The sequence below is a fragment of the Pistacia vera genome, unplaced genomic scaffold (assembly GCF_008641045.1).
Source record: "Pistacia vera cultivar Batoury unplaced genomic scaffold, PisVer_v2 Contig51, whole genome shotgun sequence".
In the NCBI taxonomy this organism is placed as follows: Eukaryota; Viridiplantae; Streptophyta; class Magnoliopsida; order Sapindales; family Anacardiaceae; genus Pistacia; species Pistacia vera.
Window position 1 is genome coordinate 918,404 of NW_022196346.1, and position 72,089 is coordinate 990,492.

Consider the following 72,089-nt stretch of genomic DNA (forward strand, 5'->3'; position numbering starts at 1 on the left):
GAAAACCAATTCAGCCTTTTTCCACAAACATAACCGTTCGTGAAAATTGCTATCTTCGGTTTCTTGTTGCCAAAAGTGGATGCTAACATTTTAAAGCAAGAGAAAACTTGTGTTTTACCTTAAGAGGGTACACAACAGTGTCATTTCGGTTGCAGGTGAAAAGAGAATAATAACAAACAAATCCAGACTACACAATTTGTCATCGCCGTCAAACAATTTTTGACGAGATGATAAAGAAGTCGTAAAAACCAAACAAGTAAAAGCAAATGATATTATGGTAGTGAATATATATATATATATATATATATATATATAAAAGGTAGTATAGCTATTCTATTCAATATAAATTTCTCAATAACCAAGCAAAATGAATTCTTAAAAAGATTGACATTACTTTATTTACTTTGAGGTGATATAAAGGAAAAGGAAACTAAGCATCTTGTTTACCATGAGCTGGATTCTCCACCATAGAAACTTGAACCTTTCAATCTCTTGGACTCAGGTTTCTCTTCCCTTGTCATTAACTGTAAGTTCGGACACCAAACTCCACACTTCTTCACGGGGTAAAAATCTACTCTTCCAGGAATTAAATCCTCAACATAAAATCGGATGGTCATTTCACAATATTTTTTATGGAAAATATTTTGCCAAAGTGACTTGGACAACTCGGTAGCAGGACCATATCCCAGGAATACATGATCTGAGTCCACATAGTCAGGTCTAGTGCCACAATTCCAAAACCTTAAACTGACATGGAAGGATTCCGTTTCACCATCTTTACTTGTGAGCATACATTCACAGCCAACTTCCAGACCTTGGCTTTTATTATGGAAGTTTCGAAACTCCACAACAACGCCGAAAAAAAGAGCACCGGTGTCATCAAAGTAAGGACTTTTTGGTTGCTCCAAGGTTATAATAGATCCTACACTTTGACAGATAAGCCACCCCGGAATTTCACTTCCAGGGAAACAGATACAACCACTATCTGAAGGAGGTGCCTGAATTTAAAAAAAAAAGAAAAAAAAATTAAAAATGTAATCAGCATCATATGAAATAAGAAAGAGCGAGGGAGACCTTTCAGTCTTTCACAACCATAAATACCTTTTCCCGAGTAAAGCGTCTTTTCAGTAAAATATCTTCAATAGTTTTACTGCAAGCATTTTGATCCAGTTTGAAACAATTGCCGAAGTTGAAACTAACGCATTGAGGAAAACGTCTGCCGAATGGAGATGACAAAATTGTTAATCCTCTCAATGCTGTGCAATTGTGTGCATTTATAATTGCTAATTTACTTGGAAGCTTGGGTAGGATTTGAAGCCTCTCGCAATAGCTTAAGTCAAGATAAGATAATTTTGACAGCTCCACAATGCTTTCTGGAATGCTCTGAAAGAAGTTTCTGCCAAGAAGTAAACGTTTTAGTGAGGATAACTGACCAAGATTATCCAGCAACTCCTTAATACAACAGTTGGTCAAATCTAGTTCTTCTAGACAGCGCAAATTTAGAATGGATGTTGGTACTTCTCTTGTAGCGACCCTCTCTGCTCTGAGCACCGTCAAAGATTCTAAATTTCCTAATTCATCAGGTAATCCGTGAAGTTTTAAACACCCTGAGAGATTGAGATGTTTCAGAGATTTCAACTTGCAGATGTCGCTTGGGAGCCTCTCAAGCATCGAGCAATCTTTAAGATTCAGTACAACTAGTCCGGATAAATTCTTTATTGACAACGGTAACTCCTCTATTGCAGTTTCATCTAAATATAACCATTTTATATTCCATGAGATCTGTGGAAACTTCTTAAGATTTGAGCAGCCGGAAAAGATAACTTTTATAAGAGATTTTAGACTAATGCCTGTTGGGAGACTACTAAGGCTTTTACAGTGCTTTAGATTTAAGATAAGAAACTTATAATTGAGACCATGAATAGATGAGGAAATCTCATATAAACTTGTACAACCTTGTAGAATCAAATTTTTAAGATTTGGGGCCAGTGAGAGATCTTGGACCTTCAGATATTTAGAGTAACTAAGATCAATATGCTTGAGATTATGAAGCTGTAAGTAAGAAAGAAATAATTAGAAGCACAAATTAGTATCTTTGATGTTGACAACTAACAAAAGAAAGATTAACATATTATAAGTGTCAACAAATTACCTGCACACCAGACCAAAGTTGTTCAATATTGCTATAAGGCATGTCAAGTGCAACAAGGTACCTTGGCCAAAAATTTGACTGCAATGATTTCAACGGACATCCATGCCAACCGATGTATCTTAGCTCAGTGGAAATAGAATTGAGCCCTTGGGAAAGATGCACCTTATTGATATTATTCTCTTCATACTGTGAGTTATGTAGTTTAAAAAATCTGAGTTGATGCATTCTTCGTAGGGCATTAGGTGGTAAGTATATAATCTCTTCTCGTTTAGACATGTCTAAACATATGCCTTCGATTGCATAAGAAATCTGATGACCAAAGAAAGATGATAATCAGCTATAAACTATTAAGAACTTATTAAACAGTTTGTGGTCATATATATATATATAATGCAGGTAGGCATTACCTTATTTTTTTCCAATACATTATGGATATCTTTATGATACCATAAACGACTGCGTTTACCAGGGTCTTTCGTGGATTCTTGTCGAACAATTTCCCATCCCATTTCTTGAAGTAAATCATGCATTGTTATCTTGTTATCTTCTGATATGATTATAAGACACTTGTCAATGAGAACACTTAGTCCTATATCAGCCTCGAAGTCACAAGCATCCAAGAAGTCTATCACAAAATCTTTATTCTCCCATTTAAGGAAACATGCAATATCTAAAAATATATTTTGCTGATCATCATTTAGTCCATCATAACTTATTTTTAGTATCTTGTGAATATCCTCGTGAGGAATTATTTTTAATTTATTTATTGCATTTTCCCAAAATTGTTTTGGTTTGCCAAGTAAATAGCAACCTAACACTTTAAGAGCTAATGGAACACCTTTAGCATATTCTATTACCCTGTTTGACAAGTCACCATAATCTAAGCTTGGACGATTTTGTCGAAATGCATACCAGCTGAAAAGTTGAAGGGCTTCATTATGAGATAACCCCTCCATCTTGTATACATTATTGTCATCCACTCCACAATTGTAAAGCACTTGTTTGTCTGTTGTTGTTATAATGATTCGACTTTTAGGAGCCAAGCAATTGATATCTTCGATTAAATATTCTACTTCGCTTAAACTCGTCACATCATCAAAAACAATAAGAACTTTTTTTCGACCAAGCCTTTTTTTTGTGAAGCTAGAATTCATAACGAAATCAGATTGCCTTAATATCGTAGAAAGAAGTTCTTGTCGGATTTGACTTAGCCCATTAGGACTCAATGATTCTTCCCAAACATTTCGAGCAAAATAAGAACCATCAAAGTGACACCTTATTTTGTTGAATACACTAATTGCGATAGTTGTCTTGCCTATACCACGCATTCCCCAAATTCCTACAACGAGAACCTTTCTCAACCCAATTCTCATCAAATCTTCAATTTTGAGAATGATTGGTTCTATTCCTACCAAGTTCTTGTTAACACATGGGGCCATGATATTTAATGTCTCCAAAATATCCTTACATACTTTCTGTGCAAGCGGATAATCATGCCTACCAATAACAAAAAAGAAGGTTGATAACTGTAACAAAATCATGAATAGATGAAAAAAACAAAAGTCCAATACTAGCTAATTTCAATTGACCAATGGAACATTGATCAAATAATTGTATCTTTCATTTTATGAGAGGAAAAACTTAGCCAACACGTCTGAGATATTCATGCACCTATTTAATAACAAACATACATAGATATATATTAAAAATTCCAGAAAACTTTAGAAATATCACATCAGCCATACCACCTCCCAATGAATTTATGTCACCTCTAATTTTTCTCTCTCATAAATTTATATCATGAATGTGATTGGTAGTTAGTAATTTAAAATGTTATGTGGCAATAATGTATAATTAGTTGGTGGTTATACGCGTGAAGTTGTGATCAAGAATAGTTATGAATCTAATAAGTAAATCATCAGTGAAAAGGCTTAGTTCAAAATTAACTAAATTCATTAGATGGGATTTGATCCTTGACTCTGACTATCCTTTATTTAAAAAAAAAAAATACTCCATAACTCAAAGCTGAAAACATTATAAAATGCATGATACTTGATCAGATTGTCAATTAATGACTTTCAGTAATCAGAGATCTGAGAAATATAAAATATTTTGGGACGGTAAGTTAGTAATTAGCCATTTAATCCGTGAATTTTAATCAAGTGCAATATATATCGAATCTCTGTGAAGTACTTGATATATAATATAAAAATTAAAATCAGGTGAAACTAAATAGTACTAAATTAAAGAGAAGAAAACTTACGGTTCTTCTTGTGATGTCCAGCCAGATAGATTAGCTGCTTCTGTCAAAGCATTCCTCCATTTCTGCACCTTATCTTTCAATTGTTCTTCTGTGATTTGAAGCTTCTTTAACTTCTCCTTGTTAAAGCTTTCTACAAGCTTAGCCAATCCATCCCCAAAAGTTCCCGTTTGATTCCTCACATGCGATGGATCTATGTGATAGAAAACGGGTATTACCACCTCTTTTTGCGTTTTCTTGCACTCCAATATCTTCACAAGTTCTTCAAGACACCATCTTGAAGAGGCATAACCTTCTGAAAAAATAATAACTGAAATCTTTGATTCTTCAATTGCATTCTCGAGAGATGGCGAAATGTTCTCTCCTCTGTTAAGCTCATAATCAATGAAAACATTTATACCAAAACTGTTCAAAACTCCATGTAAAGTGCTGGTAAATGTGCTGCGAGTGTCTTCGCCACGGAAACTAAGAAATACATCATACTTCTTTTCTCCAACAGTGATGGATGAAGAAGAAGAAGCCATCCTACTTCATATATAGACTATTATAAATTAGCCAAACTTTGTTTTCTCCTATTTCTCTTCTTCTATGTTTTTCCCCTTTCTTGCTACCTCTACAACTAATGAAAACGTCAGACTGCTTCAATACTAGAGAAATAGTGGAAGAAGAAGATTAGAACGAAGCCTTCTCAAGAAAAATAAAAGTAGAAAAACATATCAACAGGAGGCGTATGATTGCTATCGGATAAGCAACTTCCTTGAACCTTCTACGTATTTGCTCCCCACCTAACTTTCTTAATTTCAGCTCTACTTAATTTGGCTGCAATATAAGGAGTTTTTTCTGACTCTGCCAACAACCTATCTCTTTGAAAAATAAGAAACAAGAGGACAAACCAAACCAAACCAAACCAAACCAAACCAAACCAAATATAAATTGTTTTAATTTTTTATTATAAATATAAAAGATTAAATCAATTTACAAAAATAAATTAATTTAAGCAATTAGTAATATATAAATCTGCTTATTAGGAGTAACATTCCACCAGATAGACTCTTGGACTCCAAACTTGCTTGCTGGTTGCTGCCTCATGCATAGAAATGGTTTATCCACCTTGCCAGTCCTTGGGGTGGCCTGGTTATCCAAACCAAAACCAACAAAGCTAACAGAAGAGGAGCCCAACTCATTAGAAACATTTAAATCATCATCCCTTCAGCTAAGCCTAACATTAAATAGCCCACTAGCCTCAACATCTGGCCTATTCCCACTAACCGTCCCCAGCCCAGCATTACCAAGAGAAACGAACCCACCCCGAATCTAGACCTCTCACCTTGTCTGCCCTGCCTTGACCCTCGTCCATCGCAAAAACCGCAGCACCGGAGACCATATCCTGCTCACACCCTCCAATCTCACCGAACTTCCTCACTGGCGGCTATGAGAGCGGTCACGACCGCTTTACTCATTCGATGGCCTAAACACTTGTCCCTTAGCCGAGCTGTTTCCAGGAGTCCCCTTATTTTCCGACTCTGTCGGAATCAGAACAATGCGGCAATTGTTTCTAATTATATCGGCCGCGCAGTCCTTTGCAATCACCCCATCTTCCTTGACAACTCTGATGAGAGATGAATGCCCCTCCCACACTAGAATTCCTATCAACAGTACCCACAAGAGGCTCATCACCAAGGCTACCATCATGAAGAACAAGGCCACTGCCCTCCTTCACTTCCATCTTGTCATCACCCTCCAAGAGCGCAGATCGGTTACCTGAGCCTCCGCCAAATTTCCTCACCCTATGTAAAAACTGAACCTTGTTCCCCGATCCATCCCAAATCTCCTTACCTAGTTTCATAAGCAAAGGGACCAGGGGAGAAAACCTGCCCCATCTCTAAAGAAAAGCACTGGCACTTCGACCAAGAGAAACCACTGACGGTGGCGCTGATGGAGGCAGATAAGCCGTAGAGAAACTTCTCTTTGTATCAGTAACTTTCTCAGGGCTCTTAATTTTTCATATATATATAAGGGGTTTTTTCTTTGACTCTTTGCTGACAACCTGACTCTTTGAAAAATAAGAAATAAGAGGACAAATCAAACCAAACCAAACCAAATATAAATTGTTTTAATTTTTTATTATAAATATAAAAGATAATAAATCAATTTATTAAAAATAAATTAATTTCAGCAATTAGTAATATAAATATTATATAAATTATTAACAACAAAATTAGAACATGTTACATGTTATGCAAGTAATTAATTTCATCTCCGTAGTAACAAAAAATAATGAACTTGTAGTTGCTCATATAAGAAATTATTCTTCAGTGATCAAATATTAGGTCGTCAAATTAAATTTCAACTTTAATTGGAATACATGCACTGAAACTATGTGTTTTATATTTATCGACATTATTTGCATTTTAAAAAAAATAAATAAATTGGATGTAACATAGGAAAAACAAACTATTTACAGGATTACAGATTTTCTAGTTGATAATGGAAGACCCAAAATCAGAGTAATATGACAAAGAGCGATTAGTCATATGACCAAAAATTATCTAAATTGTTTTAGCTTCTTTACAACAAAGAAAAAGTTAATAATAGATTGACAAAGTCTTTTGGCATAGGCAAGAAAAATAAAATAAAATAAAATTGGGGGCACATTTCAAAACCACAATAAACCGGAAAAAGGCGAAAATTCATATATATGTTGAACTATTTTTTACTGTTATACATAATTAGCTGAAGTTAATTTGCAGTTAACAAAATTTATTATGACATTAAAGTTTCAAATGAATCAGTCTTCAAATCTGCTAAGCTACTACCTTGAAATAAAATAAAAAGACTGTTATTTTTTACTTTTCTCTTGATAACAAGATTATCATTTTCAATAATACTATTTATTACCAAATGAACTTGGATCACAGCGTTACAGCCAAAAGCATACAGGTTTTTTACGGGGAAACTATGTGAATGTTAAAAAATGTTCTAAATTAATTTCTCTATCTTAGTCTTCAATTAATTTTTAATATTTCACTTCCCAAAAGATTCTTCGCCACGTCGAATCCAAACATAATAATCCCTCATTTAGTTTATGGTATGCATTTGATCTAGCCTCTCTCTCAACTTTGGAGTTAAGGTGTCTTTAGTTTATCATTTTTACTTGAGTAAACGACATGTTCCCACCCAAGGTTTGACGAAATCTCAAGTTAGTACCACTGGTTTCATTTATTCTAGATTCCCACCCTTAAAGTAACAGTGTTATGAATTTTTAGGGTTTAGAGGGTACAATTACCATAATGCCCTTAACCCTAAATTAATTAAAATTATGTTTTAACCCCTAAAATAGTAGAATTACAAAACTTACCATTTTATTTTCAAATTATATCAAAAACACCCTCGGTCACTATACACCCTCACCGGAAACAGCCCGATCTGGGCTGTTTCCGACGACGTCGAACCCCCTGGTCACCTCCATCACCTTCCCCGTAGTCCGTCGTCCAAAACCCCTCTAGTTCCCGACTCATTTGCCCCTCCAATCGCCGCACTGTTAGCTTAGGGTTTCGGTGTTCTTCACCGGATTTCGGTCGATTCCGGTGGTGAAAATCCAATTGGACACCACCAATGCAACCACCGTCCCAAATCTATAAAACCCCTATGTCTCTACAACCGTTTCGTCGTCATTCGCCGGCCGAGAGTTCGTGTTCATCGACCGTTTTCGTTACCGTGGCCAGATCGGCAAGTGATGAGTGTGGATGGTATGGTTTTTGAGAGGGGAGGATGGGGGTTCAAATGGTGGTGACTAGGGTGATTTGGGTGGAAGAATCGCCGAAAAAGAGCGAAAAACGTCGGGAACGACGGTTGCTAACGCGCCGGAGGACTGTTAGAGGCGGTGGTCTGCTAACGTCGCCGCCCATGTAAAATGACCAATTTACCCCTTTACCGTTACATCAAACTTTTTCCCTCACTTTAAGGGTGGGAATTTGGAATAAATGAAACCAGTGGTACTACTTGGGATTTCGTCAAACCTTGGGTGGATGTCGTTTACTCTTTTACTTATATAAAGTTCTTCATTTGGATTCTTCTGATCATTGATACTTCTTATGACCTATTACTGGTCTGGGCTTCTGGATGCCCGTTACCATATCTGCATGGCATGGCCCTTCTTGTTACCCCAACTAGACAATACTATATTCCATTTAATATTTTTGGGCTGATATAAGGAATATGATTCCGCTTTTTTTAAGCCCTTACACCTTCGGCCCTGGTAGAGCTTTACACAAATTGGAAATTCAACTACGTAGGTCATCATTTGTGCTTAAATCACATAAAGTCTAATGAATTTTTAAGTTAATCGAATAAATTATCACAATTTTTTTTTTTTTTAATTTCACGAGTATGCTCGCAAGTAATTATTTAAATACTATACCAATAAAACACTATAAAGAAACATGTTGACTCATAAACTTTAAAATAAATAAGTTAAATATGATTCACTCACCATATACAAGTTATTGTTGAATGTGAATCTTCCTATTCTACTGGTTCAACCATGTAGTTCTTGTTATAGTTCCTTCGAATATGCTGGCAATTTCTGATTTCACATTATATAGCACATAAATCCACTATCTCCTTGGTTTTATTTTGTATTTCAACTCTAATTTCTTTCAAAAACATTATTAATACCATATACATGAACCACCAATTTTTCAGAAACATTTTCACTTAGCAAATTCTTTCACAGTTAAATATTGGAGGGATGCTGCTCTTGTTTCGGATGTATAAATATGGCTTGCAGATGAGCAGAGTTTAATTAACTAGATCTATTGATGCTTTTCTAATGTTTATATATATATATATATATATATAAGTCAATAAGAATTTTTTCTAAATGAACCTACATCTGAAGCACAGCAAGTATATGCATGAAAATCTGTCAACAAAAGTTCAAGTTCTTTCATTAAAGGAAAATGCTTGCTACTGAATTAACGGACTAGAAACCCACTTAATTCATTAAAAGAAGTCCAGAACTTAGCCTCACAGGCCAAAATCTTAAAAAATTAAACCATTATCATATCAAACATCATCTCGGTTTTGTATCAAATGAAGCAAGTTCATCCAACTCTTATCAACTGGATTTGCGTAGTCGAATAAAAGCTAAAGATTTCTTTCCACGCTACATATCTTTGGACCAACATTGCAGTTTAGCACTCAGACATCACAGAACATTAAAGCAAAGAAAACCAGTATCTTCTTGACATAATCTTTGCTTTACTGGGATATCTGCTTCACATATATCTGTAACTTTCCTGCATCAAGTTCCAAAATTTTAAATTAGAAAAAAGTGTATATTCATAATCCACTCTAGTTCCAAAACCTGCATTCCCATTGATTTGTGGTCATCTTTTAATGAAAATCATAATAAAATTAAAATCTCTACACATAATAATTTAACCCAAAAAAGATGAGGGAACAATAATGTAATTTTTATACGCAATTTTTATACATCTAAGTCAAAATTCAATATGTCATCAGTACATAGACAAGACTTAAACAAACATTTCATATAGAATAGATTATGCTAAATAACAGAAACCTTCAACAAAATTTTTGTTGAACACCTTTTCTTTTTCTAATTTTTTTTTCAAGAATTTAAATAATAAACTTGCTAAAGCTCACAAATTTCGAACAAATTAGGAGCAATAATAGCATTCAATTCAAATTTTATTTAACATACGAAAGATCTTGATTATGGAATCAAAGAAAGATATCGATCTGAAAAGATAAATATGTTATAGATAATTTGATTAGATCTGACAAGAGTACAAACAAGAAGCAAAGTAAAGGATTTATTGACCTGAGCAGAGCCCTGACCATTTCAATGTTTTGCTGCCAAGTTCAATTCTACAGTCGATCAACTTCCTTCTAGAAGCATGTGAGTGTTATCCAGTGAGCTAAGATGTCCCATCCCTCCGTAAAATTTTAGTATCACAGTATTGATCTGTTTCTTCCTAAATTGTACACTAGGAACAATATGCGATTAAGAATAGGTTCTTTTTTATTTTTTCTTTTCTAGTACTAAATTTATACTTCACTTGGCAAAAAGGATAAGAGAAAATCATTTTCGATTAAAAACTTAACATACACGTGATATAATGAGAGCTTAGAGAAAAACATTCAGAAAAAGATAAAACAAAAAAAATCATCATAAGCTGCAAACGAAAGAACAAAATGATGTAAAGATAATGACACTATGTGAGTTGGTATATTAGTTGTAACTACATTATTTGCTCCTATCCGATAGAATTTTCTCATGTAGATGTTTATATTTAAAATTAACCAAGCAAATTGAAATTTCAAAAGTAGGACATTAATTACCTTATTTACTTTTGAGATATCGGAAGGAAATAGCAAAGGAGAAGCATCATATTTAGATTTACTTCTGCAGTGAAATCTCACACAAACTTGTACAACCTTCTAAAATTAAACTTTGAAGATTTGGGGCCAATGAAAGATCCTGAACTTTTAGAAGCTTGGAATGACTAAGGTCAATAAATTTCAACTTATGAAGCTGTATGATAGGAAAGAAATGACAGTTAATAACTTTAATATACAACAGAAAGATAATCACATAAATATCAACATATTACCTGAGCACCAGGCCAAAGTTGTTCAATATTGCTATAAGGCATTTCAAGTGCCACAGGGTTCTCCGGCAAGAAATTTGACAACAATGATTTCAACGAGCATCCATGCCAACAAAGGTGCCTTAACTCTATAGAAGTAGAATTAAGGCCTTCAGAAACATGTACCCTAATACTGTTATTCTCTTCATAGTTTGAGTTATGTAGTTTAAATAATCTCAAATTATGCATCATTGCCAATGCACTAGGTTGGAAGTGTTTGATTTCTCTTTCTAATTTAGACATATCCAAACGTATGCCTTCTATCGCTTTAGTCCCTTGACAATCAAGAAAATATGATAATTAGCTAATCATAAACATTTAAAGTTTAAATTAATAGGTACCATTCAAAGGGAGGGATGCTTTCCTTCTATTGCGTAAGCTAATGCATAAGGAAAATTTGAAACAAAATTCTCATAGCTGATGTTTTCTTAAATCTCACATGTATGAAATAGAAATCAAAGGGAGGGGTGTAGTTTAAAAATAAAGATATAAAAAAAATCAGTCTAAGATTTGTGGTTTTCTTTTGTAACTAAGCTTTACAAAAGATTAAAAAAAATTCAAAAATTACATATTTTCTTTGACACTTACTGTATTTCCTTCTAATACCTTATATATATATATGATACCATAGACGACTACATTCACCAGGATGTTTTGTGGATTCTTACCGCACAATTTTCCAACCCATTTCTTGAAGCAAATAATGCATTGTTATTTTGTCATCGCATGATATGGTTATGAGACATTTGTCAATGAGAATAGTTATTCCAAGTTCTGCAAAGAAGCCACAAGCATCTAAGAATGCTATTGCAAACTCTCTGTCTACCGATATTAGAAAACATGCAATATCTAGAAATATGTTCTTCTCAAAATCTTCTAGTTCATCATAACTTATTTTTAGCACCTTCTAAATATCCTCATGCGGAATTAGTTGTAATTTCTCTATTGCACTTTTCCAAACATGTCTTGCCTTGCCAAATAAAAAGGAACCCAACACTTTAAGAACTAATGGAACACCTTTAGCGTACCTTATTACCTCGTGTGATAACTCATCATAATCTCTTAAAGGATCATTTTGTTGAAAAGCATACCTACTAAAAAGCCAATGACCATCATATTCACATAATCCCTCTATCTTAAATATATGATTTTCAACCACTCCACAATTTCTAAGCACTTGCTTATCCCTTGTTGTAATAATAATTCGACTTCCCTTGCCCAAACAATTAAGATCTCCAATCGAAAACTCTATTTGACTTAAATGTGTCACATCATCAAAAACAAGGGCAACTTTGTTTAAGCCAAGCCTTCTTTTTGTGAATGTGAGATTATTATTGGAATGCCTATCTCCTAATATTGCAGAAAAAATTTCTTGTTTCAAGAGAGCTAGCAAAGTAAGAAGCTTCAAATCGATATTTTATTCTAGTATATACAACTTCTGCAATAGTTGTTTTCCCTACAGCACCCATTCCCCAAATTCCTACTTGTAAATGAGATACTTTATAATATTGACCACAACGACGTTCTTTAACTCTATAAACTCTTGGATTATTAGGATTATTGATTAATTGTTGCAATTAGTTAATAAAGTAGTTAATTAGTTTTATAGTTAGTTAACTGTTGTTATGGTTAGTTAGAAATATTTAACTTAACCATAGTTACTGCAGATTGTATATAACTATAATTAACACTTGTAGAGTTAATTTTTTGAGCTGAATAATGAAGAAATTCACTTACTCTCTGAAATAAACTTGAACATGGTATCAGAGCAGTGTTTTAAGCTGCGAAATTGACAAACTTCAATCGAAGAATCCAGCTCAAATAGAAGCTGTATTTGTATCATCTTTCAAGACCGGTTGATCTTCATCATCAATTTCTTCCTTAATTAAACTGGTTTTCTGCAAAATCAATTCTTGATTAAGTTGATTTCTTCTATCTTTGTCATCAATTTCATCCTTGATTAAACTGGTTTTCTACTAAATCAGTTCTTGATTAGCTTGATTTCTGCACATATCTTAAAGTCAATTGATTCTAGATGTTGAATGTTACTAACTCAGGTTCGCCTCTGTACATTCATCCGTCGGACACCCCAGGTTCAACTCTGATTTCAGAACAACTCACTGGAACAGAGAATTATGGGATATGGAGTCATACGATGACAGTCTCCCTAAGGGCGAAGAACAAATTGGGCTTTGTTGACAGATCTTGTGAGAAGTCAAAATTCAATAAGTCTCTGCATGCACAGTGGGAACGTTGTAACTCCTTAGTTTTGGCATGGATTTTTAACACTGTGTCGAAGGAGATATTCAACAGTATTGTGTACTCTACTAGTGCTCATAGGTCTGGCAAGATCTTCAAGAACAATACAATAAAATCAATGGTACAAAAGTGTTTGGTATTCACAGAGAGGTAGCTAATTTGGTACAAGGAACAAACTATTTCTTTTGCTTGTGGCTTGAGAATCCTAGTATTAGAACTGTTTTTGATTTAAATGCTACGTTGCGTTTGTAACGGCAATTAATTATTAAAAAGCGGGAAACAGTCAATTGATGCAGTTGAATGCTGGTTCTAACTCTCTTTCTTCAACCAATCTCAAACCCTAACCACACTCATTATTAATATGAGTGAGAATGATTTGAAAAATTCCTAAGTTCTTTTCATGTTTCAAAAGCAATTGAAATTGAAACTTTAACCAGTCCAAAACTTTGTCGTACCTTAGATAGATTAAATAGTGAAAAATCGCGTTGTATACTTTTGCCAGTGTTCCAAAACATGTAGCTTTGGAAATGTTTATAGTGACTATAATTAATAAAATAGTTTGTTTAAGTGCATATTGGTGATGTTCTGTTACCCATACATAGAATAACTCTAGCATTTGATGGCATGCATATATTTACTATATTTCTGCTTAATTATCATCAATTATCTTTAGTCTTTATTGCACAGCAATAAATTGGAGCATTGTTTCGCTATTTTTGCAACAGTAGTTTTTCAGCTAAACGTCTATGTATGAACCCTAAATTTAACTGCATAAGCTACAGCAAAGCTTGTCTTGTGTGTCTAAGCTGACCTTGTGCTCAATCTTTGCGGCATAATAAAAAATCACATTTAATCATTAGAGCATCAAGAGGTTGCACGTTGATTTAACACAGGAAGGAAGAGGGGAATGTATGCATATAGTTTGACAGTTTTTTCCCAGGATAAGTTTGAACCACGTATTTGACTGAAATTCTCCCTATCTCAAAACAGAATATTGGCCAAGAGAGCCAAATAAGTTGTTTAGTGCCATTGATATAAAATAAAAAAAATTGTATCAATGTTGAAAATTTCCTGGAAAGGGAATTTTTCCTGATTTGAAACTATAGTATTATATTCCTTCGTATGAGGTTTTGTTTATATATTCCTTATCATTGATTAATATTATCCACCAACATTATTTGTACTCGTTAAAGGGTTTATGATCTTTGAGGATTTTGATATATATATAACTTAAATTGTGCTGAACTTAGGGAAACTTTTCTCTCTTTAATTGGCATATTTTGCTCAAACTTAACTCTAATGCTTTGGAAGTTTTATCTTCCTTTATGTCACTATCAACTCACAAAAACTTTATAACTCGCTGCTCCTTACTAGCATTTGTTGTTACATGTATGGAATAAAAAATAAGAGTGTCCATAAAACAAATTTTATCTTTCCGAATTGACGCTAATTGAATCTTTTATGGGATTTTCCTGTACAGTTTTTGGAAGGACAAAAACAACATGTAGAATGCTTGATAGATCATCTTCTATGAATGTACTGCAAAAAAAAACAAAGGAATAAAAAATCTCCATTGCCGGAAGAAACTTTCTAGGTGGCAACGAAGGTAATATAATACCTTCCAAACTTGGAATTTTTTTTTGCCTTGATAGATTATTCCAATATCCCTTGGTTGACTGGCAACTAAAGTTCACGTGTTTGTTAAATCCTTCTTCAAACAAAAGAAGATGTACGTTGCAATTGCAATGTCAACCCTATGTGAAATGTCAATTCAACTGTTGTGTGATAAACGATAATTCGACTGGCTCGTTAGTATCATTCAACCCAAAAAAAATCATACTATTGATATTAGTTGATGTGTAACCCTAAAGCATCTTATCGATACAAATGTATTTTTTACTTTATATTTACACTTTAAGTTATGTCATAATGAGCATACTTTTTCCATAAGTTGACTCAAATGCACATGGTAACTTGGATGGAAATCTTTGTTTGCAAACCTCATATAAGGACGTTTGTGGTTTGTCAATTTCTTGAATCTATATACATTCCCTCCAAAAATTCCACGTCAGACAAACACTACTACAAACTCAAAACAACCCATCACAGAACCATTAACTGCGCGTAACCCAACGGCGGGTGAGGCGATAACGGCGACAATAGAGGGACGTTGAAAATTCCGTTCACATCACCCTCCAACTCCATATCCCACAATGCTCTGAAGCTCGACGGGGTCCACGGACTATCCTTAACTGTCTCCACACTTTCCGTTTTAACTGCTTTCATTTGTTTCTTCTCTTCTTCCTCATGTTCACCCTTTCTTTTCCGCTTTCTCTCCCACGCGCTGGCCTCGACGCGTGTGTCGCACTTTCCAGCCTCGGCTCCCGAGTCGCACTTGCCGGCTTCCAATGGAAAGTTGAGGATGGCTTTTGAGCCGCGTAGCTTGAAGGCCGCTCTATCGTAGGCTCTGGCGGCTTCAATGGCGGTGTCAAAAGTCCCCAACCAGACACGTGATCCTCTCCGGTTAGGATCCCGGATCTCCGCCGCGTACTTTCCCCACGGCCTCCGTCGAACGCCTCTGTAATGCTTTGCGTCCTCCACAACGTCTGAACTCGCCTGTTTGGGTTGGGTTTCTTGGTTACTAAAGTGGAGCCACTCGGTTTTGTTCGGGAGTGAGATTTGTAGAGAAGGTTTTCGAGTGGCTTGAGAGGTTGAATTCCGAGAAACGTTTGGCTTGGATTCGAATTCGGAGTTATAAATATTCGATTGAAATTGAGGCTTGACGTCAAATTCAAAGAAATCGCCAGCCAATTGAGAGAAGTTTGGCGAAACATGATCGATGATTTGAGGTTTGGTTTCAAATTCAAAGAAAGGGGAAGTGTTGAAGCAACTATTCGAGGAATTAGAGCTAGAAGCTTGTGAACTTAAACAAGAATCGGACACAGAAGTCGAAACTTCAGATTTGACTTCGTTTATCCTCTGACTCATATCAAAATTCGAATTATATCTCGCCATGGGAGAATTTTCACCAAAAAGTTGTCGCTCAATGAAATCAAGCGCAGATATTTCATTAGGCGTGGCCATAGAAACTGAGCAAGCAATCAAGCGGTTTAGGAAAGCTTTAAATCTTGAAAACTCTGAAGAGTTTGAATGTGGAAGTGGAAGTGGAAGATTTTGAATACGGGAAAGAATGAGAATGACAACGAATATATAGATTGGATATTGTAATGTCAATCGCGACTTTTTCCAACGGAGCTTTTAAGAGAGAAGGAGGAAGGTTCGTTTTCACATTTGTTTATTGACTTTCATGTTTCTTGTTTCATGTCAACCATTGGATCAAGTTGCAGATGAGGTCAAAGAAAGCATCGGACAGCTGATGGTAAAGGTACACTTTTGGATTCGTGCATTATTGTATTTCACTGTTTTGTTTGATTGTATTTTAGTCTTTGTGTTTCGAAGATGGTTCCATAGAGTGCACGTTTGGATAGAATATTAAAAAGGAGTATTGAAATTTAGTGGATAAAAAAAAGTAAAAAATGATGGTGCATTGAATTAGTTAATTTATGGGGTTAAAGAGAGTGAAGACAAAGCTACGCAATTTGCAAATGGGTTATAGATTTGGTCGTAGCTGTTGACAAGGCACCCGCTTCTTTATGATTGAAGCTTGGTCATATATTTCTAGGTTTTGGATTAAAGTTGCATAGTGAAAAACGAATCATTAGACTTAATCAACAAACATTAGATAACTTTATCAACTAATATTTTTTTATTCTTTTTTATGAATGGGGTGTCTAGACCAACTTGAGAACAAGAACTATAATGGTAACCCATATTAGGGATCGTAAGGACTCGAACTCAGGAGACAATATTAGATATTTTTCTTACTCTTTTACCATCAAAGAGATTCAAAATTAAGATATCATGATAGATCATCCTTTACTCTTTTATCATCAGGCCAACAAATAGTGGTTTTTATCAACTAATATTAAATAACTTAATCAAGTCTAAGTTACACTTTCATCTCTATCTTTTGATTTTGATTTTGATTTACCTGGTTTCTCAATTTGTACTCCTAATAAATTCAAACCCTTTTTCCTAGAATGATTCATATTAGATTTCGTGCCTTGAATGTCAAAAGAAGAAAGATAATTAATATGTTTCTTTATTTATGGTTGATTAGTGAGGTTATGGGTTATGAGCAAGGACTTGTTTCATAGTCCAATATAGAATATAATATACTCGGAATGAATTTCAGTCTAGTAAAATTCCAGAAGCCAGATGCATAACTTGTTGATTTCTTTTGCCTGAATCAACATTTTTAGATTAACTTTTGGAATCCAAGGTTCATCTAGCCTTGTCTTTTTTTGGGTTTTGTTTCATTTATCTGAAATTGCTTTATACCATCTTCATTAGGATTTAGGCTTTAGAACTGTGGAACTGTAACCTCGCCCTTGCCTAATTGTGTTGTACCATTGAGAAGGTGCAAGGGAGGCATTTCTTTTGATTCATTGCTTGACCAAGCATGAACTAGAATATTTCTTTTTGCTTGTGGCTTGGAAATCCCTAAGGTAGAAGCTGCTTGTGATTTAATGCTACTTTGACGTTATGGTAAAGGCCAATTAATGTATTTAAAAAGCGGGAAACAGTCAATTGATGCAGTTGAATGCTGGTTCAAACTCTCTTTTCTTCAACCAATCTCAAACCCTAACCACACTCATTAGTTAATATGATTTGAGAATGATTTGAAAAATTCCTAAAGTATCTTTTTCATGTTTCAAAAAGCAATTGAAATTGAAACTTTAACCAAGTCCAAGAATTTGTCGTACCTTAAGATAGATTAAATAGTGAAAAAATCGCGTTGTATACTTTTTGACAGTGTTCCAAAACATGGAAGCTTTGGAAATGTTTATAGTGACTATGAATTATTAAAATAGTTGTTTAAGTGGCAATTGGTGATTGTTCTGTTAACCATACATAGAATAACTCTAGCAATTTTGAAGCATGCATATATTTACTATATTTCATGGCTTAATTATATCATCAATTATCTTTAGTTCTCTTATTGCTACGCAATAAATTGGAGCATTTGTTTCGCTAAATTTCTGCAACAGTAGTTTTTTCAGCTAAACTTCTATGTATGAACCCTAAATTTAACTGCATAAGCTTACAGCAATAGCTTGTCTTGTGTGTCTAAGCTGAACCTTGTGCTCAATCTTTGGTGCGCATAATGAAAAATCACATTTAATCAATTAGAGCATCAAAGAGGTTGCACGATTGCATTTAACACAGGAAGGAAGAGTGGAATGTTAAATGCATAATAGTTTTACAGTTTTTTCCCAGGATAAGTTTGAACCAGTATTACTGAAATGACGCCCTATCTCAAAACAGAATAATTGGCCAAGAGGAGTCAAATAATTGTTTAGTTCCCATTGATAATAAAATAAAAAAAAATTGTATCAATGTTGAAAAAATTTCCTGGAAAGGTAATTTTTCTGATTTGAAACTATAGTATTTATTACTTCTTGATGAGGTTTTGTTTATATATTCCCTTATCATTGATTAATATTAATGACACCAACAGTGGTATTTGTACTCTTACTAAAGGGATTTATGATCTTTGAGGGATTTTGAATATATATATAAACTTAAATATGTGCTGAACTTAGGGGGAAACTTTTCCTCTCTTTAAATTGGCATATTTTGCTCAAATTAACTCTAATGCTTTGGAAATTTTTATCTTCCTTTATGTCACTAGAACTCAACAAAAACTTTATGCATCAGCTGCTCCTTACTAGGCATTTGTTTTGTTACATGTAATGAATAAAAAATAATAGTGTCCATAAAACAAATTTTATACTTTCCGAAATTGACAGCTAATGTGAATCATTTATTACTGTGGAATTTTTCCCTGTTACTAGTTTTTGGAAGGACAAAAACAAACATGTAGAATGCTTTGGAATAGATCATCTTCTAGAATGTATCTGCAAAAAAAAAAAAAAAAAAAAGTAAAAAATCTCCATTGCCAGGAAGAAACTTTCTTAGGTGGCAACGAAGGTAATATAAATACCTTCCAAACTTGGAATTTTTTTTTTTTCCTGTTATATAGATTATTCCAATATCCCTTGGTTGACTGCAACTAAAGTTCACGTGTTATGTTAAATACTTCTTCAAACAAAAGAAGATGTAAGGTGCAATTGCAATGTCAACCCAAATGTGAAATGTCAATTCAACTGTTGTGTGATAAACGATAATTCTGACTGGCTACGTTTACAAGTATCAATTTCAACCAAAAATAAAAATCATACTATTGAATATTTAGTTGATGTTGAACCTTAAAGCTATCGTAATCGATACAAATTATTTTTTCTTTATATTTAAAACCTTTTTAATGATCATAAATGAGCATACTTTTTTCATAAGTTGACTCAAATGCACATGGTAACTTGGATGGAAATCTTTGTTGCAAACCTCATATAAAGGACTTTGTGGTTTGTCAAATTTCTTGGATTATTGATTAATTGTTGCAATTAGTTAACAAGGTTGTTAATTAGTTTTATAGTTAGTTAACTGCTGTTATGGTTAGTTAGAAATATTTAACTATGGTTAACTTAACCATAGTTACTGCAGATTGTATATAACTGTAATAAACATTTGTACAGTTTAATTTTTGAGCTGAATATTACAGCAATTCACTTTACTCTCTGAAATGAACTTGATCATGGTATCAGAGCAGTGTTTTAAGCTGCGAAATTGACAAACTTCAATCGAAGAATCAAGCTCAAATAGAAGCTGTATTTGTATCATCTTTCAAGACCGGTTGATCTTTGTCATCAATTTCTTCCTTGAGTTAACGGGTTTTCTGTTAAATCAATTCTTGATTAAGTTGATTTCTTCTATCTTCATCATCAATTTCGTCCTTGATTAAACTGGTTTTCTGCTAAATCAGTTCTTGATTAAGTTGATTTCTACACATATCTTAAAGTCAATCGATTCTACATGTCGAATGTTACTGACTCAGGTTCGCCTCTCTATATTCATCCGTCGGACACATACATTAGGCGTGGCCATAGAAACTGAGCAAGCAATCAAGCGGTTTAGGAAAGCTTTAAATCTTGAAAACTCTGAAGAGTTTGAATGTGGAAGTGGAAGTGGAAGATTTTGAATACGGGAAAGAATGAGAATGGCAACGTATATATAGATTGGACATTGTAATGTCAATCGCGACTTTTTCCAACGGAGCTTTTAAGCGAGAAGGAGGAAGGTTCGTTTTCACATTTGTTTATTGGCTTTCATGTTTCTTGTTTCATGTCAACCATTGGATCAAGTTGCAGATGAGGTCAAAGAAAGCATCGGACGGCTGATGGTCAAGGTACACTTTTGGATTCGTGCATTATTGTATTTCACTGTTTTGTTTGATTGTATTTTAGTCTTTGTGTTTCGAAGATGGTTCCATAAAGTGCACGTTTGGATAGAATATTAAAAAGGAGTATTGAAATTTAGTGGATAAAAAAAAGTAAAAAATGATGGTGCATTGAATTAGTTAATTTATGGGGTTAAAGAGAGTGAAGACAAAGCTACGCAATTTGCAAATGGGTTATAGATTTGGTCGTAGCTGTTGACAAGGCACCCGCTTCTTTATGATTGAAGCTTGGTCATATATTTCTAGGTTTTGGATTAAAGTTGCATAGTGAAAAACGAATCATTAGACTTAATCAACAAACATTAGATAACTTTATCAACTAATATTTTTTTATTCTTTTTTATGAATGGGGTGTCTAGACCAACTTGAGAACAAGAACTATAATGGTAACCCATATTAGGGATCGTAAGGACTCGAACTCAGGAGACAATATTAGATATTTTTCTTACTCTTTTACCATCAAAGAGATTCAAAATTAAGATATCATGATAGATCATCCTTTACTCTTTTATCATCAGGCCAACAAATAGTGGTTTTTATCAACTAATATTAAATAACTTAATCAAGTCTAAGTTACACTTTCATCTCTATCTTTTGATTTTGATTTTGATTTACCTGGTTTCTCAATTTGTACTCCTAATAAATTCAAACCCTTTTTCCTAGAATGATTCATATTAGATTTCGTGCCTTGAATGTCAAAAGAAGAAAGATAATTAATATGTTTCTTTATTTATGGTTGATTAGTGAGGTTATGGGTTATGAGCAAGGACTTGTTTCATAGTCCAATATAGAATATAATATACTCGGAATGAATTTCAGTCTAGTAAAATTCCAGAAGCCAGATGCATAACTTGTTGATTTCTTTTGCCTGAATCAACATTTTTAGATTAACTTTTGGAATCCAAGGTTCATCTAGCCTTGTCTTTTTTTGGGTTTTGTTTCATTTATCTGAAATTGCTTTATACCATCTTCATTAGGATTTAGGCTTTAGAACTGTGGAACTGTAACCTCGCCCTTGCCTAATTGTGTTGTACCATTGAGAAGGTGCAAGGGAGGCATTTCTTTTGATTCATTGCTTGACCAAGCATGAACTAGAATATTTCTTTTTGCTTGTGGCTTGGAAATCCCTAAGGTAGAAGCTGCTTGTGATTTAATGCTACTTTGACGTTATGGTAAAGGCCAATTAATGTATTTAAAAAGCGGGAAACAGTCAATTGATGCAGTTGAATGCTGGTTCAAACTCTCTTTTCTTCAACCAATCTCAAACCCTAACCACACTCATTAGTTAATATGATTTGAGAATGATTTGAAAAATTCCTAAAGTATCTTTTTCATGTTTCAAAAAGCAATTGAAATTGAAACTTTAACCAAGTCCAAGAATTTGTCGTACCTTAAGATAGATTAAATAGTGAAAAAATCGCGTTGTATACTTTTTGACAGTGTTCCAAAACATGGAAGCTTTGGAAATGTTTATAGTGACTATGAATTATTAAAATAGTTGTTTAAGTGGCAATTGGTGATTGTTCTGTTAACCATACATAGAATAACTCTAGCAATTTTGAAGCATGCATATATTTACTATATTTCATGGCTTAATTATATCATCAATTATCTTTAGTTCTCTTATTGCTACGCAATAAATTGGAGCATTTGTTTCGCTAAATTTCTGCAACAGTAGTTTTTTCAGCTAAACTTCTATGTATGAACCCTAAATTTAACTGCATAAGCTTACAGCAATAGCTTGTCTTGTGTGTCTAAGCTGAACCTTGTGCTCAATCTTTGGTGCGCATAATGAAAAATCACATTTAATCAATTAGAGCATCAAAGAGGTTGCACGATTGCATTTAACACAGGAAGGAAGAGTGGAATGTTAAATGCATAATAGTTTTACAGTTTTTTCCCAGGATAAGTTTGAACCAGTATTACTGAAATGACGCCCTATCTCAAAACAGAATAATTGGCCAAGAGGAGTCAAATAATTGTTTAGTTCCCATTGATAATAAAATAAAAAAAAATTGTATCAATGTTGAAAAAATTTCCTGGAAAGGTAATTTTTCTGATTTGAAACTATAGTATTTATTACTTCTTGATGAGGTTTTGTTTATATATTCCCTTATCATTGATTAATATTAATGACACCAACAGTGGTATTTGTACTCTTACTAAAGGGATTTATGATCTTTGAGGGATTTTGAATATATATATAAACTTAAATATGTGCTGAACTTAGGGGGAAACTTTTCCTCTCTTTAAATTGGCATATTTTGCTCAAATTAACTCTAATGCTTTGGAAATTTTTATCTTCCTTTATGTCACTAGAACTCAACAAAAACTTTATGCATCAGCTGCTCCTTACTAGGCATTTGTTTTGTTACATGTAATGAATAAAAAATAATAGTGTCCATAAAACAAATTTTATACTTTCCGAAATTGACAGCTAATGTGAATCATTTATTACTGTGGAATTTTTCCCTGTTACTAGTTTTTGGAAGGACAAAAACAAACATGTAGAATGCTTTGGAATAGATCATCTTCTAGAATGTATCTGCAAAAAAAAAAAAAAAAAAAAGTAAAAAATCTCCATTGCCAGGAAGAAACTTTCTTAGGTGGCAACGAAGGTAATATAAATACCTTCCAAACTTGGAATTTTTTTTTTTTCCTGTTATATAGATTATTCCAATATCCCTTGGTTGACTGCAACTAAAGTTCACGTGTTTTGTTAAATACTTCTTCAAACAAAAGAAGATGTAAGGTGCAATTGCAATGTCAACCCTAATGTGAAATGTCAATTCAACTGTTGTGTGATAAACGATAATTCTGACTGGCTACGTTTACAAGTATCAATTTCAACCAAAAATAAAAATCATACTATTGAATATTTAGTTGATGTTGAACCTTAAACCTATCGTAATCGATACAAATTATTTTTTCTTTATATTTAAAACCTTTTTAATGATCATAAATGAGCATACTTTTTTCATAAGTTGACTCAAATGCACATGGTAACTTGGATGGAAATCTTTGTTGCAAACCTCATATAAAGGACTTTGTGGTTTGTCAAATTTCTTGGATTATTGATTAATTGTTGCAATTAGTTAACAAGGTAGTTAATTAGTTTTATAGTTAGTTAACTGCTGTTATGGTTAGTTAGAAATATTTAACTATGGTTAACTTAACCATAGTTACTGCAGATTGTATATAACTGTAATAAACATTTGTACAGTTTAATTTTTGAGCTGAATATTACAGCAATTCACTTTACTCTCTGAAATGAACTTGATCATGGTATCAGAGCAGTGTTTTAAGCTGCGAAATTGACAAACTTCAATCGAAGAATCAAGCTCAAATAGAAGCTGTATTTGTATCATCTTTCAAGACCGGTTGATCTTTGTCATCAATTTCTTCCTTGAGTTAACGGGTTTTCTGTTAAATCAATTCTTGATTAAGTTGATTTCTTCTATCTTCATCATCAATTTCGTCCTTGATTAAACTGGTTTTCTGCTAAATCAGTTCTTGATTAAGTTGATTTCTACACATATCTTAAAGTCAATCGATTCTACATGTCGAATGTTACTGACTCAGGTTCGCCTCTCTATATTCATCCGTCGGACACCCCTAGGTTCAACTTTGATTTCAGAACAACTTACTAGAACAGAGAATTATGGGATATGGAGTCGTGCGATGACAGTCTCTCTAAGGGCGAAGAATAAATTGAGCTTTGTTGATGGATCTTGTGAGAAGTCAAAATTCAATGAGTCTCTGCATGCACAGTGGGAATGTTGTAACTCCTTAGTTTTGGTATGGATTTTTAACACTGTGTCGAATGAGATATTTAACAGTATTGTGTACTCTACCAATGCGCATCAGGTCTGGCAAGATCTTCAAGAACAATACAATAAAATCAATGCTATGAGAGTGTTTGGTATTCACAGAGAGATAGCTAATTTGGTACAAGGAACAAATACGATTGCAGTTTATTACAAAAAATTGAAAACTCTGTGGGATGAACTGAGTTCATTGGTGAGTCTACCGCCACCAGATAGTGAGTCAGCCAAGGCTTATTTGGCTCATCTCAACCAACAAAAGCTATTACAGTTCCTAATGAGACTTAATGAATCATATGCCTTGGTGTGAAGTCAGATTTTGTTGATGGTTCCTCTGCCTTCAGTTAAACAGGCTTATTCGATAATGAGTCAAGATGAGAGTTAAAAGGTATTGATTGGATTCAATCATAATACCGAAGTTACTACAACACTGTACTCACAAGGGAATCAAACTCAAAATTCGAAATACAAAGGAAAGAAACCCTACATAGAATGTGACTATTGTCATATTGCTGGGCATAAAAGGGATACTTGTTACAAATTGCATGGCTATCCTGCAGATTTCCAATTTAATAAAGGAAAGTCAGGGTCGAAGGTCAAAGCTAATCATGTTCATTCAAGTCAAGAGTAAGTGTTGAACACTGAATCTGCACCCGACAATAACAAAGGAGGAGCTAATCTAGGCAATGTCTTGACTCCAGAACAGTATGCACAATTGCTTTAGCTACTGGGAAATGAGAACATGGGGGCACCATCTGCTAATCTGGCAGGCAAAATCGTTTCCTTGTACTCAAATTGCAATACTGCTGATGATTGGATTCTAGATTCTGGTGCTACTGACCATATGACCCATAATTTCCAAAATTTTGAGTCTTCTATTGCTAGTAAACCATCCATAGCTAGTTATGTAGGTCTCCCAAATGGAACAAAAACCTCAATTGAACATGTTGGTTTTGTCAAATTGCAAGAAAATTTGTCTCTTGAAAAGGTTTTATACATACCAGATTTTAAGTACAATTTGATGTTAGTGTCTAAATTGGCTACTACCGATCAATGTTCCGTCACATTTTATCCACATTTTTGTGTTATCCAGGATCTTTGAAGTGGTAAACTGAAGGGGATTGGTAAGCAATGTTAGGGGTTATTTCATTTCATACCAATTTCAAAATTAAAATTGTTTTTTCCTAATTTTGTTTCAACTTTAGGAAAAGGCTTAGACATACAAAAGTTTGATTGTAATAAATTGTCAGTTTGCAATTCTATCAATGTAGCTACTGATTCGTCAATAAAAGAACCTTTTCAAGCTAAAGATATTGTTATCTGGCATAGAAGGTTAAGACATGCATCTTTGCCAATTCTACAAACATTACATCATGGACTTAATGATCAGCACAAGTTTCATTGTGATGTTTGTCTCGTAGCTAAACAAACTAGATTACCTTTTGCTTTAAGTGAAACAACCACATCACATGTTTTTGAACTGCTGTATTTAGATGTTTGGGGCCCTTATAGAGTTGCAACCTAGGGTAATGCAAGGTTTTTTCTACGATTGTTGATGACTTTATTCAATTCAAGTCTGATGACTTTCAAACCTTAAAAAACTTTCTGCATATGGTCCAAAATCAATGCAGTTAAACACCTAAATATATTAGAACTGACAATGGCTTGGAATTTTTCAACCAACAATGTCATGATTTGTTGTCTAGCTTAGGCAATGTACATCAAAGCACTTGTGTCTACACTCCACAGTAAAATGGAGTGGTAGAATGCAAGCACAGACACATCCTTAATATAGCTAGAGCTTTTAAGTTTTAATCTCATATTCCAGATTACTTGTGGGGCTATGCAGTCAAAGCAGTTGTTTATATTATTAATAGACTGCCTACCAAAGTTTTGAATGGTTTTTCCCCTTTTGAAAAATTTTATGGTCACAAGCCTAAGTTAGATTGAAAGCTTTTGGCTGTCTGGCATATGCTACAAATTTGCCTATCCAGGATAAGTTTGCTCCAAGATCCATTCCTTGTGTATTTCTTGGCTATTCCTTTACTAAGAAAGGCTATATACTGTATAATTTGCACTCCAAGACAGTATGTGTCAATCGAGATGTTATATTTCATGAGTACATTTTTCCTTTTCTTTTTACACCAGTCCACTAAACCTCCCTTTCTTCTTGAAAATTTCATGGAAGAAGAAGTAAATACATCCTCTGATTCAATTTTGCATACTACTTCTACAAATGATCTTCATGAGACAGAACCAACTACACTTAGTTCTTCAGCTTCCCATTCACTCTCTTCTGTGCCTAATACACCCTTACCTTCTCATAACCAAATTAGAAAGTCCAACAGACCCACTAAACCTCCTATTTGGACCACTGATTTTGTGTGTCCTACTTTGTCCAAGTCAAATAAGACATCTACTGTCAAATATCCCATACATAATTACATTGCCTATACTAATCTTTCTTCTGCCTACCAAAAGTGTCTATCCAGTATTTCTGCTATCATTGAACCCACATCCTTTACCCAAGCATCCAAAGATCCCAACTGGATTAAAGCTATGCAATAGGAAATTCAAGCTTTGGAAATAAATGGACCTGGTCTCTAGTTCCCTTGCCTCCTGGTAAGATTCCAATAGGGTGTAAATGGGTGTATAAGCTTAAGTATAATGCCGATGGGACTTTGGAAAGGTATAAGACCAGATTAGTGGCCAAAGGGTTTACTCAGCAGGTTGGAATTGATTATGAGGAGACTTTTCTCCAATAATGAAGATGGTGACAGTGAGGTTAGTCTTGGCCATTGCATCCATGAAAGGTTGACCTTTTTTTCATTTAGATGTTAACAATGCATTCTTACAAGGAGATCTTTAAGAGAAAATATACTTGCATTTACCACAAGGTTTCTCAAATCAACCTGACAAGCCCTTAGTTTGTAAACTTCATAAGTCTTTATATGGCTTAAAACAAGCCTCCAGGGCTTGGAATACTAAGCTCACAAATGCCTTGTTGATAGGTGGTTTTTAGCAATCCCCATCGAATCACTCTTTTTCTTTTTTGAGAAACATAATGGGCACATTGTTATCTTACTTGTGTATGTTGATGACTTGGTCATCATTGGCAGTGACAGTTCCCTGATTCAAGCTACTAAGGATCTCTGACATTCTCATTTCAAGCTAAAGGACTTGGGCTCTCTTAGATATTTTTTAGGTTTTGAAGTTGCTCGATCCTCCAAAGGTATAAGTCTATGTCAAAGGAAATATGCTTTGTAGTTAATAGCTGATTCGGGATTAGTTGCTGCCAAACCAGTTTTGGTTCCTCTTGATCCTCATCTAAAACTCACTAATGTAGAGTATGATGCAGCCTTTCCTAGCCAAAAAGATCTAGTCTTAGTTGATCCCTCGGTATATCAAAAATTGGTTGGAAAATTGCTTTATTTGTGTCTCACCAGACCTGATCTCCGTTTTGCAGTAAACCTCCTCAACCAATTTATGCACAAACCTAAACAATCACATCTCAATGCTGCCCTTAAGATTGTCAGATATGTGAAAGGGTCTCCAGGTTTGGGTTTATTTTTCCCAGCACATGACTCCTTGCATCTTAAAGCATTTTGTGACTCTGATTAGGCTTCTTGCCTTATGACTCGTAAATCAGTGACTGGTTTCTACATTTTCTTGGGAAATTCTTTGCTGTCCTGGAAATCTAAACGTTAAGTTGTAGTTTCTAGAGCATCCTCTGAAGCTGAATATCGTGCCTGGCATCCACAGTTTGTGAAATTATTTGGCTTACTCAGCTTTTGCATGACCTTGGTTTCTCACTACAGTTGCCCATTTCCCTTGGCTGTGACAATCAATCAGCCATTCACATTGCTTCCAATCCTGTGTTCCATGAACGGACGAAGCATATCGACATTGATTGCCACATTGTTTGTACAAAGATTAAGGAGGGTTTGGTGCATCCTGTCCATGTTCCCACACAAGAGCAGCCTGCTGATTTGTTTACTAAGGCTGTTCCTACTTCTCTTCATCGCCATTTATTGTCCAAGTTGGGGGTGCTTGATATTCATCACCCACCATCTTGAGGGGGTTCTTGGATTATTAGGATTATTCATTAATTGTTGCAATTAGTTAACCATGTAGTTAATTAGTTTTATAGTTAGTTAACTGCTGTTATGGTTAGTTAGAAATATTTAACTATGGTTAACTTAACCATAGTTACTGCAGATTGTATATAACTGTAACAAACACTTGTGCAGTTAGTTTTTGAGCTGAATAATAAAGAAATTCACTTTACGCTCTGAAATGAACTCGATCAGAATTGACAAGCTCAAGGCTCCCATAAGTTGTGTCATGACTGGAGCTTGAACTTTGACTGTTAGTCCTAATGATATATTATTGTAGCTTTTGTAGTTGATCATTTGATCTGGCACTTCATAGACCCTAAGAATTTTTTTAGTTTATTTTTTTTTTTTTGCGAATAACATAAATAGTCTGCAAATTTGTTTGTTAGATATTCGAGGCAAATTCCTGGGGTTAAATATCTTTATACATTAATCAGAATTATTTCCACCTCAGAGTCAATTCCTGAAACAACAAATACTTTCCATGCTTAACAATTTTCGAGTCTTGGAATCTCCTGAAACAACATCTTTAAACATAGCATGTTTTAGAGTATTCTTGAATTCAGAAACTAATACGCTCATAATTTTTGGGGAAACACTCTTAAGGTTGACCTTGAGGCTTGCTATTGTGGGAGCGGTTCTGTTTTGATTTCCTCAAAGTCCAAGAAGGGTCATGGATTACACAAACAGAATTTTCTTTTCTTGGAGACCCTTGGAACTGTTAACCAATTTTAATCATCAAAGGGAAGCAGCTTTCTTTTGCTCCAGAAGCTGTTTCTCTTCAAAGATTGACCTTCCTAATAACTCCACGACAAGTCCTTAGCGGCATTCTGTTGATAATACCCACAAGCTAGAAAAAGAATTGCTCCCAATGTTGAGGCCTGACGTCAACTATCTAGTATCTTTTCAAAAGCATTTGCGCTGATACAAACAAGTGGTGCAATTGGACCAGTTCAAACATTTTATACTGTTCAGTTCTCAGATTATGATATCTGTAGCAAATCCTTTCTGTAGATGATAATGTTATTTACATATCTTTGTTACTGATTTAGCATTTATGTTTTCTAATCATAATTAAAGAAGGTCATGGATTTTAAGCTTCCTTAGAGGCCTTGAAATAAAGGTTCGGCTTAAAATGCTTAATGTGGAACAGTGGAAGTGCCATTTTGATATGGTCCATCCTCAGTGATACTGATATGTGCTAATTAATATATGTATAGAGAGAGAGAGAGAGAGAGAGATTTCATATAACATACACATGATTTAGATGTCGTCCAATGATAGAGAAGGCCCAAGTAATTTGTATGTCCAGATTCTTATTGGAGGTTGTAAAAAGCTTCAGGATTGATGCAGCATTGTGGAATAGGTAACCATTGTTTTAGCTTTAGCTTCCATTTATCATCTCTTATTGAAACTCATTATCTTTTTGTAACACAGGTGTGTTTAGGATATCTTTTGCTTCAGGCAACTTGATTGCACGCATTGATCAGCTGCATTTAGACTATCTTTGGTTGTGCACAATGGTCCAGTGTGTGGTCAAGATTTTCTTTATTTTGCACTTTCCTGTCATCTTTGTCCATCTGAGGTATGTAGACCTTTTGCTAAAGTTTAACGCTAGTAGTTGTTTATTTAATTTCAGGTAATGAGTTTTTTACCCAAAATTTTATCAAACAAACATTTTCCTTGAATTTTCAATTATTAGAGTTTGTATAATTATGCATGGCTGAATTGGCAATGCATCAAATAAAATACACCTTTTTAATGCTTATAAAATTTGAACTCTTGATAGTACTATTCTTCAGTTGAAGTAAATTTTCTGCAATGTCATTTCATTAAAATTATATTAAGTTTATGAAAATTTTCTTTTCATTTCAAGGTGCTGTTCTATCAGTTACAATATCCTTGCTTCAATATAAACCCTAAAATTCGATACTCTTGAAATAGTGGGGTATTAGTTTAGCAAATCTATGTGGATTTCTGATAAGAAAGTAGTAATGTTATGCTAGTCTCGTCATCACTTGAAAGGATTGGCATCTTTCTCTGCCATTTCCCCTCAGGTTCCTTTTTTCATTGACCATGCAGTAATATTAGTAGGAATCAAAAACTTAAACAAGTCCCACATTTACATCAGCAGGAACACACATAATCTTGTAATGGGATTTTGGATTGTGTTTCTTCTTCATCTGACCTTCTAGCAATTCTCCAACCCGTTACAACATTGCTGTTTTTTTTTTTTTTTTTTTTTTTGTCTTTTGGTAAACAAAGGTCTTCATATCCATCGGTAGAATGGTGGTCTTCTCATCTTTGGAGAGATTTCACTTGGGCCAAGTTCATTACATTATTTGTTTGAGATATATAATAATGTATAGTTACTCATGGATCCAAAACAACCAGAGCTGGGGCCTAAACAGTGTACGGTGCAATTCTTTATGAGCTTCCTCTATCTGAACCCAAATGGGTCTTGGAAAGAAACCATTAAGGGATTCAAATCTTGGAAATACTGAAGGAGAAAGGGTAGTCATTGAGGTATTAATCTGTACAAAGGATTGGAGGAAAGGTAGTTGCAATCAAATCAAATACTAAAACTTGACTGTTTTGTTGTAGGATATAAATGATTTAGATAAGTAGAAGCTCAGTCCATGTGGATACTGGAGCCGTTGGCTGTTACATAAAAATGAGGAGAACATAACAAATAAGTGGAAGCTTTTTAATTGTGGGCCACAATTCAATCACGATTGGGTCAAGCCATGACCCGATTTGTTTAGAACTATGGATCCAGCTATTAGTTTCTCATGATTTACTAGATGGTAAATGTGAGCAGTTGTTTGTAGTCATTGAATGGTTTAGAATGTGAATCCATTAAGATATTATTCTATTAGTTTATGAAGATGTATTATTATACCATAACCTAATTATGTTGTTAATATTCATTAAGTATGGCCAATGCCATCATCCATTTTAATATCAAATAAAAGTATTAGTATATAGATTCCATACGGCTCGCCTCATATCATACTGGTCATCAGTCAAATCTCTTTATTTTATTATACTTGAACATCTTTAATTCATCATCTAATGTATAAACAATATTATTGATTATTTAAATATTTCTGTTGGAGCCTGCTATATCAGAGTTCAAACTATATTCTAATTCAACCTATTGATTAAATAGTTTGAATTCAACATTCATGTAATACTAAAAATTAAATTATAAACACTGCTGAGTCAGACCTTTGCTTCACAAGAAAAGAAGCTACCATGCAGCCTCTTATTTTAACACGTGCACTATTTCATTATTTTATTTCACTCATTTTGACGACAATTCTTGTCGTTGGTGAAAAAATTGAGTCTAGTTTTGCGGTGCAGTGCACGTTTTGGCGGTTGTCACGTGTGACGAGGATAGAAGGATAATGGTTTTTGGTCAAAGTCACATTTGAACAGGATGGTCAAGTTTTGCTGACTTCTCTTTTTATTTCTTATTTTCTAGTTCGCAATAGATAATGAAACAATTATTTTGTAACAAAATAGAGGGATGGTTGATATCTAGCTCTCATATAACAATATAATAAAGATTGGTTTACAATCTAATCTCTCAAACTCTTTTTTATAATCCCGACATGATAGTTCGCAATTGGTTAGATAAGAAAATTCATTAAAAACCAATTACAAGCTGTCATGTTAGGGTTGTGAGAGAAAGTTTGTGAGATTGGATTGTAAGTATAATATTATCCTTAACAATATGTTTTATAAGGAGTAAGCGACATGTTCTCAACCAGACAAGTTCTTACCCTTGGTTTTATAAATTCCATATTCCTAGCCTTGTAACAATCAAAAGGTAAAATAGTCATTTACACTACATTAAATTTGAAATGAAATTGAAAATTTTAAAATAACCCTCCACATCTCAAATTTTTCTCACAAGCACCCTCTTGCTAAAACTTCTCTTCTATCGCTTCTTTCTCCCTCCCTCACCACAACCTCCTATTTCTCTCCCTAACCAACAACCACTAGCCACTCAAATTGTTTGGGGTGATTTGAGCGGCAAGTGGTGTGTGGGAAAGGGCAGGAGATGGCCGGTTGGTGAGAGGTTGGGTGGGGAGGTGCCAGCAGGTGCCCACAAGGGGGTAGGCTACGCACTGGGGCATGTTGGAAAGGTTCGCACGCTTGAGGCAGGGAAAAATTAAGTGGGGAAAAACGTTAAGCACTTGGTGTGCGTCAACAAAGGAGAAGCAAATGGTAGTCGTTGGCAAGGAAAACAACCTAGAAAACATACACAATCAATCACCAATCAATTAATAAGCCCAATCATCCTAAAAAATCATCAAATCGAAACCAAATCGGTGGAACAAATAACCTAGCCGTGGTGGTTGGTGGCAAGTCACGACTGATGATTGGTGGGTTACCAAGCATCAAGATTAGGGGGGTTTTATAGAGTGGAGGTTGGTGCTTCAAATGGTGGTGTTGGATTGGGTTTTGGCTGCCGTTAGCTGTTAGTCGTCCGAATTTGGCTTAAAACAGCAAAACCCTAACTTTGCGTTGGCTGATGAATGATGGGAGAAGAGGCTTGGGGGGTTTGGTCAATGGAGGTCGCAGAAGCTAGTGGTGGGGTCAAGGAAGGCCAACAACGTTGGATTTGAGCGGATGGTTGGGTGGAGGCAGTGGCTAGGTGGTGGTGGCAATGGTTGGGTGATTGGAGATGGGATGATGTGAAGGTTGATGAAGAGGGTGTTATTGAAATAAATTTAAAAGTAAGATGATTATTTTTATAATTATACTAATTTAGGGGTTAGAAAATAATTTATTAATTTATTTGTCAAGGACAATATAGTAATAACATCTTCTGCATATGTGTCAAAAGACTTAAAACCTAAAAATCATTAACAGTGCCTACTTTAAGTGTGTGAATATAAAATTTATAAAATCAGGGATGGAAACTCACTATTTCTTGAAAGCTTGGGTGGGAACACGTTGTTTACTCTTTTATAAATTTATTATTATTATTAAGAGTAATAATGAGAACAAGATAAATAAAAAGTGAAGTGTGATTCCTTTGAGCTGAGGCCAATAGAATAGAGAAGAAAACAGGTGGGTGTTAAGAGTAATGAATAAGATTACACCTAATCCCAACATCTAATTATAAATAATAATAATAATAAAGAAAACAAGAGAGATGGAGAAGTCGACAACTACAAGCAGCATTTGCAAGTTGATCATGGTGGGACGCCACCAACAATGAATATCATAAGTTGAGAGATTGACTTTACCCCTATCCTTTGTATCAATTTGTCTATAAACAATGTATTTGATTTTGTGTTAAATAACTTTTCTATTCCGACCTATCCCGATGCTTCATCCATCATAATTACCATGTGTTTTTTCCTTTCTTAAAATTAATAAAATAAAAATAATTATTAGAATTTGATCTCAAAATTACATCATTAGAATAACGTAAGTTATTATGAAATCATAAAAATAAATACAAACTCTCTCTTCTTCAATAATGTACAAACAACTAGACAAGTGGACACAATAAACGACAAACAACGTCGCTGTTTTAACAATGATGACGTCACTATAAAGAAAAAATAAAACCACGTGATATATATCCCCTTCTCCTACTTTACAGTATACACCATCACCATGGAAGTTTCAAAGAAACCAAGTTCCATTTACATTATTATTATATTATTCCCTCATTCATGCACCTACCCTTCCTATATATTTCCCTCTTCTCTTTAAATTCCAAAAATTCCCCTTCCCCTCACAAGCACAATAATCAAATCTCTTCTCTCCTTTCCTCTCTATACCCAATTCAACCAATTATAATGTACGGACACAGCTTTGCCCAATCTGATTTTGCAATTTTAGACTCAGTTCGCCGTCATTTACTCGGTGAATCCGACCCTGGACTCACTGTTTCAACCGCTACTTGTAATTCCACTGCCACTGCGCCTCCTCCTACTGCTACTGCTTATTGCCGGAGTTCCAGCTTTGGCTGCTTGGACCCTTGTTTAACTGACACCTGGGGGGATCTTCCTTTGAAGGAAAACGATTCCGAGGATATGCTTGTCTACAATTTCTTGCGGGATGCCCTCACTGAAGGTTGGGTCCCCGTCCCACAGGAGGTTACAGAAAGCTGTCAGCTTAATTTTCCGGTGAAGGAGGAGCCTTTTGTGGCCCCCGAACAACAGATTACAGCAACTCCTGCTGCCACAGCGGCGGCCCCTGCTCCGGCGGTGGCTGTCCCTTCCAAGGGAAAGCACTACAGGGGAGTTAGACAGAGACCCTGGGGGAAGTTCGCCGCAGAAATTCGGGACCCGGCGAAAAATGGAGCCCGGGTTTGGTTGGGGACTTTCGAGACGGCTGAGGATGCCGCTTTGGCTTATGACCGAGCCGCTTATAGGATGAGGGGTTCCAGAGCTTTGTTGAATTTTCCTTTGAGGATTAATTCTGGCGAACCAGAGCCGGTTAGAATTACGTCGAAGAGATCATCGCCGGAGCCGACTTCTTCATCGGAGAGTAAGTCGCCAAAGAGGAGGAGAAAGGTGGGTGGTGGTAGGTCAGCGGCGGCTCAAGCCGGGTTGGAAATGGGAGGTGGAGTTGCACAAGTGGCATCGAGTACACGTGTGGAAGAATTAATGGTTTTATAATGGTGAGGTGGAAGATATTTTGAGTGACTCAAAAAATTGATGGTATCCGGAGTTGTATGTAGTGTATGAGGGTATAATCATTTTTTGGGTGACCAAAGTTTTGGAGCTTCTTTTCTTTTAGGGACAAAAATAAATTAGTGATGAGTTTGTTTTGGTTTGTGAATATACAAAAACTTGTTTTTTTTTTTAATTGTTTTATGAAATTAAATATCTCCCACTGTTTAAAAAATATTTAATTCTTTTGTTGGCCACTTATATTGTCTTTGATTATTAAGAACGCCAATTATAAAGCACATAATTTGGAAATCCATCTAATCACTGCTCAAAAGTCAATGACATGAAATGTGTTAACTTGACATAGGAGCTTCAACATTTTCATATTAATCCATATTTATGTCTTAATGTTTTTGACTATATTAAAAATAGATACGAGACTGTTATGTCTTGCTTTTCCCGTTTTCATCTCTTAAAAGATGTTTAAATCAAAGATGGATTCGATTCTAATTAGACTGTGCTTGGTCCGTTTTTGTTAAGATAAAAGATAAAGTGGGAGTTGAGAAGAAGATGACCCCATCTCTGACTGTTTTTTAAACAACAATTATAATAAAGCGCCACTCATAATTTGCTGTAAAGACAATATGGTACTTGAAAAGTTTAAAAATGACAAACAACTATTTCCCGTCAAATTCTGTTAAAGATTTCCGTTTACTTAATGATAATAGTGTTAGAAAATTTTTTTATCTTCTCTTCTTCGTCTTTTTGGTCTATATTTTCTTCCATCTCTTTACTTTCCTCTCTCTTCTTCTCTCTTGGATTTTGCCAGAATTCAAATGGTAAAGGGATAAATTTTATTGATTATGTTTACTATAATTAAAATTAAATTTCCTAAAACCTCTCACAAGATCTCTTTCTTGTAAAATCATCTACACAACCACTTCACAGTCCAGTCCAATCTCCCCCATCCTCCACCGTTGCAAACTTCTCAAAACACCACCAACAAACCCATTTTCATAACCTTGAAGAATTTTTTCAGAAGCGAATATCACCATCCTTTGGCAGCCAATAATTCCCTCTTTCACCCAGCAAACCCACCCACCCCATTCACCTTGCTCCCGTCCCAACAAACCCACCTCACCCTTTCCTCATGTCCAGCAACCTATCAGCCCGCCCAACAACCCCAAAAAGACATCATCCGCACCCACTTCACCGCGCAAAACAACCTGCAGCTTCGTAATCCTCAATAAAAAATAAAAATAGTCACAATCAATTCTTTTGGGCTTTTTTTTTTAAGAAAATAAAAAGGAAAAAAGAAGGGGTGTGGAGATCTTTGTGCCCTGAGATTAATAGAGGATAAAACAACGGTGGCTGATTGAGGGAGGAGAGAGTGAATTAATATTAGTGGCTGGCGAATAAAGTGGAGTGGAGGTAGTGGGAGGCGTTGGTGGGATTTAAGACAGAGGAGGATTGGTGGGATTTAAGGTGTTGGAGGTAGTGCTAGGGAAGGGTAGAAATGAACGGTGGCTGTGGATTAGGGACGGAGAAAGAGGGAATTATTGGCTGCTAAAGTAAAAAGAGGAAGATAAAGAGATGAAAACACAGACAGAGATAAAGATAAAAAGGCATTTCAGTCTTTTACATCACTGTTATCTTTAACAAACGGAAGTCCTTAACAGAATCTAACGAAAAATAGCAATTTGTTATTTTCAAATTTTTTGGGTATCATAAATCTTTACGGCAAATTATGGATAGGTGTATGTCATTTGTCCATTATAATAATAGATGCAATTTGATCAATTATAATAATAAATGCAAATTGATCAATTAATTTCGTCTAAACGTAATTGAGTTCAATTAATACGACATCACATTTGATCTCGCCTTTTAATTTGTCACCACAGGTTTATTCGTAATCGCTACAAGGGTAACGAATTGAAGGTGACATTTTGGATAAGATGATGGCGACATCTAGCACATTGTCTAATGACATGGACTTATAAACCACTTCAAAATATTTATTTCTTAATATAGCTACACCTATCGTATTCTCATTCTCAACTGTTAACCTATTATTTCCCTTTAGGGATACATGGTAGATATTGTTTATTTGTCAAGTTATTCAAGAATCAAAGATCCTCTGCATTAATAGCGAGTAGACAACAGCCCCCAAAGTGGGTCGTGTCAACCACAAACAGAAGGTGGGGCTGCCCGTGCGGGATTCTCAGATTGTTATATGGTCCAACTTACAACAGCTTTGCAATTGAAAATTTGACTTGACTACAGAGAGATTAATTGATTATTCAACATTTCAGAGAGACCGCTTTAAAAAATGCCATCATGTAATGATATTTTCTGACTTTTCTACTTATGTCGTTGTTCCTTCATTTATTGTCTAATGTAACTACATTATACAATTCAAATGGGTGAGTAAGAAGACAAAAATGGTGTATGAAGGAACCATCTGCTCAAACATCGTTCAACCTGTTTAACTTTCAATACCAAAAGGGGTAACTGTCATTCTATACTTTTGAATTGAAAGGGTGCATTCCAAATGGCTTTTTGTCAAAGTTAGGGAGGCATGCCAAGAAAACATTGAGCTGCACATAATTTTCAATTTTTACCTGAACTTGAGTGAGTGATTTCCTCACTTACAACTTATCTTGCTAGAGTACAAGGGAAAAAATCATAAATAAATTAGGATCAAGATGCTATTGAGAACACCATAAATATCACAATATGGTAAAGTTACGGTGAAATGCGTATAAGACGGCATCATATTTTTCATGACATTTACAATTTATGCAAGTGCACACTAAACAACCATAGGAAAGTTGGGTTTGGAAAACTCATGTTATATATCAGCAGGCTTGTGAGTTTTCAACATACAACACTGTCATATTGCAACTCTATTCATTAAAGAGTACTTTAAGCCAATTCTGCTAAAGTTTGAACAATTTGGCTGCAACAGTAGCTTGGATTTGTTCAATCATCCGGACTAAATTAAAACAATAAATAATTTAGCAATTGCTCTTGCATATTAAGATACTAATCTAAGGGCTAAGAAATCAGGCAAGCACTGGAAAGAACATCAAGGACTCATAACATTGAAAGGAATTATCTTTGGTTCTTAAAACTTACCTTGGCGACCATCTCCTGCATTGGACAAGTAATGATGATTTGAATGACAAACCAGAAAAAACATGGCGAGCAATGCATCCATAATCAACTTGATTGTTCATCCCAATATTCACTCTCAAATTTTTACCAAAGTGAATGAGATAAAGGACCTTCTAATTACAATGTAAATAAGTGAATAGATGTTAGTTTAGTCCTTTTCAACTAAAATATCCGCTCGGTGCACAAGGTGTGAACTGAAATACCTCTTTGATCGGCTTAGATCTTCTTCATAGTCCATTTCGCCATCAAACTCAGAGTACAAAGATTCTTGAGCACTCAAACTGTTTACTAGCCTGGATGTTTTGTGAAACTTCAGTAAGCATGTAAGACAAACGACCAATCTATTGCAGCAAGTACAAATTACTTTGCTATGTATGCAAATACTATGAGAAAAACACTGCGAAAAGATGCGGAAACTATCATGAAAATTGGACAGAGAAATATTAAGGAGAGATGAGAAAAAAACCTATCCCCAAAATTCATAAAAAAAGGTGTTTTTTTAGCTTTATGAATACAATTTCATTCCAAGCCATCTGTCAAGTTTCAAATTCTTCCAATAAATTATCACCACTCTTCAAAGTTTTGCACCTTCAAAAGCCACTTTTTCTTAAGCCCAGGCCATAAGCTTTAATCTAATATCTTATAATAACTATATAGGAACTAAGCTTCTTATGTTGTGCGAAGTAATTTCATAGTTTTTTATAACCATCAATTATAGAATCTGAACACAAAACCGCTTTAAAGGAATCAACTATTGTAATCTTATCATGCAGAACAAGTCAAAATAGAACTCTTGTACGTAAGTTGATGCCAAAATTACTTCATTTATGATAAAGGAAACTTGTGCAACCATGTCAGTAGACGAAAAAAATCTAAACTTCCATAGATTAGGAGTTAAATGCATACCTAAAAGCCATAGAAGCTAGCTTACAAACAAGAAGTTGGCAGACGATTGATTGTACTAACCTGTGATGAGGGATTTCTTTGCTTCTTGCAGCCGATTTTGACTTCCTTCTTGTGATTTTTATCCGCTTCAGACATCATTTCAGCCCATTTAATCTTCTCTTAACGTGGAAAGGAGATTGTCTGAATTGTCCAACCTAAAATTTCAAATTAGTAAATCCTTTAGACCTTAATGAGACATCATGGAAACCAATAATAATCAAGAGAGACAGGAAGATTATAAGAAATAGAGAGAAATTTTATAGCTTTAGCTCATCATGAGATTAACAAAGCAGGAATCACATATGACACAGCTTACTTCATAGATATAAAATCATCTCTACCAGTCAGTACCCAGTCTAGGCATTAGCAAGGTCCAATCCCGGTTTAAATTCAACAAATCAAATAACAAGATAAGTCCAAGGCGTTCAAAACATAGTAGTGTGTGAAAGTATTATTGCAATATTTTGTTGAAAATAATGATCACTCATTCTTTTTAATTTACGTTTTACAGGAGAAGAGGTAGAACTAAATCAATGTAGGATCCACGCAAAAGTATGCCAATCTTCACTAGCATTATTTCCCTCTCTGCATGGAGACCACAATAGCCAATAAAGTAACACTAAAAGCTTATTAGATTACTTTTCTTTTTCCGCTTAAAAGGTATACGACAAAACATTTCTCCACTTCATTCATACTTCCCTAATTCAACATTTCTCCAATTCATTCATACTATCCTAATTCAAATTTCTCCTGGGGTAGGACCCTATAGGCAGAGTTGGTCATGTCTGTAACCTTAAACACTTCGCAGGAATTTCTCACTACACAGCTAAAAATGCACACCTTTGCTTCACAGTCTGGAAATGATATTGCATATGGTAGACAGCTTCTTGCACTTTTTGGTATATCCAGCCTGTTACTTTTTCACCAGTAGTGCGAAGCAGCAAAAGCAGAAGCACATACATTGAATCTCAACCAATTTAAAGTAGCTATCATTAATCAATAAATTTTAAAATCGAGTCACATCACCCCATTCTACCAGGGATATTTATAGCTACACAGTCCAAAAATGTACTCATATGGGGCAAACCTCATTTTCTTTAAAAAAAAATGTACTGCAGAGTCCTAGTGAGTGTGAACATGATAAAGCACCACTAGATAAAAAACTTTTGGTAAACATAATATGCATATTGATACCAACAGAGAGATGTTTTTGACAGTCTTTTTAACACTGCACCAACTAAGATAATCAATACCGTAACTTGAACTTGGATAGTATTTGAAAAGAGAGTGAACTGAAACATACCAATTTTTAGCTTCTGCTCATATGTCAAGTTGGCATGTCTCAAATCCCTCCCTGCCGCAAATTGCACCTACAAAATTATGAAATCACTACAATCACTGAGTTGTCCACATTAATTCTAAAGGAACCCCAATCATAAAATTTTAAAAAAATTAACCAAGGTGAAGGATTCAACCTCAAGGATCTTCTTGAATGATCCAACTTCCCTTTGACTATGCCCTACAGAAACCATTTGAAGATAATCAGAATTTTCTCCTTATAATGAAAAAGCAAGTGGCAGTATACCAAAGAAAGAATACAGATTTACCAGATCTTCGGAATGAAAGGTCAATCAAAGTAATACATGGAGGTCAACATAAGGATACATGTGGTCTCGTAAATTGTATCAATATATACACCAATTTTAAATGATTTTCATATTGTCATTTTTGTATACCAGTTTAAGTAATCAACTTATATTATCCTTATGAAAACTTAATATTCACATATTCATTATGCACTAGCAATCTCTCAAAATAAGATTCTTAAATGACTGGTTAGTAAATCTTTTCAGAATAAGACAAAAGGACCAATACACCCACTAAATTGTATTCGTGATGGCTTCATGCTTTAGTAAAAGCCGCAGAAGAGCAGTAAGAAGACCTACCACATACATGCACTCATTGATAAGGAAGTCTTCAAGTTCACGCACGTTAGCAACCGTTCTTGTAGAAGTTGTCATCTTAGAGAACCTAGGAAATGTTCAACCATAGCTTCAGCAAAATTTTGCACAGATCAAACAGCATATATTTTCACAAAAGAATGACAAAAAATCCAACATATTAGGTCGGTCTGGCATGATATTATAAAATAGGCATGAGTAGAACTCCCAAAAGCTAGCTCACTTAGGAGACTGCCCAAACCACATATGAACACCATAACAGCCCAATAACCTGCGATGTGGGACAATGCAAATTCTAACACCCTCCATCACGTGTAGTGTCCAGGCTGGGTTTTAAACCCAACATTGCTTGCAAGCATTGACTCAAACAAATGCAAATTCTAACACCCTCCATGTTTAAGTAAAACTCACTTCTGAAAGCTAGCTCAAAAAAGAGGGTGCTCAAACCACATATAAACACCATAACACCAGCAACCTGACGTGTGGACAAAGCAAATTTTAACAGATACATCGTTCAAAGATTTTCCTTCTAGTTGTGGCACAACATGAAAAATTCATAATTAGATTCAGAATAGATCAAGAAATTTCAAGCTGAAATTAAAATTCCCAACCCTAAACCCTAAACCTAACCACAAAGACCTATCTTTTCTTGCTGAAAGTTAATAAATAGAAAAATTAATATTACACCCCATTCCGATCCCAATTAGTTTTCAAGTCTGAACTTTATCGTATGTCATTGGTCAAACGGTGCCAACAGGTCAGAAAATCAGTGTAATTGAGAGAGATCATAAGAATAATAAAAAATGAAGGACTGATTGTGTCCTTATTTTTTACTCGTGTTTGTGTCCCTTTTTTTTCATTTTTATGGTGAGTAAAATGGCTTGACAGCATTAATATAAGATTGCTACTTTTGCAACAAGGCCGATAAAAAATAACCAAAATGAAATTAAGTCTCATAAAACAAATGCCAAAAAGTCAACGTTACCTATGTGCAGAATCAAATTTTATTAACTCCCATGAAAGCACAGATGCCATCATTCTGGAGAGTCAGGAAAATTGACAAATCTAGTTCTCATGAAAGAGCAACATCAAGCAACCAGAGATACAGAGCTCAGGAATAGGTTAACTGGATACCTTATTGGTCTCAGCAAGAGTAAGCACGCTAAGTTGTTTAAGCTTCACCACTTGAACCGGTACCAGCTGTGGTAGACGGGCTGCATTACCTAGGTAAATATACAAACAATTAAATCCACTAGTAAGAAAAATTGTGCAAGTTAAATGTCACCAGAGCAAGATAGACAGAAAATCAAAAACTCCAAAAGTAGATGTTTAAGTAATTAAATATAACAACTTAAAGAGACTGATCAAAGATATTAGTGTTTGTGTCATGATCCTCTTCCTCCATCATATACAGCCTACCATATCTAGTCTCAATGTGTCATGTCAGCTTGCTTAAAGTATATTTACAGGCATTTAATAAGATTTCAACAATTTTTTGTAAAATTAAAACAAAAAATTAATGTGTCATTTTTTCAAGATATTAGGTGTATTGTTTTCCTGAAAAAAAAGAAAAAAGAAAAAAAAGAACTAGTTCTTAAAGAGCTACCAAATAGCAAGAATTATTCATTCATTCTCTAATTAGCATTACTATGCAAAAATAACAAATAAGCAAGCGAACGCACACAAATACTTATATACGTATGTATAAAATCTACTAAGAATATGGCTTCCAGTTAAAGGGTACATTAAGGAACACTGACGCTGAGAGTCTAGATCTCATACGGATTTAGCCATAATCCTATCTTGTTTAAAATTTCGGCACTGTGCTCTAAATGGATAGTTTTCAAATCTATGAACCTCCAACTCTTTCTTTTTGCAAAAATAGTGCTACAAAGAGAACGAAAAGATGTAAAAAGGTTTCTTACTCTTGTAATCGGTCCATGTACCGTGAACAAAAAGCCGTAGCAATTCAAAGTAGGTCGAATTTTCCGTTCCCTCAAGCTGCATTTAAACGAATAATTGTTTAAGAATAATCAGAAAAATACAATCTACAACATCAATTAAATTAAGAATATCAAGTACGAAAATTCTGTTTAATTGAATGAATAAAAAATTCAAACCTGGAGGAGGTTGGGGACAGCTAGAATCTCGGAGAAGGCGAAGAGAGAAGGGTGAGAGGTGGCTTCGACAATGAGATTAGGCAAAGAGGAGAGAGTGAGAATGGAAGCTTGTTTTACAAACTGCTCTATCAATTGCGGTTGTTTCTGTTCTATCTCCATTGTTAACAAAACACTGAAGCTTTAGGTGGAGATGCAGAGACGTTTTGCTCCAGACTCCGGTGCGTATATATAGGTACGGGTTATTTATATAGAGTTTTTACATGACGTATTGCAAACGTCCGCCTGGAGATAATGGGCAGTTGGGCTTTGGCACACATATAGTTTAATTTGGGCTTAGGATCTGAGTCCACTCTATTTCCAGCCTTCTTGTATAGCCTAAAGTTCCAAGCCCACTTAGGAACTGAGTCCACTCTATTACCACTTACCAGCTCTCTCGTATAGCCTAAAGTTCCATACCCAATAAAATTTTCGCTTTAGGAAAGTGATTTTTAGCCCCCTGGATTAGTATCCCCCATTTTTAAATATGTATTTTTGTTTTGACAAGTTTAGCCTTAACTAAAAACTAGGTGTAAAGGCCGCTTGACTATTTATTACTTGTATTTCAAGTATTCAACTTTACCAATAAGATAAGAAGACTTACTTTAAATCACATAAAAAAGACTATTTATCTCATAGAAGTCTAGTGAAACTTATGGGAAAATGCCAACGGTTGCTATTGTGTTTGTCAAAGCAAAATAGAGTATGTTATATAGAATTAATTAGTCAGTTGAATATTTGACAATTAGTAAATCATTAATTTGGAATATAATTTTAAAATATTTGATTTATTTGATTTTAAGGTGAATATTTTAATATATTTTAATTATAAAGCAAATTTGTACACTGTTTTATATTTTTCTCAAATACTAATCGATGGTGTAGATGGAGGTTCTTTATTCTTCTCTTCACGAATTTTTAGTTCCTCTTCATTTGCAGCAACCAAATATTCCCGTGTATTTAGATTGGAAATAATTACCATGACAGAATCCATGATATCAAACAATGCATCAATGATATCTTTGAATTTTTGTCTTGCAGTATTTAAATTCTCTAAGTTAGTGCAAACATTAGGTGAAATCTCTTTCAACTCTAACGGTTTGTTAGCCATTGCGAAATCAACAGGGAAAAAAAACAATGAAATTCTATAAATTTATGAAAGCGCTACAAATACAGACTTCCTTATAGTTATATATAAATAAACATAACAAGACGGGTTAAATGTTAATACCAAATGAACCACCGACAAACCAGTAGACAATTTCTAATAAATTAAGACACTGATTGAAATTTGTAGGTTTTTCTTTTTTTATTTTGCCTTTTATATTACACAAAATATCTATTACCGTACCTTAAATTTTTGGAAATGAAAATGTGAGAGCTCTTGAGAGAGTTTTATCATTTATCCTTTATCCAAGTTCTTGCCATGCTTGGTGGTGGAATCCAAAACCACTGGCCATGCCTTTACGTTTTGGAGACCCTTGGCTGGTGGCGTTGCCTTTAAGCCTTGGGAATTTGGCTTCTATCTTGTTAGTAATGTTCCATAGCCGGTGGCGTAGCCTTTACGCTTTGGAAATCATTGGCACTTCTCTTTAGTTTGTAAGTTATTGTTTGTTGTGTCTATTTTCCATTGGTCAGTGGTGTAGCCTTTAAGCCGTGGATTGTTAGGCTATTATCCTTTATGTTATATTGTGTATATTGTGTGTGTTTTGTGTTGCTTTAAGTGTTGTTTGGACTGTCGATTGGAGTTAGTTGTGTTATCATTTGCTATTGCTAGGTTGAAGCATTTTTAACTCACTCTAAGTTTCCGCAAATGCATAAAGTTGAACCGTTTGCACCAATTTAGAGTGAGATATTAGAAATCAATCTTCAAACATGCAAGAACACACCAAGAACAATCGGCCAAAGCAACACACTCCCTTGCAAAACTCGGCCAAACAAGCAAACACACAAAGAAACCCACAAAGTAACTTAACAAACAAATGAGCTAAAATACCTATGGCCTAAAGGACGAACCACCAGCTAGGGAAAATCCACCACCAACCGTTAGCTAAGATTGGATAAAGGAATCAAAAACACATTCGCAAGAGCTGAAGTTTTCATTCATGAAGTCTGAAAATACAAAGGGAAAATTTGGTCTCTTATAAATGGCTTTACAAGTTGCCCTAATACAACATTCAATCTAGGCCATCCATGTGGCACAAAAATAAAGATAAAATCAATCAAGACCTTACATGTGGCCGTCAAGAGAGATGTTAGTTCTAATGAATTCAAAGTTACATGGAAATAAGCACAAGCAATAAACATAAATAAACCTTAAACAAATTCTTAGGAGATTTCAAAAACTTGTGACTTTCCATTTCAGGAAAGGGACAAGGAGCCGCCAAGTCTTCCATCCTTGTTTTTTGCCAAATCGGGTATGGAGTGTGACAACCCATGTGTTTCCTTGTTCCCTTGCATTCAATGCTCCCTACATGGTTCTTGACTAATCCTCGGAATATTCCTTGATGCTTTAATCTTTTTTGGTGGGAATAATCCGAAGTGATGAGATTATATCCAAATAAAGGAATTGGGCTCAAGTGTTGGGTTTGATTTACCTTGGGCCATTTGAATCCACCTTGTACCAATTTACTCTCTTGGGCCGAATTCTCACTAAGGGTTTCTTAAATGGACCCAAACCAAATCACCCAGTTGGAAATGGGCTGGTTTTCTATTCTTGTTGGCCCTTTTTTTGTAAGCCTCATTGGACTTTTCTATTTGCACTCTAATGGATTCATGAAGCTTCTTCATTGCCTTAGCCTTTTCTTTTGCATCCAAACTGATTTGAAAATCAATAGGTAAGGAAATAAATTCAATTGGAGTGATAGGATTCATACCATAAACAACCTTAAATGGAGTGTGGTTGGTTGTTGCACTTGGCGAGCGGTTGTAAGCAAATTCAACATGTGCAAGCTTGATATCCCAATCCTTCATGTTCTTGTTCGCCATTGTGCTAAGGAGAGTCTCCAAAGTTCAGTTTGTCAATTCAGTTTGGTCGTCGGTTTGGGGATGGTAAGATGTGCTAAACAATAGCTTGGTTCCAAACTTACTTTACAAAGTACTCCAAAAGTGACTAAGGAACTTAGTGTCTTGGTTCGAAACAATGCTCCTAGGAACCCAATGCAACCTCACTATCTCTTTGAAGAACAAGTTAGCCACACTTGAAGCATCTTCGGTCTTGTGACAAGGGACGAAATGAGCCATCTTTGAGAACCTATCAACTACCACCATAACTGCATCTTTACCCCATTGAGTTCTAGGCAAAGCTACCACAAAATCTGTACTTAGGTCCTCCCATGATTGATCCAGAACTGGTAATGGAGTGTATAGGCCAGGTTTGAAATGACTCTTGGCCCTTTGACATGTACCACACCTAGCAATAATGACCTGGACATCCTTTACCATATTTGGCCAATAAAAATGTTCCCTAATGATTTCTAAGGTCTTATGAACTCCAAAATGACCAGCAAGGCCCCCTCCATGTGTTTCCCTCACAATCAATTCCCATAGCTACCCTTGGGCACACAAACCCGATTGCCTTTAAAAAGGAACCACTCTTAAACCGTATAATCCTCAAAGCTACCCTTCTCACACTCGGCCATAATCAATTTCATGTCATTATCATTTGCATAACATACTTTCATCAATTGAAACCTAAGTATTTTTGCATCCAAAGATGCAAGTAAGACATGCTTCTGTGACAAAGCATTCGCCACCATGTTGTGCACTCCTTGCTTGTAGTTGGAAACAAAGGAAAAGTATTGCAAGAACTCAACCCACTCGATATGTCTAGAGCTCAACTTATGATGCCCATTTATGAACTTCAATGCTTGATGATCTGAGTGAAGAACAAGTTGTTTGGACTTTTGGTAATGGCTCCAATGAACTAAGACCCTCACAATGACATATAACTCCTTGTCATATGTGTTCTACCTCCTCCTTGAGTCATTTAACTTTTCACTAAAATAGGTTATGGGATGCTTGGATTGAGTAAGGACTACCCCTATTCCAACCCCACGAACATCACACTCAACCTAAAAAACATGGTTAAAATCGGTCAAGGCAAGGATGAGTGCCTCACAAAGTTTCTTCTTGATCAATTCAAAGGCTTCATTTGCTGCCAAATTCCACCAAAATTGACCCTTCTTCATGCATTCAACGATGGGTGCCATGATGGTGCTGAAATTTGCTACAAACTACCTATAAAAGAAGGCTAATCCATGGAAACTCATAACCTCGATTATGGATTTTGGTTGGGGCCAGCTCTTGATAGCTTCCACCTTGGATTCATCCACCATTATACCCTCATTAGACACAACATAACCTAGAAACACAATTTGGGTAAAAAAGAATTCACAGTAAATGTTTTAAAAATTGGACTGCTCCTTGACCTGTTTAAGGGGCTAGTTCTCGGGTTGATCAGTCCAACCAGTTAGGTTGATTGGTCTGACTACTGTACAACAGACACATCTTTAAACAACTACCATCAGTCCTTATACGTTTGAAAACTAGCAAACACACCCCTGTAACTTTTATTATCAATTATTTTTTTCGCTTTCCCCGCCACTTGCTTCTTTCTTCTTTTCTCTCTCTCTCCCCATCACTTTCCCCTCTTTCTATTGTAACTTTTTTCTCTCATCTTCTCTTTCTTCTTCCTTCCTCTTTCTCTTCGTCTCCTCCTTTCCTTCTTCTAATCTTCTTCCTTCCTTTTTCTCTTCGTCTCCTCTTCTCTTTGTTTTACCTTCCCCTCCCCCTTACTTCACTTGATGGCCAAAAAGGCCTTGGCCATTGCTATCTTGCAAAATGAGCTCCAAATTGGATCAGCCATTTCTTCCTTCCCCTACCCTTACTTCTTCATCTTCACTTTAACAAAGAATGAACCCTAAATTAGAGAGCCAAAAACCATGGTCCAGTGATTAGGGATTTACAATTAGATTTTACTATTGGGGAATAGTTAACCCGATTTTGCCCTAAAGTTGGTTGGACTGGCGGGTTGCTATAGTAACACCGATCCAACCGTGGGTCATACCGAGTGAATTCAAATTGCTAATTTTTCATCCTAATCAGCCTGACTTAGTGACTGGTTCCCGGTTGAACCGGTTAAATCGACCAGGTCGGGCTAGGTTTTAAAACACTACTCACACATCTCAATCTTTGCATACAATTTCTTATCTCTCAAGACTTGGAAAACTTGCCCCAAATGTCCCAAATGGTCTCTCTCACACTTACTATAGACTAGAATATCATCAAAGTACACCATAACAAACCTCCCAATAAATGGTTTCAAAACCTCATTCATCAGTCTCATGAAGGTACTAGGTGCATTGGACAATCCAAATGGCATGACCATCTATTCAAACAAACCTGTTTTGGTCTTAAATGTCATCTTCCACTCATCACCCTCCCTCATTCTAATTTGGTGATACCTATTTCTAAGATCAATCTTTGAAAAGACGTTAGAACCATATAACTCATTCAACATATCATCAAGCCTAGGAATAAGGTACCTATATTTGATGGTAGTACTGTTTATGGCTTGGCTATCAACACACATTCTATAGGTTCCATCCTTTTTGGGCACTAACAATGCCGACATAGAACACAGATTCATACTCTCCCTCACATACCCACAGCTAATCAACTCGTTTTTGTAACTCTTTGGACTCTTTCGGGTTACATCTATAGGTTGGCCTATTGGATAAAGGAGTACTAGGAGTGAGATCAATTTGGTGTTCTATCCCTCTCAAAGGTGGTAAGCTAGGGGGTAATTCACTAGGAAAGACATCATGAAACTCTAATAAGGGTTGGACTAATGGGTGGGGTTTGGGTTCATTCTCACCATTGTTCCTCTCGGTTATAATTAAGGTAAGGATTGGTTTGTGTTTGTTCAATGCTCGCTCAATCTTACGACCACTTAAAAATAAGTTTTCTTTCTTTTCCTTGGTCCTAGGTGTGGGCTTGTGTATTTGGGATGGCTTTAAGGGTGCTAGGGTAATTGTTTTCTCCTTCATCTTAAAAGAATAAGCGTTTATCCAACCATAATGCGTAACCCTTTTATCAAATTGCCAAGGCTTATCTAACAAAAAGTGACAAGCATCCATTGGAATCACATCACACACAATCTCATCAATGTATTTAGTACCAATAGAGAAAGGAATAATGACCTGTTTGATAACTTGGAGAGTGCCACCATTGCTCAACCATTGAAGTTTTTACGTTGGTGCATGTGCCAAGGTGGGTAGGCTTAGCTTTTCCACAAGGGTTGATGATGCTACATTTGTATACTCCTACTATCCACCATCAACGTGCATACCCTTCCCTTGATGGTATAGTGAGTGTGGAAAAGATTTTCCCATTGCTTTTCATTAGGACTAGCTTATGTGTGCAACACTTTCCTTATCACGAAAATGTTTCCACCATTAGCTTCTTTTATAATCTCTTCTTCATTTTTGGCCACTTCTTCCTCCATACCCTCCTCTTGCATAGCTTCCTCAATCTCTTCAATTTTCTTAAGAGTCATCACTCTTTGGTTTGGACAATTGGCTTGAAAGTGCCCATACACTTTTTATCATTATGGTCTTGCTTCACAAAATTAGGTCTGGTCTTAGGTGGTTATACCACCTTCTCCTTTCCCCTATCTTTGTTGAAAGCCTCGATTTTGGTAAAGGAGGAGTTCCCATTGAAGAAGGAATTTCCCTTGGTGAAATTTCTTGTTGTTGTGGCCTTCATGGTCTTTTTTTTCTTCTCCACTATAATGGACATATTACAAATATCCTCAAAACTGCAAAAGTTTGTAACTCCACCATATGGGCTATCTCTTGGTTAATCCTCCGAAGAACCTTGCAATTGTTTGTTCTTTAAGTTCGAGTAGATCACTTCTCATCATTTGTCACTCAAAATCTAATATACTCTCCAACACTCTTGTCCCCTTGCTTAAGAGTGTGCAATTTCAAGTAGAGGTTTTGTTTGTGATTTAGGCAAGAACCTCTTCTTCATTAACTTTTATAACTTCTGCCATGATTTCACCTGACTCTTCCCCTCTCTAGCCCTTTGTTTCTTAGTATTCTCCCACCATAATGAAGCATAATCCTTAAATTTCAATATGGCCACCTTGCATCTCTTCTCATAAGAATATTCCTTATAGTCAAATACCCTCTTTATCTCATACAACCAATCTAAGAACTCATTTGGATTCAAACTACCCTTAAATTTGGGTATGTCGATTTTCAGTCCCCTATCATAATCTCTAAACCTTTTACCTCTTCTTCCATTCATCTCGAACCCATTAGAATCACTATCAAGGTTAATGGGTTCTTAATAAAAAATATGCTCGTGGGGGTGTTTTAGGGGGTGGTTATGGTCTATGGTTGTTTTGGTTTGGGGGAATGGGCTCTTGGTTTTGGTGTTGGTCTTGAGCTTTGAATAATTGGACAATTGTGTCCATTTGTTCTTTAAGCTCATTCATATTTTCTCATAGCCTATGGCTGGCAAACTCCCATGGTGGGGATAGTGAAGGGGAGCTGGTCTTGTTGGACATAATGGTAGCTAGTGTATTTGTGGCGTGTGGTGAGTGTTTGGGGTTTGAAATAGTGTGAAGAAACTCAAAACTCAAAATCGGCAGCAAAGAGTTTCTTTAAGTTTGGTTTGCGTGTGAATGTGTAATGGTGAAGGCTTGGATAGTGTTTAAGGTGTAGGATGGATGTTGTTTGTATGGTTTAAAGAATGAAAGAGGCACAAACTATAAACCCAGCGCTAACTTTAAATTTTCCATCCAACTAACACAAATCTAAAGAAGAATAAAGTGAAAGAAGGAAGAGATCTTACTCACCAACCCAAGCTCTAATACCACTTGAACCGTTTGACCAATTTAGAGTGAGATATTAGCAATCAATCTTCAAACATGTAAGAACACACCATGAACAATCGGCCAAACCAACACACTCCTTTACCAAACTTGACCAAACAAGCAAGCACACAAAGAAACCCACAAAGTAACTTAACAAACAAATGAGCTAAAATACCTATGGCCTAAAGGACGAACCACCAGTTGTAACGACTCCATTCTTATAAAAACATGCATGGTAAAAGTACATGTAAAAATAACATAAAAAGTTAGGCCCAAAATTTTCTTTTATTAAACATATGTATTCCTTATACAAATATACACAAGATTTGTAACATATGTGAAAACTACCAAAATAGGGTGGACAGTGTAGCCATTTCTCTTCGTGTGCCGATGTCCATCCGACTGTGTCCTCATCTAGAACCTGCAAAACATAGGGAACAACTGGATGAGCACAAACAATGCTCAGTAAGTAAACCCATCTACTCAAATATCCTCGTAACTCTCTCTCTCTAATTCTTTCCCTACCATTTCTATTGACTCTTTCTCTTATACAACTATCTATTTTCTCTTTCTCATAACTCTTTTATACTAACTCTCTTTCTAGTAAGTCACGGCCCCATCTGACCGGAGGCACGGCTGGGATTTGCTCCTACTCCCACTCCCTGTGACTTCTTACTCATTCTAGCCGATCGGACTTGGTTATGCATGGATTTGGAACCTTTGGCCATGTGAGTGCATAGAATCTCTTGGGTAAACTCGGGTATAGCCCTCATCCGCATGTACTCTACGGGCTACACCACTTCTCTTTCTGATACTCTTGCCGCTCTCTCTATGCGGCGTACATGCAGGAAATACTCTACCCGTACTCACAGGTTCACCATCGCACAACCTACTCTATTCTCTTATTAAGCACTACTCTATCTTTTACTCTATAGTGCTCATTCTCTCTTTCTCTTTACTCTTAGAGTAGTCTAAACTCAAAAGTCTCTACTCTTTCTCTACTCTCTTTTCTAGTGCATAAGTAAAGCATAGTTAATGCACATAAATGACTCATACTCATTAATGCATTTATGAAAAGTAACTATGACATGTAGCAACAATTAAGGCTTTCTACCCTTACTTATGATTCTCTTGAGCATTTCATCATACAACTCATGTGCATAAACAACTCTACTCTAACTCTAGCTTTTCTCTTTTCTTTAATCAACCAAATGGGAGAAAACTCCCTCATAAACTCTAAATTTCCTGTCAAAAGAAAAACACTTCCATAAGCTTGCTCAAAACTTCCTCCAACTCCAATCAAACTCAACCCAACATCAAGCAAATAAAACACTTCTCATAACTCAATCATAACTACTAATCTCATTCAACAATTTAATGATTACACATATATGTATATAACTCTACTCAAAAGAGTTCTTAAATCTCAACTTAGGTTGAGTTTACTTACCTTATGATAAAATAGCCTCTTTAACACTTCTCTTTTCCTTGGGAGCTTGCCTTTTCTCTACAACTTAACCAACAACCACAACATGAGACTCTAATCAAAACATAATAAAACTCTCATCTAAAGCAAGAATCCTTACCTTAGGATGCTTTAGATTAAAACCCTACTAAAAGTTACTCAAAAAGGCTCTTGGAAATCCTTGGAAGATTGAAGGAATTTGAGAGAGTTTGGAAAATGAAGGAGGCGGTGGAATAGGAAAAATGAAGAGTTCTCAAAGACTAAACCCCTTTAAATATCTCTTAACAACTCATTCTTCCCATTTTGCCCTTGCCCTTTCATGGAATTCCATCCATATCCTTTGATTCCTTACAAACACACCCCCATACTAACATGTTCTCCATGAAATTTCTTTACATTTTACTCCCCACTTTTCCTGCTAATTAGGGGTAGAATGGTCAAATTGCCCTTAGGGAAGAGAATATCTAAAACTTAACAAACATTTTGGTCGGACTGTCGCCGTGGCGAGGAAGCTTCTGTCGTCGCGGCGAAACTGTCCAGAATGTTTCCCCGTGGTTTCAACACCTCTTCGCCGCGGGGAAGCTTGGCACACTGAACTTCTTCTATTTTCAAACAATTTCAGGGCAAGTATTTAACACAACACTCAAACAAAGGTCAACCAAACAATATTACCAAGAGACCAACTCAAATAAGAGCAAAAGAAGAAACAATAACTACGTACCTCAAGTGGGGCATTACACCAGTCGAGGAAAATCAACCACTAACCCTTAGATAAGATTGGATAGAGGAATCAAAAACATTTTCACATGAGCTGAAATTTTCATTCATGAAGTCTGAAAATACAAAGGGAAAATTTGGCCTCTTATAAGTGGCCTTACAAGTTGCCCTAATACAACATTCAATCTAGGCCATCCATGTGGCATAAAAATAAAGATAAAATCAATCAAGACCTTACATGTGGCGGTCAAGAGAGATGCTAATTCAAATGAATTCAAAGTTACATGGAAATAAGCAAAAGCAATAAACATAAATAAACCTTAAACAAATTCCCTAGGAGATTTCAAAAACTTGTGACTTTCCATTTTAGGAAAGGGGCAAGGAGCCGCCAAGTCTTTCATCCTTGTTTTTGCCAAATCGGGTATGGAGTGTGACAGCCCATGTGTTTCCTTGTTCCCTTGCATTCAATGCTCCCCACATGGTTCTTCGTCTAATCCTCGGAATATTCCTTGATGCTTTAGTCTTTTTGGTGGGAATAATCTCAAGGAATGAGATTATATCCAAATAAAGGAATTGGGCTTAAGTGTTGGGTTTGATTTACCTTGGGCCATTTGAGTCCACCTTGTACCAATTTACTCTCTTGGGCTGAATTCTCACTAAGGGTTTTGTCCTCTTGGTCTGAACCTTCACAAAGGTTTTTGACAAGTGTAATGGCCTAATTTGTATCATGTTTCCTTTGACCTTTTTTGATTCTGAGTTCCTATCTTTTAGTTTCTCTCTCGTAATATTTAAATTGTCGATGTTGGTGCTAATATTGGCTATAATCTCTTTCAACTTTGATGTACTATCAGCCATTGCAAAATCAACCGGGGAAAAAAAAACAAACAATGAAAGTCTACAATTTATAAAAGCAATACAAATATAGACTTCTTTATCCTTATATAGAAATAAGCATCAAAGGACAACTTAAATGAGAATAGAAAATGAACAACCGAAAAACCAATAGACAACTCCTAATAAATAAACACACTGCTTCAAGAATGTAAAAGAATTCTTTAGACAACGTGAAAGGAAATGGTAATAGATATTTTATTAAATATTAAAGTGAAAAAAAAAACATTAAAAATACAAATTCGAATCGGTGCGTTTATTTATTAGACTTGTTTGTTGGTTTTCACATTACTAATTTTTATGTTTCTATGCAGTTTGCTAAACAACATGTATATGACATTTATGCAATATGGTTAATCATATATAATTCTTATTAAATATGAATTATAAATCAAAATTACAAAATCTAAATCATAAAGAAACAATTGTAATAATTGGATTGATTCAACAATTGTTTCATGCACCAGTCACAGGGCTGTAACAATTTGCTGGACAATGTTGTATTACAGTGAAGTATTATTATCTTTCATACAGCAGTCATAGGATTGTAATAGTTTGTTAAACAATGTGATGTTTATAAACATCAAGAAGCCTTACCATTTAGATTTGTTAGATTTTATTAGATTGTTATTTTCATTTAAGTTATGGTTCGGCAACTTGCTTATTTCAATTAAATATTGTTCATCATATTTTTTGGATAGGCAATAGTAATTTAAATGTTGGATTTTTTTAAAGATAATAACAATATGAAATGTCATTTTCATACAATACTATATTAATTAAGTAGTTAATGTATTAGATTAGTAAGGCCCATTTTTATTTTCCATTTAAGTTATGGTTCAGTGTAACGTCCCACTTGAGGTACGTAGTTAAATTGTGTTGTATTGCTTGAACGTTTATTGAATTGTTCTCATTTGAGCTTGCATAGTGTTATTTTCAGTTGGTTGACCCTTAGTTAGATGGATGAGTTGGTTTGGTTAAGTGTTTGCCCTGATTTTGGTTGAGGCTTGGTGAATGTTTGAATTTCAGTCTTCGCCGCGGCGACGCTAGCTTTGTAATTGCTGTGTCGGTTCTGTAATTTTTCACCGGGGCGACAGAAAGTTCTTCGCCGCGGCGACGGTCCAGTTGAAAAGTTTAATGAAGTTTTTAGATATTTTTCCATAGGGGCAAAATGACCATTCTACCCCTAATTAGCAAGAAAAGTAGGGAGTGAATTGTAAGAAATTTTTCTGGAGAATAGTTTAAATGGGGGGTGCATTTGCAAAGAATTAAAGGGCAAAGATGGAATTCTAAGAAAGAGTAAAGGTAAAATGGGAAAGAGTTGAGAAAATATGAGATATTAAGGGTTTAGCTTTAGAAACTCTTTCATTCATTCTTCTCCACGCCTTTTCCATCCTTCATTTCTCTCAAGTTTTCATTCAATTTTTCCAAGGATTTTTGGAGGGCTTTTGACTAGAAGTTGATTCAAGTTGATCCTAAGCACTTAAAGGTAAGAATCCTTACTCTAGATGTGAATTTTATTGGTGTAAGAGTAGGATCCTTACTAAGTTTGTGTTGAAGGTTTAAGAGAAAGCATCAAGCCATTAAGAGTAGAGAGCTTAAGTGGATTCTACTTGAGTATAAGGTAAGTAAATCCACCTAAGTTGTGATTTGCATGATTGAATGATGTGTAGAGCTTTATATATGATTAATGCTTGGATTTTTATGTTTGAAATGAGTTGATGGATTTTTGAATGAGTTTAATGTTGATTTATGGAGAAATTTCCACCATGAGAATGGTGGATTGTGTTGATAAATTTTGGTGGAAGTATGGATAGAATTAGAAGAATTTGAGAGGAATATTTGAAGTGTATTTTCTTTGTAGGATGTGTGATAATTTGAAGGGGTTGAACTCCAATTTTGGATGGTTAAGAAAGAAGTAGAACTATAGTGAGAGTAGGGTTTATGTATGCACACATAATGTTTGATGAAATGCCTAAGAGAAGCATGAGTAGAAGTAGAGAACCTTACTTTATGCAACATAGCATATTTGCATTTCATGAATGCATATAAGAAAGATTCTAGGCATGAGCCATCCATATGCATATGTTAATATGTGTAATCATTAAAGAAAGAAATATGAGTAATGAGAAAGAAACATTCTAAGAATAGAGATAAAGAAAAGAATAAATTCTCTTAGAATAAAGAGAAAGAAAGAATTAGCACTAGAGAATAAAATGAATAAAAAGTGCTAAAGAAGAGAAAAGATAATAGGTTGTGCGATGTGGAGCCCGTGAGTGTAGAAATTTTCCGCATGTAAACCGCCGTGAGAGAGCAGTCTCCGCCTTGAGAGAGCGGAATGAGAATGAGAAAAAGAATTTGTATAGCTGTGAGAATACATGCTGATGAGAGCTATACACGAGAGAGAGTACACTCACATGGTCAAGGGTTCCGAATCCATGCATCGACCAAGACCGATCGGCAAAGAATAGAATAATAAAGAATAAGAATGAATAAAGAATGAGAAAGACAAGAAAAGAAAGAAAATGCATTGCCTTGCATTAGTGCACATGCATCTCATCCGTACATGTTAGCATGATATCTCTCATGGCTGATGAGAATAGAGAGAAAGAAAGGATAGAAAGAAAGAAAAGAACAGTAGAAACAGAGAAAGAACAAGAGAGATTGAATATGAGAAAGTGGCAAGAGTAAGGAAAGAATTGAAAGGTGATACATGGGGATAGCGGAGTAGAGGATTACTTATTGAGCATTTTTGTGCTTACCCCGTTGTTTTCTATGTTTTTGCAGGACATAGGTGAGGACGTGGTTGGATGGACGTCGGTAAGCGGGGAGACTTGACTACACTGTCCACTGTTTTGAGAGTCTTTTTGTACAAATGATATTGTACTATGTAAAGAATATATATATTAAGTAAAGAAAAATTTTTGGGCCCAACTATTTTGATAAGTATACTTGTGTTTTCATTAATATATTATATGAATATGATAGTAGAAAGAAGTCGTTACCTTCGGCAAGTGGTTTATTACAATTAAAAATGGTTCAATGTATTTTTTGAATATGTAATAGCATCGGTGATTGGTGGATTTCTTATCATGGTTCAATATATTACAAATGGTTCAGCATATTACAATTGCTCGACCACTAGCTTATATTATTGGGGATGTGTTACTGAACAATACAAGTTACAATAGAAGGAGCATCCCTAACCATTTAAAGTTGTTGTGTCCTAGTGTATAATATTTCCATTTTCTTTGTTGCATGTTCCCAGACATTGGTTTGAAAATATTTTTACAATTTATTTTTGTATTGCTAATAACTTTGAATATTCAATATGTTTTGTGTTTTTAAATTTGTATTGCAAAAATTTTCTATTGAGTATGAATGATAAAAGGAATAGGCAATCTTATCTTTTTCTTATATTATATTTATATGTATGTGTTGGTAGATTGCAACAAAGTTTTAATTAGACATTTGGGATGCCCAATGAAGTATAATCACTATTTAATATCATATTGTTATTAATATGTGTCATTAATACTAAAAAATATCAAACACCAATTACATTAAGCCACATGTAACCCAAAATCCTACACATCCACATATCCCACATCGTCATCAATTGCATGCAACCAAATACACATATGCCCCATCATCACCAATTACATGCAGCCACATGTTGAACAATCACCCAACATGTCAAAATCCATAGAAAGATATGCTATACAGATGCATGAATATAATAATATTAACATATAATTGGCTCTTTCAAATTTTGGTTATCATATCAATGGTGAGGTAAATTATAGTGATCCAATCAATGATTAATAGAGATGGATGACTACATAATTAAAAGTAATAGCAGGCAGTGGCAGATCCAATTAATGACTAGTGGGGACCACAGTCCCCACTCAACTTTTAAAAAATTTCAGATTTTATATTTATTTAAATTTTATACTTATAGAACTATGAGATTTTGGGAACGGAGCAGCCCCCACGACAAGTTTGGATATTGTTTTTGTAAAACCCTGTTTTTAGTCCTAATATATATATTTCATATTTTTTGTGATTTTTATTTTTATGCAAGGGGATCTATTAGTTTTTAAAAGTTTTATTAGGAGCGAAAATGAAAGGAATAAGATTTGCTAGGTTTGCATTTAATTGAGGGGAGAAATCTGGGCATTTTACACCAGAAAGCTGATGTGGCGAGGTCATGGTGAGAATGAGAGAATCTTGGGGCATTTTCATAATTCAAAGAATTTGTTTTATATATAAACTGGGTTGTTAGTCAAAAATGAAGAAGAGAGAAAAACCCATAAAGAAGAAAGGAAAAAGAAGCAAAGGAAAAGGAGAAGGAGAAGAGAGGGAAGAATGGGTCTGGTCAGTTTTATCCATTTGATTTTTCTGCACTTGGGTTGATGGTACTTGAGAACCAGGCTAAGACTTATGTTATTGACATATGTTCTTGTGATGAATTTGCTGAGTTACAAGGAATTGGTGATTTGGTTAAGAATTTAGTTTAGTTTAAAAAACATATTTTGCATACGTTGGTGTATAAGCTTGTGAAAGTTGCATTGGTTTTACCAGTTGCGACTACGACTGTTGAAAGAGTTTTTTCTACAATGAATCTTGTGAAAAGTCAGTTATGCAATCGAATGGGAGATCAATGGATGAATGATTGCTTGGTCACCTATATTGAGAAAGATGTATTTGATACAATTGACAATGAGATGATTATCCAACGTTTTCAGAATATGAAAACTTGTCAAGGACAATTGTAGAAAAATTGTTTTATTTTTACAAAAATTGTGTTTTTTGAAAATATTTATTTGTATTTTGTAACTTTTTATTGAAGCTCATTGTAATGAAAAAAAAATGTGGTTATGATTGGTTTTAATTTTTTTTGTTGGTTTGTATTTTGTCCCCATAGAGTGAAATCCCTAGATCCGTCACTGATAGCAAGTGTTATGCCCAACAAGTTAACTGATTATAGTAATATACTGGCAGCCTACAACATCATTGTTGGAGCTTAAAACACATCTTCAAATAACAATTAATATGTGGGACATATTAATATTAATATGTTGTGCAGAACCATTAGTCTATATTAACAGTGGGTAAATTATCCCTTATGCTGTCGAACTATTGAAATGAATCATATTAATGGTGAGGTAAACCATAGTGATCAAATCAATGATTAATAGAGATGGGTGACTACAAAAAGTCATGGGCACTGTTATGCCCAAAAACTTAACTAATTATAGTAATATACTGGCAGCCTACAACATCATTTTTGGAGCTTAAAACACATCTTCAAATATTTATTTGATAGTTATGCTGTCGAACCATAAGTGGCTCTTTAAAATTTTGATATATGTGGTTCATAAGAGGCTCTTTAAAGGCTATGAACATAAATTTTATAGGATGATTTGTCGGGTGACGGCGAACAGAAATTCTAGCATATTGTTCAACATATTATGAATGGTGCTGCCGAACCATAATGATGTGTTTTAAGCTCATCAGCCAAAATTGATTGTTAATAGTTCACAATTTGATGTATGTGGTGGTTCATTATCAATTATCAAATAAAATATTAAATAGGCTGCCAAACCACCATATTGATGTATGTTGCGCCGAACCATAGCCTAAACAAATCTTCATTTCCCAATATATTTTAACAATATTATCCCTTGTGCCGTCGAACTATTGAAATGCTTTTGCCGAACCATTAGTCTTTTTAACAATTAATTTTAGCATCATTAAGGGATAACCATAGTGATTTAGAGTTTTGGATCAGACTGATGTGCAAATAAAATATGATCAGCATTGCAAGTGCCTTTCATATCTCTGTATTTTAACATCATTTCCCAAATTGAACATGAAAGAATACTGAAAAATATTAATATAAATAATTTATTCCACACCAATTTCATTAAGATTTAAGAATTTAATACGGGTTCCGGGATCTAATAGTAAGAGATGTTTGATAAACATAAATTTTGTCATGCATTGCAAGCGCTTTTGATATCTCTGTATTTTATAATCATTTCCCAAGCTCAACATGAAAGAGTACTGAAAAATATTAATATAAATAATTTTTCCACATCAAGTTCGTTATGATTTAAGGATTAAAGAGGAGGGGGCCGTGTGTGGTTGCTCGCTTGGCGATTCAAGGATTTTTGGGCTAGAATTTTTCAAAGAAAACTTTAAGCTTCAATTTGTAGGATTAAAGAGGAGTGCAAGATTTTAAACCTCAATAGAATTTTGAAAACTTTTGGAACACAGATTAAGATGTTCGGCATCTGACATCATTAAATGTATGATGAATGGTTCAGCATACAATTTTCCTAAACTATCTCAAAAGTAAAAAATACTGAAAATAATGGTTGAATGGTTCGACATACAACTTTCCTGATAGTTGGTATTCTTGTCAATGTTCGACATACAATTATACGATTCAAATTTCACAACTGACAATAACATGGTAAAACAACACAATACTTAAAACATATATCATAACAATAATCATCATAATACCATCCATAAAAGTAAATTACCAAATATGTTCAACAAGGACTTCTGGCATAACCAAAAATAACAAAACCAAAACAAAGTATGTCAGAGACATAGCATTTTATTACAATCCATCCATGGCTTGCATACCAATGATGTATATATATATATGAGACATAGGCTATATGATTGCCATTTTGAGGAGCTAGAATTCTTTCATTTTGCCACTCTGTAGATTGCCTGACACATGGCTGCATTTGATTGGTGATGATGTGGATTCTTGACATTTGGCTAGATGTTATTGGTGATGATGTGGCATAGATTGATGAATTGGATTTGATGGTATATGTGGCTTCATGTAATTGGTGTTTGATATTGTTTGTTATTAATGACAGATATTAATAACCTTATTGATTGTTGTTTGTTTCACATTGACAATAAATATTGTCATTTACATTTACATAATCTTATACACATAACATTATTGATTGTTGTTAGTTTATAAATTTATGTGAATGTAATTCACAATGCATTTATGTGAATTTAAGGGGTTCGTGAATATGAATGGTTTGATACTAAGTTTTTATTTTGTTACATTGTATGTGCTATGTGTTGCTCTTTAATATAAACAGTTATAGATATTTATGAGAATGTGAAGAGTTGTATACTTTAATTGGATGTACATAGTATGTAATTATTAGTTTAATTTGGCACTTTATTACCAGCAAGAAACTGAGCAAGAAACAGAGGTATAGTTATTCGATATTGTAATTTTTATATGTTTATATGTCATGTTCTTGCCAATTTATTGTTTATATATTTTCACTTATGTTCTTGCCAGTTCCAGTTTATTTTTAATAATGATTTATATTATAAGTTATGGTTCGACATGCAAATCATAATGAACTGTTAGTATGTTTGTGATTATGTCACATGAACTCCACACGACGAATCATGTAAAGCACCATGAGCAACCAAAGTATAATGATTTATGTTATAATTTATGGTTTGACAGCCAAACCATAATGGACCATTAGTATGTTTACAGTGGCGTCACACAACCGAATTATGTTGGTTTATTATTGATATAACAACTACTTTTTCATCAAATTTGATTTAGGTATATACGATCTTTGGAAGAAACAAAGCTATTGCTTATATATCCCTGTGAAGGAAATGACTATTTTTATTTGTTTATTTTCATTAAAAATCCAGTTGACTGAATTATAATTACATATATAACAAGTTAATGTTTATATGCCAAACCATAGCGATGTTGTCAGAAAAAAATTTACAAGAATGAACTATAATGATTAATATTATAGTTACGGTTCAGCATTCGAACCATAATGTATCATTAGTATGTTTGCTTTTATGTCACAGGAACTCGACACAGTGAAACATCCAGTTTTTTATTATATGGTAAAAATCTAGCTGTCGAACAATGTTGCACCATTACTATACATTATTGATAATTGTCTTTTTTCCCCTGTAGACAATTCATTGCAATGTCTTATTGTTTGCTGAAAGATCTTAACTAATCACATGATGATTGGATAATCGTTGCTAGAGTAATAAGATGTTGGGAATGAATTAATTTTAAAATGAATAACAATGTGTTTAGCATTGATAAGGTTTTGATGGATGAACATGCACAAAATATAAATATTTATATTAGTTAAAAGTTTTATTATTGATAAATTACACACATTTGTTAACACTTTTCATTTCCATTGGTTTTACAGAGCAATGTGATGCATGTAACTATACCAAAAAATAGGGTTCCTAAGTTTAGAAGCCAAATTCATAAAGGTTGTATATATCTCATCAGAAATGTAAGGGTTATAGGATGTGTTGCTTCTTACAGAGTCGTGGAAGGCACATATTGTATACAATTTCTGATGACCACATCTTTGAAGGAGATCAAAGAACCAAGAGTAGCCATTCCAAAGTTTTATTTTAAATTTTATGGTACTCATGATCTTGGAAATAGATCACATGATACTACTTTGTTGTTAGGTATATTTAGTTTTACTTATAAATACTTCAAATCTGTGAAAAATGAAGTTATATATTATATTTAACATAAATAATGATATGCAGATGTGATTGGTATTTTGAATGGAATAGAAGAAACTCAAGAAATTGTATCAACAAAGAGTAATAAAAGAGACATTAGACTATAGATTAAACAGTAAGTTTTTTTTCTTTCAATAATGATACATCTTGCTATCAATTGATATAACTTACATCGCTGTTAATTTCAAAGAAACAATTACTATATCTTTGTGGGGAAAAATTTGTGATGAAATCAATGAAGTTATGCAAATGGAAAATGGCAAGGCTATTGTTATGATTGTTACATCACAAATGTTAAGGAGTTTCAAGGTAGTTTAAACATATTATAGAAAATTATTATATTGTGAATAATTAACTTTTTTTTTTTTTTTAACATGCAGGGTGATTATTTTTGAATACAACTTCGGCATCAAGAATTTATGTAAATCTCGATATTGAGGAGGTGAATTCCCTGCAAGAAATGTAAGATATCAAGAAATTGTATATTATAATTTTAAATGTTGTCTATGATTGATATCTTATGCATTGTTAATATAGAAACCAAAATATGCCAGTTGTTCAATTGCAAAAGAGAATTTTCAATGAAGTACCAGTAGAAAAGGAGATGTTTCAAAATAGAGTGACATTGAAGCATATTACCGATCTGGTGTGGTATAACAATGATGATCAGGTACAATATTTACTATGTAATCAAACTGATTATTACAACTTTATTTTTTATATAAGAAATTCATTTGAATAGGTCATTACACCTTTATTTTTTATATAAAAAATTCATTTGATTAGGTCACTGATTTCGTAATAAAGGCTACGCTAAGTGAAGTTGATTCTAGATTTGGTTGGCGCTATTTGTCTTGCAATTTTTGCAAGAAAAAGATCCTAGAGAATTTGCATTGTCAGAAATGCAGAAAAGAATCGAAATTCCCTCAGATGAGGTATGTATTTTTTTTCCCTCACTAAATTGTAGATTACATTTCAATTGTTAATGGAATTATTGTTAATGTTACAGTAGGTACAAGATAGAATTAGTGACAGATGAAAGTGCAGAAACAACTTTTTTGTTGTTTGATACAATAGCCTAGAAATTGATTGGACTATCCTGCTCTCAATTGCTGAACAAACAAGAGAATGACCCAGGAACAATCCCGAAACATTTGTATGAACTGTGCGGCCAGGCATTTGTTTTCAAGATCAGGTTGGGAGATTCAAACCTCAAGGAAGGAAATCAATCTTATAATGTAGTGAAAGTATTTCTAGTCAATCATAAACTGGAGAATGAATACAAACTATAGGGATTGGACAAAGTTAGTATAGACTTTGATAAAAAATTGTTAATTTGTCCAGATTATTCAAGTAATATGAACATATTGTATTAAACAACAGGCAACGGGTGGAGAAGATGGCACAGACCAAAAAAGTGAAGAAGAAGATGAATTACATGTATTAGTGGCAAATGTTACTAAACGTGGTGTTGAACATCGTGACCATGACACGGCAACAGACAAATCAACTTTTGAGAAGACATATATAACAGTTTGAAAAGAAGAACAAAGTGAACTGAAAAAAGATAGGATTGAACAAAATACATCTGCAAAGCAAAATTATCATGGTAATGAAAAGGAAAAGCAAAAGTCATGATAAAATGTGTAAGCATTAGTTTGCACGAATGTTATTCATGACCACATTCAATAATAATTTTTTAACATTCTCATAGAATTATTATTATTATATTTTAACGAAACAGGGTTTAAAAAAAAAAATTATTTTAACAGTACTTTTGGCATAAGTAATATATATTTTAAAACATATTATAAACATTGTTGCAAAAACACATAAAATATTTACAAATGTTCAGTATTTGTACATATTATATTAAATACAATAGATCAAGTATCAACAACATCTGGCGTAATGTCAGAAACAACCTGATTTCTCTGTTTTGCTTGCAATTGTAATTGCTCCAAGAAAGCAGGATTTTCATTTGGAAACCGCAACTTAAATTCGTTAGCATAGGCTACTCGAGTTTCGAAGAACATCTGAGTTAGTAAACCACAAGCTTCATTCCGTCTGCTTCAGCTTGAGCAATAACAGATTCTATTTTAGTATTGGAGTCAAATAATTCTTTTTCTTCTCTTTTAAGAAGACAAACTTCTTCATGATTTTTTTCACAATTTTTTCCAGCAACCTTAACTATCTCCTCATAATCCTTTAATTCAATTATGACTTCTGCATATCTATTCTGTAGATAGGTGTTTTCAACTGTAAGTTTTTGCTTGTGAATGTCTAGATTTTTTTTTTCTTTTTCTGTAGTTTAACAATGGTATTGCCAGACCCCCACCAACGTCGCTTCATTTCGAGCAAACTATACAAATTCTATTAATAAAACAAGACAAAACAATTAAAAAATTATATGATCCTCAAAAAAATAAAGTAAGACAAATGATATATTTTATATCAGCAAAGTTACCTCATCTGGTGTAAGTCTATCCAGATCTGTTGCATGTATATTCTTCAAATTCTTTCCACAATTAGGAACTATATTTACTTCCTGGATGTCATTCTTACGCTTCCTTTTCTTTAATAATTGACTCTCTTCTATATCTTCATCATTCGGTTCAATTGGTGAATATATTTTTTCAGATCTAGATTATGTAGGATGTGCAGAAACTATCAATTTGGTTGGAGAAATTGTTGCTACAACTGTTGCAATTGGAGCTACTTTCACAAATACAATTTTCATCAACAAAATAAAAAACAATAAATTTCTAACAAAAATAAGATGCAATTATATTAAAATTCATAATACTGCTTTTTGAATTAAAATCCGAGTATTTGCTCAGCATATTGTAGATGTCAAAAGTCTGTTGTTTCTGGATAAGAAGTTCCAATCTTTTGATTGCAGTTTCATTTTCCTTAATATTGTCGCTTTCATTGTCCCTTTTTTTGAATCTGACCACTTAGTAGGTAATCCACCCAACCTTTCTTACAACCTAATAAAAAGTACCTATCATTCCACCCTCACAAATTATTGCTCAAACCTGTTAACAAGACTTTACCCTTCCTACTCTTGATAAAGTAAAGGGGACTATTAGGTCTCTTTTTAATTGCATAAAATAGTTAAAAATAGCAAACATTGGTTCGATTGTATTCATCAAGCAAATAACTTCAAAAGCCATAAAAATTTTCCAACCATTTGGATGGAGCTAGCTCGGCACTATGTTATAAGCCATCATTACTTCTGCTGCAAATGGAGAGAATGGAGGAACTACGCCAGATCGCTAAAATATTTCAAAAAAGGTAAAAAACCCAAAAGGAGGAATACAAGCGAATCACTAGGCAATAAATCATAATCGTCAAAGATATTGTATTCTTTTCGGAAGTTTAGAACTTCTTCATTAGAAAGAGTGCTACTAATTTCTAAAAAAGACATTGTCAAGAAGAAAAATTATATTAAAAACCAATGGAATAGGAAATAACTTCACTTACCTACGAATTGGTTTTAAAGACATTGAACCACAAATACAAATTGTATTCACAAACGAAAATACTGATACTTTTGTATTTTAGTCAAATGTAAGAACGAAATTTTTGAATCCGCAATACGTAGAACAAGAACAAATACCCTAAATCTCTCAAATTATTTTAAATACATGGCAAGAAGCTAAACGGCAGCTTTCTATTGAACTGTAGATTTTACAAATTTCCAAACTTTATTATACTTAATAAAGGTATATATTTTCAGAAGAACATGTCATTGATTTATATATAGCAATTTCTTTTTCTTTTATTTGTGTTCACAAACAAATTGAAATTCAATTTATTGATCTATATCTTCAACTTTTTAAAACTGCGAAAGTTGTTTTCTTAAATCCTCATTAATGATTACAATGTTCTTCTCTTAAACCCTGATTAATGATCATACAAAATCCTTCAAATTGTATATGATTAAGCCTAGGTATTGTAAATATTCTTAAATTTTCAACTATATTGTCTAATAATTGTTGTATTGACAGTATATTAATTACATATTTGATACTTTAATGTTTTATTTACTTAATGAATTTAATTATGTCATTAATGAAATATTGTTAACAAAATATTTTTTAAATTAATTGATATATAAATATTTATTTGGATGTCAAAGCATTTATATGTTGTTCTTGTTATTGTAATGTTTTTTTATAAATTGTTGGATATTAATCCATTGGTATATTGTATCCGGTCTCTTTGATTTGCTTTTAGTTAATGCTTCTTAACGTGAACGTATACGTTGTATGTGTTAATTATTTTTGTTATGTGAAGTTAATAGAAAACATTCAAGGTATTTATGTGAATATGAAGTGGTTGATACGTTGTACTATTGCAAAAATTGTTTGTTTTTATTGTTATGTGAAATTAATAGAAAACATTCAAAGTATTTATGTTAATATGAAGTGACTGATACGTTGTACTATTGCAAAAATTAAATGTTTAGTGATTCATACATTTTATTATGTAATTCATGTACTTCGTATACATATAAATATAATTATGTAATCAATATTAGATTGATAGATAATTGTTTTTTTCTTTTCCTGATCGTTTGGTCTTAGTATATCTATAGAACGAGATAAAAATTGTTCTTCGTAGCTACAATATATCTTCTGGTAAAGGTAATGTAATGGTCTTGATTCTTTTAACAATTTAATACTTAAATGCAATATGTATTACATTTTAAATTTGTAATATATATAACAATTTATGGATGATTGTTATGTGCTTTTCATTCCTATTCATGTGCTGTAAATATCTTTCGTTTTTATTTGATGTAGGTATATACAATCAATGAAGATAATTTGAAATTTATTATTGCAATATTTTTCTTTTTACAGGTAATGAAGCTTTTATAGATGATTGTTATGTGCTTTTCATTCCTGTCCATGTGTTGTAAACATCTTTTGCTTTTATTTGATGTATGTATAAACAATCAACGAAGATAATTTGAAATTTATTATTGCAATATTTTTCTTTTTACATGTAATGAAGCTTTTTATTTTTATTTTTTTTAATTTTTGTATACCATTGTATTATGTAATTTTCTATACTGGTTATAGAATTATGTTGGTTAGATTATAGGATTGCAATATGTTCACCAATATATGAAAATATTAAATAAACTCGACCACAATTCTTCTATAGAATTGTAGTAAACCATTTACCAAACGATAATTTTTGTTTTGATTGTAATAGATTTGTTAATTAACATTTTCAACGTCCATTCATTTATTTGGTGTATTATTATTTTTGATATGCCGGATACCGAACAATGTATTAGATCCTTAGAATTGTGTTAAGGTAATACTGACCTATGATTTAAATATAACTGATGTATAGTATTATATCTATATTATTTTCTGAACGATAATATATAATATAACTATTTAATAATCATTTATAAATTTATTTTTATAAGTATGCCGAACCATAATACGGATATATAAAAATGTCATAAGCTGTTGCTGAACCGAATTTTTTTTGCAATTCTAAAAGATATGATGTTTGTTTGCTTTCTTCACTGTATTAAATTATTATCAGCATGGGTGTATAATTGTGTTATAAAAATAAAAATAAAAAGAGCGAATATTAAATTGTTTGAGTCTAATTTTGTTTGCTGATGTGGAAAAACATAGTATAGAAACTGTTGATGGAGTTTCAGCAAGCGTACAGTTATATTTCGAAACGATAGAAAGTTATAAATTGGAATTTGATTCTGGAAATATAACTGCTATTGAATTGAGAAGAAGAGTATGAAGGAAAATAGGAAATTGAGAATGATTGTATTGAAACAACAAAGAGCTGCAAAGCTGCTAGAATTGAAACGGGGATAGTACGAATGACAAAAGGTCTGGATCGAAGAGAAAAAGAGGTAATTAATAAAGCATTACATAAATCAATTATTGTTTACCTATCCCTTCTGTAATAGTATGACAATTATACTACTGTTATTTTTAATTTTAGGAAATGCATCGAATAATGAAACAGAATATGTGTTGGAAACAAATGTAGACGTATCGAATAATGAAACAAAATCTGTGTTGGAAACAAGTGTAGAAGTATCGAATAATGAAACAAAATATGTGTTGGAAATAAATGTAGGTTCGCAAATTTGCTTAGGCCCTTCTGAAAATAATGATCGCATATACAAAGAAAACAAAAGATACAGAATGTCTATATTAAAAAGAAAGAGAGGTAAGGAAAATTATGTTGTTATATAATTATGTTCTTTTCATTTTCTTGAGAAATCTGACTAACTATATATAAAATTTTGCAGGTGCTGATTATTATGTAAGAAAAAAATCAAAATTAAAGCTTACTCCTTCAGAAATATGTAACAGTAAGTTATAAACTTTATAGATATATTTGCATAACAAATATTACAGTTTGTTCATTTGTGTAACAATATCCTTATATTTGATATTTGTTTAAAATTAGTGTTATTTCTATTGTTAGTGGATTTGGAACCATTGAACTTTGGTGTACCATCTTACAATTACAAGCATTGCGGGGCAATCATGTGGTATGAAGAGCGTACAATTAAGAGTAGAAAGATAAGTTCTCCTGTATTTTCGTTATGCTATATGGATGGGAAAACTGAGTTACCACTGTTGAAAGAACCACCTGAACTGTTGAAAGAATTATTGGATGTAAACAATGGTTCTAAAGGAAAAATATTCAGAAACAAGATAAGAATATACGACTCGATATTCTCATTTACATCAATTGGAGGGGATATTGATATTGCTATCAATAGAAATAGTGGTCCATATGTTTTCAGACTTTGTGGGAAAAATTATCACCATATAGGGACATTGCTTCCACCTGCTGGAAAGAAACCTACTTTTGCACAGCTTTACATCTATGATACACAATGTGAAATTAGTCATAGATTGAATTGTATGGGATGAAAAACAACTTACAATAGTGTTGACAAGGAATTGATCGAAGAATTGAAATTGAGCATGATAGGAACATTGAGTTGGTTAAAAGTTTTCGGTTTGCCAGAGACTATATTGAATCAAATAATATTCCTGAACTCCACTTGCAGTTAAAAATCCATAGAGAAAAAGATGGAAGATAGTATAATCTGCCAACTGCATCTAAAATTGCAGGAATAATTGTTGGTGATGTTGGATTGTCGGATGTTGGAAAGGATGTTATTGTTTATCATTCAAAGAATGGTTTACTAAGAATTACTGACTTACATCCCAGTTTTATGGCATTAAGGTATGGAGAGGATGAATACAAGGTTGGTATTAAGCATAGAGAATCAAGCGACAGAAGCTTCTATAAGGCATAAACTAACTATGAGACAATTTTATGCCTTTCGATTGTAGTACAGATTGAATGAAGGACACACTTTGATGAAATCTGGCAGACTATTGCAACAATACATTGTAGATGCATATATGGCAATTAAAGAGGAAAGGTTTCGTTGGATAAGAAAAAAACAATTAAGAAGTGATTTGTATTGCGGATTGATGGATGCTATTTCAAAAGCTAATGTTAATGCAGAGAATATAGGCAAGTGTACATTGCTATCGCCCTCTCACACTGGCAGCCCACAATATCATATTCAGAATTATCAAGATGCTATGGCAATTTGCAGATATCATGGATATCTTGATGTTTTTTTGACATTCACATGTAATCCAAAGTGGTCGAAGATACAATATATACAGAAGGCTATTGGTCAATGTGATGAAGAAGGAAGAGTAACTGCTGTTTGTAGAGTGTTCGAGATGAAATTGCTTGAACTGAAGAAAGAGATATAGAATGATAAATATTTTGGTAAAACTTTGGCAAGTAAGTACTGTTATAAATAATATGTATATTTTCTTTTAAACTATTTGTTCATTTATGATTTATAAACAATTATTGACAATATTGTATTTTATTTCCCAATAATTTATACTACTGAATTCCAGAAAAGAGGTCTCCCACATGCACATGTATTGATTTTTCTCTGCGGTGAATATAAGAATCATTCGCCATCGAAGATTGATAGGATAATATCTGATGAATTACCAGATAAAGAAAACGATCCTTTTACTTATGTAGCTATTGGGAACTACAACATCCATGGTCAATGTGGAAATATAAATACAAGTTCACCCTGCATGGAGAACGGGAAATGCAAAAAACATTTTCCAAAGAAATTTGTGAATGCAACAACTGTAGATGATGAAGGGTACCCAATATATAGAAGGCGAGATACTGGAGTATTTATTGAGAAAAAATGTGTCAAAATTGACAACTGTTTTGTTGTTCTGTATAATAGAAATCTGACGGTTAAGTACGATGGTCACATAAACATTGAGATCTGTAACCAGCATAGATCAGTCAAGTATCTATTCAAGTATGTCAACAAAGGACTCGACAAAATCAAAGTTTCTATAGAGGTTGCAAAAACTAACGAAGGGAATTTTGGATGCATGAATATTACAGAGAAGGATGAACTTAAAGCTTATGTTGATTGCAAGCATGTATATAAAAGAATAAAATAAAATATATTTGTTGTTATTCGTTGTAAATATAGTATTGAAAAATGCAATTACTACATTTACAGATATATTTCTGCCATAGAGGCTTATTGGAGGATATATCAATTTGATATGTACTATAGAGAACCAGCTGTTGAAAGGCTTCCTTTCCACTTAGAGAATGAACAAATAGTCGTCTTCGATCCAAATAAGAATTTAGTAAAATATTTGGAGAGCAATGTTGTTATTAAGACAAAATTAACAGAGTGGATGAAATGTAATCAATAATATGAAAAGGCAAGATGATTGACTTATTCTGACTTCCCAACACAATGGGTTTGGAATGACAAAGAAAGGAGATGGAGTCAACGGGAAGGTAGAAGATGCATTGGCAGAATTTACTTTGCATTTCCAGGCAGCAGTGAAAAAT

At 34.1% G+C, this 72,089-nt stretch overlaps 4 protein-coding genes and 1 non-coding gene across 5 annotated transcripts in view; 1 reads left to right on the forward strand and 4 right to left on the reverse strand.

Moving 5' to 3' along the window:
- LOC116106203 (disease resistance-like protein DSC1) overlaps nt 1-5,274 on the reverse strand; it is a 6,140-nt gene extending 866 nt beyond the window's left edge. The window contains exons 1-5 of the mRNA XM_031392546.1: nt 4,416-5,274; nt 2,560-3,649; nt 2,153-2,461; nt 1,102-2,052; nt 1-998 (exon numbers count right to left, since the gene is read on the reverse strand). The exon at nt 1-998 is cut by the window's left edge and continues 152 nt beyond it. Coding sequence (XP_031248406.1) covers nt 444-998; nt 1,102-2,052; nt 2,153-2,461; nt 2,560-3,649; nt 4,416-4,936 — 3,426 coding nt within the window. The 5' untranslated portion in view covers nt 4,937-5,274 and the 3' untranslated portion in view covers nt 1-443. The remainder of the gene's footprint in view (nt 999-1,101; nt 2,053-2,152; nt 2,462-2,559; nt 3,650-4,415) is intronic.
- Nucleotides 5,275-15,412: 10,138 nt separating this feature from the next.
- Nucleotides 15,413-16,538, reverse strand: LOC116106208 (ethylene-responsive transcription factor 5-like). Its single transcript, XM_031392550.1, has one exon. The coding sequence runs from the start codon at nt 16,430-16,432 to the stop codon at nt 15,452-15,454; it is 981 nt and encodes a 326-aa protein (XP_031248410.1). The 5' UTR covers nt 16,433-16,538; the 3' UTR covers nt 15,413-15,451.
- A 17,866-nt stretch (nt 16,539-34,404) lies between these two features.
- Nucleotides 34,405-35,588, forward strand: LOC116106191 (ethylene-responsive transcription factor 2-like). The gene has a single exon (XM_031392532.1). The coding sequence runs from the start codon at nt 34,407-34,409 to the stop codon at nt 35,355-35,357; it is 951 nt and encodes a 316-aa protein (XP_031248392.1). The 5' UTR covers nt 34,405-34,406; the 3' UTR covers nt 35,358-35,588.
- A 5,230-nt stretch (nt 35,589-40,818) lies between these two features.
- Nucleotides 40,819-43,758, reverse strand: LOC116106138 (COP9 signalosome complex subunit 7-like). The gene is made up of 5 exons (XM_031392486.1): nt 43,558-43,758; nt 43,384-43,438; nt 42,572-42,660; nt 40,934-40,995; nt 40,819-40,846 (listed from the first exon to the last, which is right to left on the reverse strand). Exons 1-5 carry the CDS (start codon nt 43,714-43,716, stop codon nt 40,819-40,821), a joined length of 393 nt encoding a protein of 130 aa, XP_031248346.1. The 5' UTR covers nt 43,717-43,758.
- Nucleotides 43,759-60,334: 16,576 nt separating this feature from the next.
- Nucleotides 60,335-60,420, reverse strand: LOC116106246. Its single transcript, XR_004124290.1, has one exon. It is a non-coding gene; the product is annotated as a small nucleolar RNA Z122 (small nucleolar RNA).
- Between the last annotated feature and the right edge of the window lie 11,669 nt (nt 60,421-72,089).

Excerpts from the sequence above, each read along its gene's own strand:
- LOC116106208 (XM_031392550.1), bottom strand. The coding sequence starts at position 16,432 with ATGGCCACGCCTAATGAAATATCTGCGCTTGATTTCATTGAGCGACAA.
- LOC116106191 (XM_031392532.1), top strand. The coding sequence starts at position 34,407 with ATGCACCTACCCTTCCTATATATTTCCCTCTTCTCTTTAAATTCCAAA.
- LOC116106138 (XM_031392486.1), bottom strand. The coding sequence starts at position 43,716 with ATGGAGATAGAACAGAAACAACCGCAATTGATAGAGCAGTTTGTAAAA. Across the intron at positions 42,661-43,383 it reads GCTACGGCTTTTTGTTCACG|GTAATGCAGCCCGTCTACCA; the intron begins GTACATGGACCG and ends ATATTTACCTAG. Across the intron at positions 40,847-40,933 it reads AGGTTGAATCCTTCACCTTG|GTGCAATTTGCGGCAGGGAG; the intron begins GTTAATTTTTTT and ends ATAATTTTGTAG.